Source organism: Macaca fascicularis, chromosome 6 (genome assembly GCF_037993035.2).
Source record: "Macaca fascicularis isolate 582-1 chromosome 6, T2T-MFA8v1.1".
NCBI lineage: Eukaryota > Metazoa > Chordata > Mammalia > Primates > Cercopithecidae > Macaca > Macaca fascicularis.
The window spans coordinates 167,234,961-167,307,049 of NC_088380.1; the positions used below are offsets into that span (position 1 = coordinate 167,234,961).

Here is a 72,089-nt window from a genome sequence, read left to right on the forward strand (position 1 = left end):
AATAGGTCTTCCCTACTGCTCTCAAAGACTCCACCTCAGTTATCATGGGAGTCCTGTGGAGCTAGGGGCAGGCAGTTAACCTTCTTCCCATTTGTGAAGTGTTGTAGTGGGCCATATGAAGAGCTAGGCTTTAGTCTAGCTCGGCCACTAACCACCTTGTTGTGTATGTAGCTTTGGGCGAGTCCCTTCCTCTGTCTGGGTCTCTGTCTTTCTGTCTGTCAATGGGAGAATTGGACAGGGTGATCCCAAAGGGTCTTTCCATTTCTGCCATCTTCATGGGACTGCAAGTTCCATAAGAAGAGTTCCATTGTTTTGTTCAATGCTGTTTCCTGAGTATGAATCACATCGTAGACCCTTGATGAATATTTGTTGAACACACGCATGAATGAATTCTTTGTCTCGTTTAAGGTCATGTAGCTGGGTCACAGCAGATTTGTGTGAGCCCCTGTTTTTTCCCTCTATATCATGCTGCCTCCCACCTCTTAAATATCTTTGCTCTTGACCTTTGCATCTCGTAACCACATGGTCGTTTTTGCTCATCTACTGATACTCATGTGATGTGTGATTCACTGTCAATGTGTCTTTTACATATTAGGGCAGGGATCTAATCTTAGCGCCACCATTTACTACCTGTCTGGCCTTGAGCAAGTTTCCTGACCCTGGTTTTTCCTCTATAAATTGGAATGGAAGTTCAGTACTCATCATGCAGATGTGCTTTGAGGTAAATTATCTAAGAGAATAGATATGAACTGCCCAGCAAAGTGCCTGGTGGATAGTGGGTGCTCAGTAAATAGTTGTGGCTGTGGTTGAGCAGGCATAGCACAAATGACGGGCAATTTGACAAGTGCATATTGGTATCCGTCAGATGTGAGACTCTGGCGGAAGTTTTGGGGTGATTGAAAGCTGTGTGATTAATGTGCTCCATCCTTCTGGTAGCTCATCACAAAGTCCCAGAAACATTTATTTTGTAGTGGAGTTTCATCAAAATGCGTAAGTATATTGTTACAAATCATATTTCTTGCCTTCCCCTCCTGGGTAGTTACTGGATTAAAACACACACACACACACACACACACACACACACACACACACACACACACTCTCTCTCTGTCTCTCTCTCTCTCTCTCTCCACAGAGTTTTATGCATTTGACTTAGTTTCTACGTTTTTCTTATTCCAGATGCCTGAACCATTTTCCATGCCATGTGGTTGGTTTTGGAGAGTACCTTAGAAATTGGGATGGGGGTTTGAAATAGTTGAAGTAGGAAACAGTGAGGGCAGCTGAAGGTTTATTTGCTTCCATTTTCTTCAGAGAAAATCAAAGGAAGTGTGAGACTCAAGGCTTCATAAAATTCTATTGATGCAGAGGATGCCTGGAATGTAGTCAGGGTCCAGAGAAAGAAATGCAAAGGATTATTTATCTGAGACAAGTGGATCAATTAGGGATTCTTATTTGTAAATTACAAAAGACCAAACTTAACTGGCTTAAATAGCAGATTATTGTTTTATATAGCTGAGATGTTTAGCAGGCGATTTGACCTCAGGTGAGGCCAGATCAAGGGACTTCTGTGATATCAACAAGAGCTTTCTTTAGTGTTGGCTTTATTTTCAACTCTTACCTGGAGATCTCTGGTAGCTCCAGACTCCCCCTTATGGTAGCCAAAAGGCTATGGTAGCTGCAGGCTCTATATTCTTCTTTTTTAAAAAAATTATTTATTGGCCGGGCACGGTGGCTCATGCCTGTAATCCCAGCACTTTGGGAGGCCGAGGCAGGTGGATCACGCGGTCAGGAGATGGAGACCATCCTGGCTAACATGGTGAAAGTTTCTACTGGCTAAGTATGTTTCTACTAAAAATACAAAACAAAACAAAACAAAACAAATTAGCTGGGTGTGGTGGCAGGTGCCTGTAGTCCCAGCTGCTGGGGAGGCTGAGGCAGGAGAATGGCATGAACCTGGGAGGCGGAGCTTGCAGTGAGCTGAGATCATGCCACTGCACTCCAGCCTGGGCGACAGAGCGAGACTCCAGCTCAAAAAAAAAAATTATTTATTTAGAGACAAGGTCTTGCTATGTTGCCCAGGCAGGACTCAAACCCCTGGGCTCAGGCAACCCTCCTGCCTCAGCCCCTGAGATGCTCAGATTACAGGCTTAATCCTAGTGAGGCCCCATCTTCATATTCAACACTATCCAGGGGAGAAGAGAGGGTCTCTTCTGGAGACGCTTCGCAAGCCTCTGATTATTTCCGTCTTATTGGCCTGAATTGGGTCATGGGTCCTTTTCTGAAACAATCATCATCGTTTGGAAGAATGGTTTAGGCCAGTGGTCCTTAACTTTTTTGGCACAAGGGACTAGTTTTGTGGAAGACAATTTTTCCATGGACTGGGGCAGAGGGATGGTTTCTGGGTGATTCAAGTGTATTACATTTATTGTGTACTTTATTTCTATTATTATTACATTGTTATATATAGTGAAATAATTATGCAACTCACCATAATGTAGAATCAGGGGGAACTCTTGTTTTCCTGCAACTAGACGGTCCCATCTGGGGGTGATGGAAGCCAGTGACAGATCATCAGGCATTAGATTCTCATAAGGAGCATGCAACCTAGATCTCCTGCATGTGCAGTTCACAATAGGGTTCGTGCTTCTGTGAGAATCTAATGCCGCTGCTGATCTGACAGGAGGTGGCACTCAGGCAGTAATAGGAGCAATGACGAGCAGTTGTAAATACAGGTGAAACTTGGCTCACTTGTTCTCTGCTCACTTCCTGCTGTGTGACCTGGTTCCTAACAGGCTATAGATCTGTGCTGGTCTGTGGCCTAGGGGTTAAATCTGGAATAGTATTAGGAAGGGAAATGGATGCTAGGCAGCCAGTACATGATAACTGTCCACCAGAATAATCAACTGTTTATTTATGGAGTACCTCCTACACATCAGAATGGCTCTAAACATTTTACATGCAGCCACTCATTTAATCCTAATAAAAGCCCTGTGAGGTACCAATATTTTTTTCTTTTTCTTTTTCTTTTTTTTTGTGGTGGAGTCTTACTCTGTTGCCCAGGCTGGAGTGCAGTGGTGTGATCTTGGCTCACTGCAACCTCTGCCTCCTGGGTCAAGCGATTCTCCTGCCTCAGCCTCTCGAGTAGCTGGGATTGCAGGCATCTGCCATCATGCCCAGCTAATTTTTCTATTTTTAGTAGAGATGGAGTTTCACCATGTTGGCCAGGCTAGTCTTGAGCTTCTGACCTCAACTGATCCAACTGCCTCGGCCTCCCAAAGTGCTGGGATTACAGGCATGAGCCACTGTCCCTGGCCTCCAATATTTTTTCTATTCCCAAGCTGAGGCGACAGGGGCAGACAGAGACCAAGTAGGTGGCTCATTTGGTAAGGGGAAGTGAAGGGATGGCGGCCAAGCAGTCTGTATCCTCCAACTCTCTGGTCACAACTCTGTGCCATGGTTTTTACCAGACTCAGGCTGGGAACTACAAAAAGTTCTGCTCTACATAATCATTTCCCTAATACTGTCTGCTGTAATTAGGGATGCGTTTGAAAGAAGATGATGTTCCCATATTGTCCTAGATCACTATCCTTGGTTGAAAGCTTTTGGGTAGTTTTTTTTTTAATACTTTCCTGCTTTTAGAATGCATGAGAAAGACAACCTCTTTTTGCCTCAAATTACCCTTAAATTGCGCTTATCTCTGCTCTATAAATACTTACTATCTGTTGGTGCATTGGATCTATGTTTCTAGTCTTTTGTCTGTAATCTTTTACTAGCAGCATGGCTAGTGTTGTTTTTCCTCACCCAGAGGTTTTGAAGAGGCAGAGTAGAAAGGCTTGTAGAGGGGGAAGCAGGTTGCGGGGAAGATATCTATGAAACCCTGCTTTCCGATCTCCTTTCCTTCCCTTATATTTCCTCCTACTTCTCTTCTTCCTTTATCTATCTTTAAAACTAACAATTTCCCCCTTTTTATAAAAGTTTAATATGGTTAATTTTTTTTTTTGAGATGGAGTCTTGCTCTGTTGCCCAGGCTGGAATGCCGTGGCATAATCTTGGCTCACTACAACCTCTGCCTCCTGAGTTCAAGTGATTCTCCCGCCTCAACCTCCCGAGTAGCTGGGAATACAGGCACGTGCCACCACACCCAGCTAATTTTTGTATTTTTAGTAGAGACGTGGTTTTGCCATGTTGACCAGGCTGGTCTTGAACTCCTGACTTTGAGTGATCTGCCTGCCTCGGCCTTCCAAAGGGCTGGGATTACAGGTGGGAGCCACTGCACCTGGCCTTAATTTTTTTTTTTTTTTAAATGTGGAAAGCACAGATGAGAAAAGGTAAGAAAGATCTCACATAGTCCCATCTTCCTCTTATCGTTTTGGTGTGCTGCTTTGCTTTTTGCACAGATACTAGATGACAACAACAAGCATTTTATAGCATTATTTTCCCTTTTAAAAAACAGCTAGAAGGTTTAAAAAAGTTAAGTATTCTTTAGCATCATCATTTACAATAGAGTAAATGTGCTTATTTTGTAGATGTGCCATAATGTAACCAATTCCCAGTTTGGGACAATTAAATTTGTTGCTAATATTTTGATGTTAAAACAGCTTTACTCATGAACATTTTTTGTCTAAATCCTTGCCAACATTATCGGTGACTTCCTTAGTTTGCTGGGTAAGGATGTGCTCTCTTTGGTAAGTCATGCCTGCCTTTCCTCTGTTCACCTTCCAGATATGGCAGTCTGCAACGTTAGTATGCACAGCAACTCATGGTGCCCGTGTGTGCCATCATCAGTACTCCAGCCCTTGTGGACTTCTGAAGGAGAGGATGCTGTGCTTCTCTTATAGGCCCAGTTCATTTTTTTCCACCTCTAGCTATGCAGAGATTTCCCATTTACACATTTTCAGTTTCAGGAGCAGACTCTCAGGATGCAGAAACACAGCTGGTATCATTATTGTTTTTCTGCATATTGATATTGGCAGTGTAATGTGATCCCTTTCCCTCACGCAATGCTTTAGACAGCGCTCTGGATGTCCAGCTTGGGAAAAGGCCACATGAGACATACAACAAAGATATTTAGTAGGTGATCTCTTTGCTCTGTCATTTCCTGGGGCTGCTATGGATCATGTATTATGTTTGGCACTTTACTGGCTTTTAAAATAAATGTAATCTTTAATGCAACCTGTCAGGTATATGTTTCTGATTTATTAGAAGAATGGCTTAGAGAGGTTAAGTTAGTTTTTCTCAGCAAGAGTCTAAAGCCCAGCTTTTTGACGATTTCTTGTTGCCTTTACAGGTATTTAAACTGATCAGAGAGACAAGTTCTGCACAAATGAAAATTTAAAAACACTGTGTAAGGCATCTCTGCCAGACAGGCTTGTGCTCTGATGAAAGGAGGGAGAAAGTGTGGGCTGTGGCAGCCAGGAGGGTGTCTAATGATTATTATGCTTGGTCTGCAGCACCTTCATGGGCCAAAGGGCGTTTGGTTACATGAGAGTTTTCTCTGGATAGAGGAAATCCAGCAGGTTCACTTGAACCTGCAGAGACAAAGGAGAGCGGCATCCCGAGTCTGAACCCCAGCTGAACTGCAAGCCAGCTGATCAAGTACCGGCTCTAATCCTTACACCCAACAGCGGCTGTCTATTTGGGGAATTTCCTGGGTTTAAGAACCCCAAGCATCTCAGCTACCAAGTGGGCTGGAAACACAAAGGTTGTCGTGACACTTGGGGGTATTTTTTTTTTATAGTTGTGTATGTCACAATTTCCTACTACCAGATCAAAGAGTCTGAGGGCCAAAGAATTCAGGTGGAGACTTCCCCACAGTACTCAGGGCATACTTGAGGGTCATCTTTCCAGTGTATATTTTTGTACTTTTGAGCCCACACTGTGACATTTAAGGTGAACAACAGCAAGATTCTCAAGTCCCCTGTATGTGCAACGTAAACCACGGAGCAAAAGCATCCCTTCTACATGCGACCAGGTAAAACATAAGGGACTCTAGACACTGTGTCTGTGCTTCTCCAGGGCTCATGAAAAAAAATTGGCTCCAAAATTCAAAAGGAAAACACAAAATTAAAGTGAATAAATGTTTAATTTAATGCTTTCTCAAGATAACATCATAACATTGAGTTGATTTATCAGCTTTAGCTCATATATCAACATCACCACGGAATTATGCAAATTGAGGACATGGTTCTGATATATGCATGTTTCAGTTAACCCAGTACAGTAATCCTTTGGTATCCAAGGGAGATTGTTGCAGGACCCTGTCATGGATACCAAAGTTTATGGATGCTCAAGTCCCTCATATAAACGGTGTAGTACTGTGCTGTGCAGAATTGAGGACAGCCTGTATGGGTGCATTTTGAAATATCTAATTCAATGGTAGAGACGGGGAGGGAGTGAGGTGTTCAAAAGGAAGAGTGATGCTGCTTGGAATTAAAGTAAAAACAATGCAGGCCTCAAAAAGTCTTCATAACAACAGTGAAGATTGCTTCCTGAGAGTAGACAACAGCTCCAACCCAGTAATTCAGTTAATTTTTGCATTTATGAGAAATTTAGAATGTAGCATTCTTAATTAAAAATTCTTATTAAAAAATAAGAAAGGTAGCATAACATTTAGTTGGATTGGGACTCCAAACCGGGTAAGACAGTGCTCTTGTCAACAAAGATTCACACTCCTTCCACATTCCTCTCTTTCCAGCATCTTTGTTTTTTGAGATGGAGTCTCGTTCTGGTCACCCAGGCTGGAGTACAGTGACGCGGTCTCGGCTCACTGCAGCCTCCCCCTCCTGGGTTCAAGCGATTCTCCTGCCTCAGCCTCCCGAATAGCTGGGATTGCAGGCACCCACCACCACACCCGGCTAATTTTTTTATTTTTTAATAGAGACGGGATTTCACCATGTTGGCCAGGCTGATCTCGAACTCCTGACCTCAGGTGATCCACCCGCCTCGGCCTCCTAAAGTGCTGGGATTACAGGCATGAGCCACCATGCCAGGCCTTCTTCACTGACTTTTAACTCTAGGAATTTATTTAATTTCTTTGAGTGTCTGTCTGCTGGATTTTTGTCTGTGAAATGGAGACAAATACCCATCTTATAAGCATTAAATGAGATAATGTAATATAAGTTCTATAAATGATGCTTAAGCTCTTCTCCATCTTCCCCCCCCAACAAAATGAAACAAAAATGATACGTATTTTGGTTATAGAAGGATGAGGCTGAATTCATATATCATCCCAGAAAACCTGCCTCAAGATTTTAGAGTTTATTCCTCCCAAGGCAAAAGGCAGCGGATGGAGGTGCTTACAGCTGGCAGCATATAGCTGTTTAAATTCTGGCTCCAAGCATCCGCTTTCCTGTTTCTGGAAAATGATACTAATGACCCCCATGTGTCATAAAGGAGCCCTTAGGAATGCCGAAGTCGAGTTAATTGACTGGAACGGGATAATGTACTTGTTAGCAGAAACCAGCTAGGGCTGAGTTCCTTCTGTTTACTCCATTCGAGTCTAGCCCCAGTTAATGGATCCAAATAATTTTGGATTTCTTTAAACAGAATTGTCGCTAACGTTATGCAGCTTTTAACCTTTTATAAAAACTTCACAAACAGGTTGCTTACTCCTTAATACAACATGGGATGTGTGAAGAGTGCCCTTAACTCTTCTGGTCACCCTTATGCTTCCTCCCTTCAATCCATCCACCCCTTTTCAGCAGATGCTGGAGTGCCTGAAGGTATGCTCAGAGCCCGCTCAGATGCCTGGGTCCACCCCACACTCCCAGGGAGCTCCCTTCTAATGGGAGGGAATCTCACACAAGGAAAGAGTTTTGATGTGGACCCCTTGAGAGGCAGAGTAATGCAGTGTACCAGGTTCAGAGATGTGGGGACAGGAAACCTCAATTCAAATCCTGGCTCTGGTATTTTCTAGCTATGTGAACTCTGGCAAGTTTTGACTCTCTTGGAACCTCGGTTTCCTCATTTCTAATCTAAGAATAATAATAGTATCTGCTTTTTAGGGTTCTTAGGAGGATTAAATAAGAACATGTTTGTATGAACAGTGTCTGGTGTATAATAAGTGCTCAATAAATATTTGCTTTTAAAAAAGTTATCTATAGTAGATGTTCAAACAAACCCTTTGGGAACTCAGCAAGATAAGCAACAAAAACCCTCAGGGGAGGTCAGGAAAGTGACTACATCTGCCTGGAAGCAAAATCCTTTGAGCTGATCTTTTCCCGTCCATGAGCACATGACCAAGGAAAGGAAGCTATATTTTTCTTGACTGCGAATTTGAATTTGCAGTTGCACATTCCAAAGGCCTTGTGAGTTCTTTCCAGTTTGGGAAAAGGAACAGCTAAGGGCACCCATGGAAACACTTACTAATTGTATGACCTTAGGCAAGTCCCCCAACCTCACCAAAGATAAAATTCCCCCATCAGTAAAATGGGAATCATAAAATGGAGATAATAATTCGGGCTACCTGCTATGATTGCTGTGGGATTAGGGGAATGATGCACGTGATACTTTTAGCAGAGTGCCTGGTGCCTAGTAGGTGCCCATTAAAATTTAGCTATGACTGTTCCCTTTAGCTGACACACAGGACTGCCTTGAATGTTCACATTTCCAGAGACAGGTGCTCGGGAAGATTTCTCAGTGTTCCGCCTGCCAGGTCGGTGCTCACTTCAAGCAGTCAGTTTACAGTTCAAAGAATCCCTTTGTTCAAAGGGTGAGCAAATCCAGGTCTCGTGTATCTGCAGCAATGAAACAAGGGAGTTTTCTCCCTGATCTTCACCCCAAAGGCAGAGTCTCTCTTTTTAAATGCCTGCACACATGTTATTTATTTATTTTTGGTTAACGTTTAAATTGAGGTTTTGGCTGAAACTCAGCCCGCGCGCACTTGAAAAGCCAACAGGCTCATTGGGCAGCCGACAAAGCTCTCGGGATTTCCCCGCGAGGCTGCGGGAGAGTACAGACAGGAAGCCTGGGGACCCAGCGCCTGACCAGAACTTCCTCGGGGGAGGCTGCAGGGGAGCAGGCGCATCCTGCACAGAACGCTCTAGAGCGCCGCAGGCCAAAGCAGCAGCCTGCTCCCGACACGTGCTGCAAGGGGGTCCCGACCTGGGGGTCTGTACCCTGCACGCATGAGGAGGGAGGTGGAGGCTTTCCCCTCAGCCCCCCGGAGAGAAGCTGACCCTGCCAGGCTGGAACCTTCCATTCCGGCCCAGCCTCTTCCTCCCTCGCTGTGCCGAGGAGGGATCTAGAAGGGACTTTCCAGAGAGGGTTAGCGTGCAGGGTGTGGAAATGGAATAAAAGCATATGCAAATAGGTCTTAGCTGCCTTCCTCTACCCCAGCAAATAAGAGTCTTTCTCCAAGACGCTTGACCGCTCTTCCTTCCCTGGATGGCAGCAGCAGGGCCGATTGGAGTGGTAAACCCTGGGCCGGAAGCCATGCCAAAGGGGTGGGCAGGATGGACAGGAGACAGTAGCACAACGAGGAGGGGGAGAACGGAGGCTGAATTGGAAATGATAAAATAAAATGAAATTTTAGGAGCTCGCTGTGAGTATGAGCTGGGAAAAAATAATCATTCCAAGCTGATTTATTATGTACTTACCTTCTGTTTGAGAGGCAGCAGGCTTTTGTACAGTGGATTATTGCAGAGTAAATGGCACATTAAAGATATAATCAAGATGTTTAAGGCATATTGAAATGGCATTAGAATTAAAGTAGGTGAGAGACTTTTGTCATGGTCTAGAAATATAAAAATGTCAGTGACTTGGAGATATTTCCAGTGCTTTAGTAAAGATGCGGCTTCATTTCCAAAGGGGACATATTTTTAACCTTTTGTTATTTTCAGGGTGGGGTGGGATAGAGTGGGGTCAGGAAGTGGTTTAGAATCTCTATGGATGATAAAATAATATGCTTTAAACCCTGGAGTTGTAGACTGTGGTCTCTATTTAGGAAGTCATAAACTTTCTTGCAGTGACAACAGCATGAAAATATTGCACAGTAAATATGGTGCTCTTAGGAGGTTTCAGGGCTGGAGGATTATGGCCATTACTTTTTGTTTATTGTGTTCCTATTCTCAATCTCAATTTTGTCTTGTATATTAATAATTTTTTTAAATTTTTCTAATTTTTTTAAAGAATCTGTTACATACTGAACCTGACTTGTATGCTAATTGGCAAACAGTGTCACTTTTCTTTCTTGATGCCTCGATGGGCTTAATTATTGTATTACTGTATTTTTTTGTCATTTGAGACCTTTATATTCAGTGTCCTTTCTTTCTTCCTTTTTTTTTTGAGATGGAGTCTGGCTCTGTCACCCAGGCTGGAGTGCAGTGGTACAATCTCAGCTCACTGCAACCTCCACCTCCTGGGTCCAAGCGATTCTTGTTCCTCAGCCTCGAGAGTAGCTGGGATTACAGAAGCGCGCCATGACGCTGGCTAATTTTTGTATTTTTAGTAGAGACAGGGTAAACCCTGTCTTGCCATGTTGGCCAGGCTGGTCTCGAACTCCCGAGCTCAGGTGATCTTCCCGCTTCAGCCTCCCAAAGTGCAGTGTCCTTTATTTCATTTGTGTGCCCCGGTTCTGCTCTGATTTTGCCCCAAACCCTTCTGAGTATAGCCCTCTGCTGACATTTTATCCCCGTTATTAATAATGGGCTTTTGGACATAACTTTTGGCTTATCTTTATTTGTTTTTGTTATTGTTTTTAAAATCATACTGCTGTCCTTATGCATGGTACTCCTTGGAACAGATAAGCAGCAGTACAAGAAGCTCTTTGAGAGAGAGAAAGTGGACTCTGGTGGACTCTGGGGGTCATGCAGGTTGTTTGGAGTTGTTGGACTGTTAGCTTGTGGAGTGGGTGGTGTTTCATCTTCAGGATTCCATAAGGCCAGGCCTGGGATGGGATGAGGAGCTGACTGGATGGCCCCTGGTGATGCATTCCTGCGCCCTCTTCTCATGTCTGAATTCCTAGAGTCCCACTTTCTGCAAAGGCCCTGCGGGAATCAGACACATGCACTGCTTCAGTTGGGTGTAGTTTTAGGTTCTCAGTGGAGGCCTTTAGGCTCAACCTGTAGTAAATATTTGTTTTCTCTGGCTGTCAGCAATCTTTAGTCTTGGGTGTGGTCCCTTAAAGCCAGCTTTTGGGCAATTTTTGAATTGCAATGGGGATTCCTGCTTCCGATTGTTCTACAATCTGGCAAACATTTCTTATTTTGTTTTGGGCTTCAGTCTTATTTAGTAACAAGAGAAAATCTTCTATTTTCAACAATAACTTACAAATTATTTTTATGACTTACACTTTGTGAAGCATTTTTGTCATTTCATGTAATTCATAAAATTTGTAAGGTTGGTAGAAACAGTATAATTAGCACATAATGGGAACTTATTAAATATTTGTTAAATGAATGAATTAAATCCATTTTACTGCTGAGAAAATTGAAACTCAAAGAGATCAAGTGATCTATTTAAGGCTCCACTTTCCAATAGGGACTCGCATCTGATTTTTCCCATTCCAGACTGACTCTGATATAATATCTTACGTACTATTTGTTACTCTTTCTCCAAGATCTTGGAAAGATCCTTCGATTCTCTAAGATAATAGGACAATGCAAATGCATGGATACACCATCAAAGGGGTGGCTGAGGGCTGTCTACCTCTTTGTATAGTTCTTTCCTAGGTTCCTGACTCTGCTAAAAACTTATATCCTTAAGGATATGACTATTTAGATACATTCCTTGTTGGAGATAAGAGCACAAGTTCATTGCTGAATCATGGTGTATATATACAAAAAAAAAGAGTGTGCAAGTTCATGCTGAAAAAAATGACTATCTTGAATTTTTAATATTTTTTGGAAGTTTGAGCATAAAACTCTGCACATCTCAGGGGAAGTTAATTTCAGAGTTTTGGATGTGGAGCTGAATATTTTCTCTAGGTTTGTCTCTTGGGGTACTGGAGGGAGTCATGCGGTGCCGCCATTTTGGGGTAATCTTGGTGTGTAGCATTCAGTAGTCATCTGGCCTACAATCGTCATTATCAGCTGCCCCCACTGCTGGAGGAAATGTCACCCATATCAGTTCAGACATTAAAATAATAAGAAAAGAGCCAGTTGTTCTAACCAAACCAAGAATTAGGCTTAAGGTCACACCCATGTACCAATAACATCCATCAGCTTGCCAGAGACTTCCTTTAACCGGGGACACCAGGAACAGAGAGAAAGAAGAAAAATTTCCCTGTTAAATCTGAAGCTAATTAGAGAGGGATGCCAAATGGGTGTTCCCCACAAGGGCCTTTCCCTTTGACTTCTGTAACCGGAGATTCAGTTTTGGGTCTGGATTATCTCCCAGAAGAAAGCTGCAAAAACAACTCGGGTTACTTCTTTACTAAACTGATCCTCTTTGCTGCTCCAGTGTGCAATTGTATTGCCACACAGAGAGTCTCAAACCTGTCAGTCTTTTTTGCAGTTGTTTTTGTGTCTCATAGGACTTCCTCAAGTGAAGATTGTAAATATTTATTTTTATATTTACTTTTGAAACATCTATAGTTTTTGTTGCTATCACATTGTTCATTTGCATTTAGGTCCGTCATCCATCTGAAGTATATTTTTGTGTATGATATAAGACAGATCTGATGTTAATGTTTTCCTCTTTAGGTACTAGTTTTTCCTCTACTTTTTTAAAAAAATAAAATGTTGGAATTAGGATCGTTTTAGATTTATAGAAGCATTGCATAGACAGTACAGAGTGTTCTCGTACACTCCACTCTCCTGCTTTTTGATTTCTTCCTCTGCTTTGAAAGGATATTTTTACCTGGTCCTAAATTACAGCATGTACACAGATATCTTTCTAGAATCTCATTTTTATTCTATTGGTGATATGCTATTTCTGCTCCAATGTCACATGTTTAATTATTATTTCTAGAGATTTCATAGCTTTTGCTAGGAAACCTGAGCTCTCACAGGACTTTTAAGAGGTCAAATTCAGCCTTCAGGCAAGTGAAATAATATCAACCCTGTAGTTGTTGCTGCTGAGGTAACCGGCCAGGAAGTAACACAGCTGCTACACAGGGAAGGGAGGTGATCACTGGTCACCTGCCCTTTTCTCTGGGCACAAGTCTTGGACACAATAGCAAGGACCAGGCTTTGGAGTAGAGTTTCTTCACCTTAGCGCTATTAACGTTTTGGGACTGAAAGTTCTTTGCTATTGGGGAGTACTGACCTGTGCATTGTAAGACATTTATCAGCATCTCTGGCCTCAACCCACTAGATGTCCCCCAACTCATGACACCTTGAAATGACAGCCAACTCATGGCAATCAAAAATATTTTCAGACACCGCAAATATTCCTAGGAAGGTTAAGCCTCCTCCTCCCCTCCCCCTGCCCCTCCAGTTGAGAACCACTGCTCTGGAGCCAGCCTGAGTGTTAACCTTGGCTCTACTGTTTAGTAACTGTATGCCTTCATTTTGCCAATGAAAAATAGCCAAATTCTGTAAAATATTTGAAGAGATATATTCTGAGGCAAATTTGAGTGACCATGGCCTGTGACACAGCCCTCAGGAGGTCCTGAGAACATATGCCCAAGGTGGCCCAGGTGCCTATTGGTTTTATACATTTTAGGCAGGCATGAGACATCAATCAAATACATTTAAAAAATACACTGGTTTGGTCCAGAAAGGTGGGACAACTCAGAGTGGGGGCTTCCAGGCTGTAGGTAAATTTAAACATTTTCTGGTTAATGGTTGAGTTTGTCTAAATACCTGGGATCAACAGAAAGTAATGGCTGGATTAAGATGAAGGATTGTGGAACCCAAGTTCTTACTTGCAGAGGAAGCCTTTAAGTACTAGGCTTTACAGAAGATAGGTTGTAAAATTTCTCCTCTCCTTCTCTCCCTCTCTCCCTCTCTCCCTCTCTCCCTCTCTCCCTCTCTCCCTCTCCCCCTCTCCCCCTCTCCCCCTCTTCCCCTCTCCCCCTCTCCCCCTCTCCCTCTCTTCCCCTCTCCCCCTCTCCCTCCCTCTCCCGAGACAGAGTCCTGCTCTGCTGCCCAGGCTGGAGTGCAGTGGTGTGACCTCGGCTCACTGCAACCTCCACCTCCCAGGTTTAAGCGATTCTCCTGCCTCAGCCTCCAGAGTAGCTGGGACTACAGGTGGGCACCACCACACATGGCTCATTTTTGCATTTTTAGCAGAGACAGGGTTTCACCATGTTGACCAGGCTGTTTTCGAACTCCTGACCTTAGATGATCTGCCCGCCTCAGCCTCCAAAAGTGCTAGGATTACAGGCAAGAGCCATGGTGCCCGGCCCATAAGATATTTCTTATCAGACTTACAGTCTGTGTTGATGTTAATGCCGGAGAGGTATAATGAGGCATGTTCGAACCCCACTTCCCATCATGGCCCGAAACAGTCTCTCAGGTTACATTTTAAAAGAGCCTTGGCTGAGGAGGAAGTCCATTCAGATGGTTGGGGTTGGGTGCTTCAAATTTTGTTTTTGGTTTACAATTTCCTCCTGTGTAAAATGCTAACAATAATAGTGCCTATTTCCTAGGATGTTCATGAAGGCCAAATGAGCTAATTAATCACACAAAATGCTCAGAACAGACTCTGGTAGGAAAGACCTGAGCTGAATGTTAACCATTACATTATTTTAAAAAATCCTTTACATTTGATCTCACTCCTGATTATCCCATAGACTTCCCATTTTTCCTACACCTCCATATCTTCTCCGCCGTGGAGCAAATATGTTTAAATCACAACAATATGTACCAAAACATTACATGTCTGTGTTAATGAAATGGAACTCTATTTTCAGGGCTCAGTAACTGCTAATTAATCAACTCCCATGATAAACTCTTCTGAGCTGTGTGTGAATTTTATTTGCAGCTACAGAACAGCAGTTCCAGTTAGTTAACAGGCCTTTAAGTGACAATCCACCTCTTTGGAGCAGGAGAAAGGCCCAGAAATGATTTTCTGAGCAAGATGGTCATGACAGTGGGGAAGATAAAAATCTGGATAAGGAGAAGACTGAGGATTTACTTGATTCATTAACTTGATGGCTTTGGGAACGCCGTGTTCATCTGCCATTAAAACACACCATCATCTTGCAATTCAGAGGGGGATGGATGAAGACTCGTCTTCTAGCAATTCATGTTACTTAGTCACCCAGAAATTTTTTTTTTGTTTTGTTTTGCTTTTTGTAGCAGCAGCTACTGTAAAACCAATATGTTTGTTATTAAGCTTGCCTGAGAGCCTTTCTCCCGGGAATGATTATTTCTAGTGCGTAAGAGCTGGTTGAGGATGGCAGGTGTAGGCTATCTCTGCCTTTGTCCTGAAGGCTCAATTCCTTCTTCCAATGAAACCAGAACTTGGTCTGACAAAGAGAAGGAAGTGCCTTGGACTGAGCGGTGGGGACTGTAGTCAGGCTCATTGGTTTGATGACCTTGGTGATGCTCACTTAATTCACTTAGTCAATACAGCAGAGTGGTTGGAAGCCTGAGTGCTGGAGGCAGCATGATTAAGTTGAAAACCTAGTTTCTTAACTTGCCAGCTCTGTGACCCTGGGAAAGCTGCCAAACCTTTCTGAGCCCAATTTTTCTCATTTATAAAATGAAGTTGATTGTAGTACCTACCTCACAGTTTTATTAGGAATTTTTAGTGAAAGAATTAATTTAGCCTCACACATAATAAGCATTTAATACATCTTAACTACAATGATAACTGTTATTATTCATTTGTGAGCTTTCCATGAGCCAGGCATTGTAAGGATAGAGGACACATTCAGGTCAAATAAGACATTTTGGGTTTCTGAAGAGTTTATTCCCTGGAGATTGGAAGGAGGCGATTGTTACCACAGAGGTAAGCATCTAAGGCTGTGGACATGGGGAGGGAATTGGAGAAGCTTTTTGGGAGGTGGTGACCTTTATGGAGGGACTTGTCCCCAGAGACTGGTACCTGAGTAACTACAAAGGGAATGGACCCCAGTCATTCCCTTTGTATCAGCAGAGCCCATTCACATAGATACAGAACGTCAAGACCATGGAAACAGGCGTGTGAAACTTAGAATATTCTCCCCAACCCCAAATAGAAAAGTTACCAAGTTTGAAATGTATAGGCTGGAAGACCAGAGAGAAATGTATTGCCTGTTTCTGCTTAGTGAATCTAGCCCTGAGTTTCTGTGACTTGAGGCATGTTTTATGCCAGGCGTCTGATTCCCAGCTGACTGGGGCCCAGAGCCTAGAGGTGCCCAGCACAAGGTGTATGGGTTGCAATTATTTGTTTGGCTATTTGCGGTTAGTAATGTTTCTTTTCACCTTGCAGGAACTCACCTCATGGTTATAAGGGGAATTTGTTTTACAGAAAGGGCTAGCGAAGTTCAGTACTGGAGGATCACCTTACAGTTCCTTCTTGGCAAAAATCTGTTGACCCCAAAATGTTTCCATGCTTGCTCCAGCTTTCCTCCTAAGGCGGTGCAGAGATCTAAATGAGATAATTATGCAGACTATTTAAAAAAATTTTTTAAATAAAGTGCTACATTAGGTACTACATACTTTTTTTTTTATAGCCAGCATATAAAGCAATTTGGATGTATCTCCTTTACATCTTTTGAGAATGAACTGAAAGACCAGGATTAATTTAGCTTTGAAAGGGTATTGAATTTGTAAAGTTGTACTAGGTAAGTCTCTCCTAAAAGCCTCGCATATTGAAAACCCATTCCTTTATTCTAACTCTGCATAGCAAGAGCAAAGTGCCACAGTAGTATTTTTTGGGGTGAGAGCTGGCAAAGTCATACTTACAACAACTTTTGGGTTCCTTTATAATTTTCCCTCATATGGTGAGAAAAATACATAAAAGGAAAGGGAGTGAATTCTTGAAAATGGAAGCAAATAGTTTCTCTGTCACAATGCGCTATGACCAAATGAGGTATGGGATTTCTTTTCATAGGACAAGTTATACATTTGCCCAACAGAGTTACACAATAGGACTGTGTCTTAAAAGAGAATTCAGTTTTTTATTGATCTAATGCAACTACAGTTTTCCTGGGCTGTGCACTGGGGAAATGATAATAATGGATGGAGCAGCCATGCTGACAAATGTAAATGGTCAATGTTTAAAAGACCTTCATATTGCTCTTTTGTTTCCGTGTTTTCTGACTGCAAATCTCATGAAGTTGACAAAATGGCTCATAGTGCAAAGTACGTCCTGGTAAATAGGAGGCAATTACTTTGCTGTGTTGCTCTGTCCTGTTCCCCATTCTGGCTGAGGAATGGCTCCGACTGTGCAGTTTAAGTTTATTTTGGCCTGGCTGCTTCAGTAGCATAGGAACAAACTAGTGCCTTATTGGAGATATAGATTCTGAGGAACTGGAGGTTCGAGGGTCTGGGTGACCAGGGACAGGTGGGGGTTGGGGGCAGTAAGGGGGCCAATGGCTTACCATTCAGATCGTCACCACCCTGATGTCCAGCTTTCCGTGCAATGCAGTGACTGGGAGCTTGTGGGAGGTCATCTGAAGGATACTGTGGTCTTACAAAACAGAATATGTCAGTCAGGCAGAGGATGGGAAGATGACTGAGGACGGGAGGGGAACTTTCAGAGGGCAGAGAGAAGGAGTGGTTAATCATAATAAAAGCATAGAACTTGTTATTATAAAATAATTACTCAAGAAGTGTTTTCTAATTGTCTACCAGGTACGATGCACTGCTGTTGTGGGACAGGGTTAAAAGAGGCGGAAAATGTGATATCTGCTTTTGAGAATTTCACAGTCTCACAGGACTTGCACCAGTGGGTGCAAGACCCCACAGGATAGCGTGTTAAATTGCGTGATCGGATGACAGATGTGTGGGATGAATTTTTACCCTCCTCCCAGCTGTTTTCCACACCCAACCAGAATATTTAAAAAATACAACCTGGATGACATTCCTTCCCTGTTTCCTCTGTCTTTAGTTAAGGTCAACTCCATATTTCTCAGCAAGGCCAACATGAATCAGCTCTTGCCTGCCTGGGCCTCCCTCTCCTCATGCCATCCCTGGTCTCATTATTGACCTCAGTAGAGGGATCTCTCTCCGTCCTCACAAGAGTGCCTGGTCACATCCCATTTGTGACTGTTTAGACATTCCGTTCCCTGTGCCTGGGAGTCCCCTTTACCTGGTCTTCACCAGACCACTCTCTACTTATTCTTCAGGGTTTCTCCTTAAATGTCATTTCTTTCCAACTACCAGGTGCTTCCCAGAATCTTCAGCTTTTCCACCGGTTGCATTTATCACATTTGGACTCACTTGTTTGTGTGATTATCAGTGAGATTTCAGTCTCTCCTGTTTGGTGATCTCCATGGGCCATGCTGGTCTTGTCTGTGCTGCAACCCCAGGATCTGGCACAGGCCTGACACACACAGCAGGTGCTCTGTAAGTCCGTGATGGGTGAATGGATGAGCAAGGCGAGGTTCCACTGGGTCAGTACAGTTGTCCTTTCAAAGCACTTTGTTGCTTGTCCTGGAGCCCTTGGTATGTTGAACTTAGCATCCTGTTTGTCTACCCTCACACACTCATAAGCTTCCAGAGGGCAGGGATTGAATCATCATCATCTTTTCATCTCTAGCACCTGGTTCGCATAGGAACTCAGTGCAGGTTGTAGGATGAAGGAAAGAATAAACGAATGGAGCGGGCCTTATCTGGATTTTAAAGCTTGCCTGGGGAGGAGGGTGGAGAAAAAGTGAATTCAAGGATCCAAAATAGCAGTGGGAGCTGGGATGCAAAACAAGAGTAGGGTTTTGTTTTGTTTTAAAGTTGAAAATCTGCATTAGAAAAATATACCGGATAGTCACCAGACACAGCATGACAGGATGTACTCATGCTACAAAGATGGGAGGGTTGAGTGGGGGGAGGCTTGGAATTTCCCCAGCTAAACTTTATACCTTGAATGATGTCTGTCTCTCAGAGCGTGCTGCTCTCCTCAGGAGTTTTATCCATTCAACAAATTTTTATCAAGCACCTATTCCATGGGGAAGATATGCCTCCCCTCGAGGAGCATGAAAATTGGCCCTTAAGGGGTGAAAAAAACCTTACTCTCTTTATGTGTAAAGCACAAATATACACATAGTATATGTAGACATGTATCTGTAGTGTTAACATTTCATAGTGGGGGGATTAGGAAAAAAAATGTCCGAAAAGTTTCCTTAGAAGGATGAAAATGAAAAAAAGATTGAGAAACGGACCTACTCTGTGCCAGGCATTCTTCTGGTTAAAGTGCCTACTCCCATGAAACTTTCGCTCTTACGAGGCAGAAAGGCAGTAAACAAATAAGTAACTATAACCGTGAACTAATAAATTCTATGAGGCAGAAAAACAGGCAAGAGGCTGGAACATTTGAGGAATGGGTGGGGCATGTCTGTGGTTCGTTTAGGTAGGGTAGGTGAGGGATGGACTCTGATGAGGTGATGTTTGAGAAGAGTCTGGAAGAAGTAAGAGGTGAACAGTGGAAATATTTTGGGAAAGACCCTTCCAGGAAGAGGTAATAGCTTGGTGCAATTAAGAACAGGAAGGAGGCCAGGTGGGCAGGAGTGGATGGATGAGGGAAGGATGGTAGAAAAAGAGATTGGAGGTAGAGGCAGGGGCCAGATGACATGGGCCTTGTAGGCCATATGGAGGGGTTTGGGTTTTGTTCTCTGTGTGATAGAAAGCTGCTGGAGAGCTTTATGCAGGGCAGTGACATGATTTGATTTATCTCTCCTTTTTTATTTTTTGAGACGGAGTCCTGCTCTGTCTCCCAGGCTGGAGTGCAATGGCATGATCTCGGCTCACTGCAACCTCCACCTCCCAGGATCAAGCAATTCTTCTTGCTTCAGCCTCCCGAGTAGCACCCGCCATCATGCTCAGCAAATTTTTGTATTTTTGTAGAGACGGGGTTTCACCATGTTGGCCAGGCTGGTCTTGAACTCCTGACCTCAGGTAATCTGCCCGCCTCGCTTTCCCAAAGTGCTGGGATTACAAGCGTGAGCCACCGTGCCTGGCCTCTTTTTTTTTCCTTTTGTGTGTGTACTTTAAGTTCTGGGATACATGTACAGAAGGCGCAGGTTTATTACCTAGGTATACATGTGCCATGGTGATTTGCTGCACCCATCAACCTGTCATCTAGGTTTTAAGCCCCACATGCATTAGGTATTTCTCCGAATGCTCTCCCTCCCCTTGCCACCCACCCTCCGACAGGCCCTGGTATGTGATGTTCCCCTCCCTGTGTCCAATGTGTTCTCATTATTCAGCTCCTACTTATGAGTTATCTTTTAATAAGATCTCTCTGACTGCTATTTGGAGGGTGGACTGCAGAGGCAGGAGTGGAATCAGGAGACCTCACTGTTGCAGGTCTCCGAGGTGGGAGCTGATGGTGGCTTGGGTGAGGGTAAACAGATTCTAGGTGTGCTGTCTAGGCAGAGCTTGCCGAACCCGCAGAGGGATTGAAAAAAGCGTCTCCTTTCTACCAGCTGCTGGCCTCTCTTGTGAAGGCCAGGCTGAGTACATAGTTATCTAGCATTCTGCAGTTACTTATTTTTCATCTGTATATCTTGCCACCTTGTCTAGTCTTTGAATTCCTTTCGGGAAGAAACCATTTTTGTTTATGTCTCCAGGAGCCAGACAGTGGGGCCGAATGGTTAAAAGTGTTAGTTGTCTGTGTTAGGTTAATGTTTTAACTGCTTAGCCGCTGCTCCTCCTCCTCCTTCTCTTCTTTTTCCTTCTCCTCCTCCTCTTTTTTAATCAAGTGAGGACGGCAATGGTTTTTTTTTTTTTATGGCTTTTGAGAGTGAAGTGAGATTTGCGTGAAAGTGCCCTGTTGGCTGATTGTGATGTCTCACGCCTATAATACCAGCACTTTGGGAGGCCGAGGTGAGTGGATTGCTTGAGCCCAGGAATTTGAGACCAGCCTGGGCTACATGGCAAAACCATCTAAGTTGGAGCACTTTTCCCCTTCCATGTCTTGGTTTTCCTTCATGTGAAAGGGAAGGCGACGCTTACTTAAAAAAGTGGAAACTCTCAAATAATTTACATTGTATTCTAAGTGTAAAAGGTCACGACGAGGGTGATGGAGAAGCCATTACATGTCTCTTGAGGGAAGTGAGTGTCTCTAGTGAATCATTATGAGTAAACGGATTTGGTGCTGCAGCATGAGCAATACAAAACGTTTATATAGTAATCACCAAATTGTGTGGATCCAACCAGAATAAAAAAAATGCCTGAGCTTTGGCTTAGGGCCATGACTGAACGGGAGCATGAAGCCTGGCATGGAACAGAAGGAATGAAAGGCATGGATGTAGCACAGCGATAGACATAAATAGATGCAAGTTTAAGCAGAGATGAAAATGCGTGGCTGCCGCTGTTTCCCTCTGCACTCACAGCAGGCTCAGAGCTGGAATTAGAACTCTGGCAGCAGAACTCCCAGAGCCTGTTGTCTAAGTGTTACACTTTGCTTTCTCTAGATATACGCAAATGTTACCCCAGAATCCTTCTACCAGTAGATTAATTCCCCCTGGCTTCATTAAGATAGTGGGGTTCAGGTTTATTTTACAGTTGCCATTCATTTGTTCACCCACTCATTCATTTGTCCACAATTTAAACACTACTTTTGTGCATCTGCCGTATGCCAGGCACGGTTAGGTGCCAGGGATAAAACAATCATGAATAAAACATGAATAAAACAATCTCGGCTTGGGGCTACATTTAGTGGAAGCAACACTTCTTGTTTAGGACTATCAGTGGTGGGAGGACCCAGGGTTTGTGTGATTTGCCACAAATTTAACGGTGCCCTTTTCTGTACTGAACCAGAAAATCTTCTAATTGGTGAAGAAAATCAGCAACAATCTGAAAAATAAAATATGGCTCCCTACACTTCATCCTGGACTGGAAATTGGGCCGCCTGCCATCATTTTCTGACCAGGCTGATTTAGCTATTTGACCTTGGGCCTCAATTATAACTCATGTTCAAGCAATGGTTTCTCATACATTAGTTTACCTTGCTCCTTCCAACACCTGATGGGTGAGAGAGGACCATTTCTAAGGAGGTCTCTGATGTGTAGAGAGGTTATATGACCTGTCTAGTTCTCACAGCTGGTAGGAGAAAAGCTAGGGCTAAAACCCAGTTCTAACTTCTGTCACCATTTTTTTTTGGAGACAGTCTCTGTCACCCAGGCTGGAGTGCAGTGGCATGATCTCAGCTCACTGCAACCTCCACCTCCCAGGTTCAAGCAATCCTCCTGCCTCAGCCTGTTGAGTAGCTAGGACTACAAGTGTGTGCCATCATGCTCAGCTAATTTTTGCATTTTTAATAGACATGGGGTTTCACCATGTTGGCCAGGCTGGTCTCAAACTCCTGACCTTGTGATCCCCTCACCTTGGCCTCCCTAAGTGCTGGGATTACAGGCATGAGCTACCGTGCCCAGCCTATCACCTTGTTTTTATTATCTCATCATGCTGTCATCTTAATGTTTTTAACTTTTCAGTTTCCCCATCTTTAAAATAAGGAAATTAAACTGTGTGGTTTGTAAAAGTAAGTTCCCTCCCTCTCCTCTCTCCCTCCTTCCCCTCCCTTCTCTCCCTCCCTCCTTCCCTCCCTCCCTCTCTCCTTCCCTCTCTCCCTCTCTCCTTCCCTCCCTTCCCTCCCTTCCCTCCCTTTGTTTTCTCGCTCCCTCCTGTTCCTGGACCAAACTGAGGGTCAGGCTGCTATTTCTCGGGGCCCAATAACGAGATGCAGATGAACTGGGGAGGAAGATAATTTTTATTTCTGTAACTGGTTACAGGGAGAAGGCCAGGAAATTATCACTAGACCAACTCAAAATTACAAAGTTTTCTAAACTATATGTCTACATGTAAGTGTGCATTCATCTAAAGACATTAGTGATTAATTTCTTTTAATCTGTAACTAAGGTCTGAGTCCTGAAGACCTTCCTTTAGAGCCTCAGTAAATTTACTTAATCTAAATGGGTCCAGGGGCTGGGGTGGTTACTTATCTTGTCTCCTGCTAAATCAGGGAGGTTCAGGGAGTTCCTTTAGACCCCCAATAAACTTGTTTGTGGAGGCCTGGGGAGTTTCTTCAGACCCCCATTAAAACTTGTTTAATCCTAAATGGGTCCGGTTAAGAATTCCTTTGTTATTTTGTCATGCTTTAGTGTCCAGGCAAAACTTTTGGTGGGCTTTTGTTGCATTCCAGCCTTTGTATAAGGGCACTGGCTCAATCAGCTTTTAATGTCTACCCTAGTTAGTCAGTCAGTGCTGGGACAGTTGTGATGGAAGCCTTCGTTATTGAGACCTAGCCTCCCTCCCTTCCTCCCCTCCTCTCTCCTCCCCTCTCCACCTCCCTCCCTTTGTTCCTTCCTTCCATCCTTCCATCTATCCTTCACTGGAGTTCCTACTATGATCAAGACATTATGCTAGAAGCTGGAAATAATGTTACACAAAACACATGCACAGACCCCATTAAGAAAGGTAAAAAGCCACCCAAAGAATGGGAGAAAATATTTGCAAATTTATACATGTGGGGCTTGTATCTAGGATATATAGAGAACCCTTACAACTCAATAATAAAAATACAAACAACTCAATTACAAAATTGACAAAAAAATCTGAATAGACATTTCTCCAGAGAAGCTATACAAATGGCCAGTAAGCACATGAAGAGATACTCAACATCGTTAGCCATCAGGGAAATGCAAATCAAAACCATAGTGAGATACCACTTCACACCTACTAGGATAACTATACTCAAAAGATAGACATTAACAAGTACTGGCAAGATGTGGAGAAACTGGAACCCTCATACACTGCTGGTGGAATTGTAAAATAGTGTGGCCGCTTTGGAAAATGATAGCCATAGAGTTAACCTATGACACAGAAATTTCACACTTAGGTATACGTCTGTGAAAGGAAAATAGATCTCAGGACTCCCAAAATCACTAAGCCAAAGGGAAGTCAAACTGAAACTGTGTTAGGCAAACCTGCCTCCCATTTTATTCCTACGCAAGCTAGCTACAAAGATAAAAAAGCTACATACCTCCCTCACAATTTGCCCACAAGGAAATTCCTTGTGGACAAAAGACAGAGAATGCAGTCATTCCTTGCTCATGTGAGACCAATGCATGCCTGATTGCTTCCTCCACCCTATTATTTCAGTAAGCCAGACTAAGGCATAAGTGACTATTCCTCTACCCTCCTTTCACATGTAAATTGTGTATTCAGTAAAAGGCTAACCAGAGACCAAAACATGCAACAGTTTGTCTCACATCTACCTGTAATCTAGAAGCCCCCAACCTCGCTTCTAGTTGTCCCACCTCTCCAGACTGAACCAGTGTACATCTTACATATATTGATTGATGTCTCATATTTCCCTATAATGTATAAAAGCAAGCTGTGCCCCAAACACCTTGGGCACATGTTGTCAGGACCTTCTGAGGCTGTGTGACAGGCATGTGCTTAACCTTGGCAAAATACACTTCCTAAATGGATTGAGATCGGTCTCAGATACTTTTGGGTTCACACATCCATGAGAAATGCAAACATATGTCCACACAAAACTTGTACCTGAGTATTCATTCATAGAAGCATTATCAAATAGGCAAAAGGTAGCAACAACCCAAATGCCCATCAGCTGATGAATGGATACATAAAGTGTGGTAGATCCTTACGATGGAATATTATTCATCCATAGGAAGGATGTACTGATACTCATTAAAACATGGCTATATCTTGAAAGCATTATCCTAAGTGAAATAAGTCAGTCACAAAAGGCCACTGATTATATGATTTCATTTATATAAGATGTCCAGCATATATATAGACAGAAAGTAGATCAGTGATTCCCCAGGGGTGAGGGAGGGGAATGGAGATTGACTGCTAATGGTTATGAGATCTATTTTTGGGATGATGAAAATGTTCTGGAATTGATTATGATGGTTGTACAACTCTGCAAATATACTAAAAAACCAATGCGTTTTTCACTTTACGTAGGTGAATTGTCTAGTATGTGAGCTATAACTCAATAAGGCTATCATGTACTTATTTTATTTTATTATTATTTTTTGGAGATGGAGTCTCGCTTTGTCACCCAGGCTGGAGTGCCATTGTGCAGTCTCAGCTCACTGCAACCTCTGCCTCCCAGGTTCAAGTGATTCTTCTGCCTCAGCCTCCCAAGTAGCTGGGACTACAGGTGTGTGCCACCATGCCTGGCTAATTTTTGTATTTTTATTAGAGACGGGGTTTCACCATGTTAGGTGAAACTTGAACTCCTGACCTCAGGTGATCCGCCTGCCTCAGCCTCCCAAAGTTCCGAGATTACAGGTGTGAGCCACCACACCTGGCCTATGTACATATTTAAAAAACACTAGCATGGTCTCTGTGCTTGTGGAAAACAGTCTTGTTGGAGAGATAATTTTAATCTAATAATTATACAAAATTATCTAACAATTACAAATTATAATGAAGGAAAAGAATCCCATATTATGAAAGAGACTAGCTGGAGGGTAATGGGGGGGCGGTAGGTAAACATTCAAGTGCTCTTACAGAGATCCCCAAGTAACACTGGCTTAAATAAGGTAGATGTTCCATTCTTGCTGATCTATCAGTGCAGGTGTAAGTGGTCTAGGGTGCATATGGAAGCCTCACCATTTTGGGGCTCTTCTGGCATGCTGCTCTGCTGTTCCCTGGGGGGCTGCACTCATCTGCATGGTCCACAGTGGCTCTCCACCATGCCTACAGTCCAAGCCTGCGAAGAGGGAGGGGAACAGTACAAAACTCGGCACTCCTGCTCACATTCAGCACTTTGTCACACCAGGTGAGGAAACAAAGTCAGATGTTCATCTGTTCAGATACCACTTAAGGGTTCTATTAGGAGAAGAGAATATATATTGGGCAAACAATTAGCAATCTCTGCCACAGATGGCCTCTCTGAGGAAGTGACATTGAAAGCAAGAACCTCGGGATAAGGTGATGTTAAAGAGACAAACGAGTTTTCCAGGCCAGGGGGATGGCATATGGAAGGGCCATGAGGCAGGAAAGGCCAGCTACCACATTTAATGATGCTTAATGATGTGCGTGTCTACTGTGCACATCCCCTCCAGATTTTTTTTTTTTGTTTTAACAGAGTCTCTGTGGCCCAGGCTGGAGTGCAGTGGTGCAATCATAGCTCACTGCATCTTCCAATTCCCAGGCTCAAGTGATCCTCCCACCATATGCCACAATGCATGGCTAATTTTTTGTTTCTAGTAGAGACAAAGTCTCTCCGTGTTGCCCAGGCTAGTCTTGAACTCCTGGGCTCAAGAGATCCACCCACATCAGCATTCCAGACTGCTGACCTGGTCCCCTCCGATGTTTATAACTCATGAGTACCAGGACTAGGCCTGGTACTGGGAAGCAGCTGCATTGGATTTACCAGGCTTTTCACTCTTGTATTTTACAGGGCTGGGACAGGCCTGGACTGCAAGGAGGGGTCTTTGCACCATCTCTGAAAAGCCTATGTGTATCCTCAGCTTTGAGAACTGAATTCCATGGGTTGTGTCAGTGTCAGACCTGTGAAATTCAGTTCTTCAGCTGGGATATCTCTGTCGTCGTGGGCTTGAGGACACTGGAGAGAGTAGATCATGGAGAACTTCAGTCTGCTGAGGAGCTTGGAAGACTGGAGACAGAAGGCAGAGTCTCAGGCTCTGAAGGAATAAGGAGTGTGGGTTCCTGTGAGAAACACTCATTTGATTGTGAAAAGACTTGAGTTCTATGTTAAGCAGGGTTCCAAGTAGCTAAATGAATGATCTCAGCAAGTCTCTATTGCTGCTGCTGCTGCTGCTGCTACTCGTTTACATTTATTGATTACTTAACGATGATTCAGGTACTGTCGTAAGTGCTTTACATGCTGTTATAGGAGACTCTTGGGAGAAATCTCTTTAATGAAGCTTGAGACACATGGCATTGCCATGCAATGATTTTTTTCCCCCTCTTCACGGAATCAGAGGGAATAACAGAATGTGACAATGATTCTTTAGCATGGACTGCTGAGGCTTCTGGTTCCTTTTTAAGATCTGTGGTGAAAGAAGATGAGAAACATAGGTATGCCCTTCTTTTCGTCCCCCTCTTCCTTTATTTGAATCTTTACTTCCTTCTATAAATATATTAGGGCTACATTGTCCCCTTGTATTTCAAACAAGGCAAAAAGAGGTTGTAATTAGACTTTACTGCAATCCTCAGTTTCTCCACGGAACAGGAATGCAAAGGTTTTGAAGGCCTCTCTATTTGCTGACATGGTCAGCTGGGTGCCTTGGGCCAAGTCCTTCTGTTGCCCTCCTCTGTCGCCAAGTAAGCTAGGTCCATTCTGAGGCTCAGGTTTGCTGTGATGATGACCACTTTTAGGCAGAAAGTTAGAGGTCTCACGAGTGCTATATAGACTTTATCAGGCTTTAGATTTGATGGGGAATAAGGAATGTGACTTGTCTTTTGGGAACTGATTTTTGATTCATCATTGTCTCTTGGTGTCCTGGAATTTCCATGTTATTACAGTCTACTGAACGAAAGAGTAACCTGTGCCAGAGGAGAGGCGAGTGAAAGACTCCACAGCATGCTCATTCTCAGTCTGTCTTCTCAGTGCCACCGAGGTTTACTGAGTACCGACTATGTGCTGAGCACTGTGCTCAGGGCTTTGTATGCATGATCTCAGTGAATCTCACCAAGCCTCCTCTGGAAAATGGGGACAAATTAACAACAGGATGGCAAATTAAAAAACACGTAACCACGTTCTACAGATGCAAAGGGGTGCTTGGTTATTATGAAGGCCCCCTGGCAAGCGTGTGGGACATGGGTGTGTTCTCTGGGTTGTACTGATCAGATCAAGGACCTCCCCCACCCTTCTCACATTCTGCCCACTTCCGCCCTTTGCTTATCAGACCCTTAGCCAGTGACTCATTCTAGAACCAGAACCTTGGTGAAATCTCAACTGAGACCAGAGATCGGTGTCTTCAGTCCTAGACTGATGGAGAAAATCCAGAATGTATACTAGAAGTTCCAAGTGCTCTGGGTTTCACCTCGTCTGTGCTGTAGACACTGACTTTGGCTCAGAACTCCGATTTAGTACAAAAGGCTCATTTTAATTTCAGGGGCACTATTCCTGAAGCAAACCTAATAAATGAAATATGGAATTCGCAGATACACACACACATTAAAAAATTAACCTGGTGTATCTGTGAAGAGTAGGCAGAAATTCACTGTATAAAAGAATGCTTCCTTTTATAAAGAGTTTGTGTTAAGATTCCATTAGATAGTACATTTCTCAAAGATTTTTGAGGTTGTATTTGCTTTATCAAAACTTGGTTTATGTAAGTGGAAAAAGCATGTTGCAAAATAACTTGGTGTCTATGATTCAGTTTATGTAAAATAATAAATGCATGTAGGAATACTTGTGTTGAAAGATGTACATTGATTTGTTGACAATGATTATCTCTGAGATGGTGGGATTTGAGATGTGTTTTTCTTTTTTTTTTTGTATTTTTCTCTGTTGTTTGACTTAGAACATGTTTAGTTACAATAATAAAGTTATTGAAGACAATATAACACCCAATTGGGATGAGTCCAGATAGTACTCATGCTGTGCATTTCTTAGACAGTATGTTGTACAGGTGGGTCATGGAGGAGTGGAGAGAGAGCCCTGATTTGTTGTCCCACGAAGAAGAGAGGCACAGGTAATATGTAGTGTGATTCTTTTTTTTTTTTTTTGCAAGAGGAGAAATGTGTGTGTGTCCATGTAAGTGTATGGATGTCCAGTGGGTAGTGGGTGTTAAGACTGCAAGTGATTTTTTTCCTCTCTTCCTTAATTATGCTTTTCTGCCTAAATAAAAAAAGAGCACTCTCCAAAAATCCATCCATGTGTGCCAGTGGTTTTAAATGTGTTTCTTGGACCAGCAGCATCAGTATCACCTGTGACTTTTTTTGAGTCACTCTGTCACCCAAGCTGGAGTGTGGTGGCACAATCTTGGCTCACTGCAACCTCCGCCTCCTGGGTTCAAGTAGCTGGGATTACAGGAGCCTGCTACTATGCCCGGGTAATTTTTGTATTTTTAGTAGAGATGGGATTTTGCCTTGTTGGCCAAGCTGGTCTTAAACTCCTGACTGCAGGTGATTTGTCCACCTCAGCCCCCCAAAGTGTTGGGATTACAGGCATGAGCCACCACGCTTAGCCTGGGAATGACTTTTGGATTAGCCAACCAACCTGTGAACTTTTTAGAAATGTAAATTTTCAGGCCCCACTCAAGACCCCCTGAATAGAAAACTCTAGGGGTAGGGCCCAGCAATTTCTGTTTTACCAACCCTTTGGCTGACTTTTATGCACACTAAAGTTTTAGTACTGATAGGGTCAATCAAGGGACATCTCCATTCCCCTGGAACTGAAATATAGCTGACATTGACATGAAAGATGCTGGCCCACTCCTACAAGTATGCATGCAAGTATTCCGCAAAACTTATTTCTGAGAGATGAACAACAGGACCACAAAACTTCAAGATCATTAAAGTGATATTTCCACCAGTGAATGGTAGATCTCTAGGTTTTTAATGTGCAAACTTTAGGTGCATAAAACCACCTGAAGAAGTTGTCAATTAAGGCAGGCTCCTGGGTCATACCCCTGACCCACAGACTAAGCATTTCCAGGGATCTGTCATTTTAACCATCCCTCACTGAATGTCATCAAGGAGGTCCTAGGACAACACTTAGAACAACCATTCTAGGCTTTTTCAAATGCTGTTTTCCCCCTCCGTACTGTTGTTATGTTTCTTCTTTCCAATTCATCCTTTCTCTTCCTGTCGTGATTGATGGGGTCTCAGAAGCAGATTAGCCATTCTTTCTGCTCTGTGCTTGGGATAGAATAGCTCACATGCTGCTAGAGAGGTGCCTTGGGAGTAATAATAATGATAATGGAAGTATTGATTTGCCATCCTCCAATAACAGGGGAAGGTCACAATTTATCAGCTCACATTAATGGGACGAGGTGGAAAGTTGGACAAACTACCTCACAGTCTGACTTTCCCTGGTTCTAGGTTGCTGGGATTCAGTGATTTAGGGACACAGTGGTTTCCTAAGTCCTGCCAGCAGTCAAACCTTTGTTAGTTAAAAGGGAAATTTCTTTTTTCATATTTTCTCACATCTAGACTTTTGCCCTCTTTTCTAATAATATTTCAGAGAGACAGCTCCCAGTTTGGGTGTCCAGGTGGTCAGAGAGTCTGGAAAAATGCTCTGGGGGCAGGAAACCAGGAAACAAGCCATCTTGTCTAGTTCCTCTTTGCTCTTGTTAGCACTAAGGTGATTTCACAACAGTTTTTAAGGACGTTCTGCTCCTATCTCCTGCAGAAGGCCTTCCAAGTAGAAGAGTTAACTTTGATTATTCCTGGGAAAGTGCAGCAAATATAATTAGAACTTTTCTTTATTGGATATTTACAATGCTCCAGGTATCTTGTATTAAAGAAAGATTTCTCTATTTTCTCTATCTGAAAACTGAGGCTCAGGGAGGTTACATAATTTGCTTGAATTTCACACACAACATGTTAAGTGTCACAGTTAGACTGCACAGGGAGAGCCTATGTTCCTTTCACTCAAGTTTGTACTGTATTAGGATTTATAGTTTGTAAAGCACTTTAACACACATTAGTATATTTGTTGAACACCACATTCTTCAGTGAAGTAGCTCTTCTTTTTTTTTTTTTTTTTTTTTTTTGAGGCAGAGTCTTGCTTTGTCACCCAGGCTGAAGTATAGTGGCGTGGTCTCAGCTCACTGCAAGTTCCGCCTCCCGGGTTCAAGCAATTCTCCCTGCCTCAGCCTCCTGAGTAGCTGGGATTACAGGTGCCCGCCACCACGCCCGGCTAATTTTTGTATTTTTTAGTAGAGATGGGGTTTCGCCATGTTGGCCAGGCTGGTCTCGAACTCCTGACCAGTGATCTGGCTGCCTCAGCCTACCAAAGTCCTGGGATTACAGGCGTGAGCCACTGTGCCTGGCCATAGCTCTTCTTGTAATCCTAATTTTAGAGATAGGAAAGTGGAATTTTCAGAAGATTTTGCAACTTATCTGTCCCCCGTGCCATATAGCTGGTAATTGGTGACGTAGAGCCTCAAAATCAAGATCCCCATAGCAAAAAGTTCATTTTTACCTAAAAAAGTATACGAATATACATAAACTTGGAAGGAAAGAAAAAAAATCTTTAGCCTCAGTTTCTCCAATGTGAATGAAAACAGAAGAGCATGCTTTGAGTTCCACTATGACTTATTCCTCCACCTGTGCCTTTGGTCAGCAGGAGTGAGCCCCTGTCCATGACCAATTTCACCCCTGGGACACAGTTATACTTTGAAATATGTGATAATTAAGAAACCATATGTGCTTTTTCTTTGGGTCCTGCAGTGCTCCTAAGACTGGTCAGATTTCACTGTCTCTGGTCAGCACTTTTTCTTTTTTTTTTTCTGAGACAGTCTCACTCTGTCACCCAGGCTGGAGTGTAATGGTGCGATCTCAGCTCACTGCAACCTCTACCTCTCGAGTTCAAGCGATTCTCCTGCTTCAGGTTCCTGAGTAGCTAGAGTTACAGACGTGCACCACCATGCCTGACTAGTTTTTGAATTTTTAGTGGAGATGGGGTTTTGCCTTGTCGGCCAGGCTGCTCTGGAACTCTTGACCTCAAGTGATCCACCTGCCTCAGCCTCCCAAAGTGCTGGGATTACAGGTATGAGCCACCACACCTGGCCATATTTTCTTATTTTAAAAACTTACTTTTCTTCTTATATATGTAGTATGAATTTATGGCAAATAAGTTTGAATATATGGGAAACTATAAAAGAGAAAGTTTGAAATTATTAAAATTTTAAATTATGCAATTATGTATTTTTTTAACTGGAAATTTGGAGAATTCAGAATATCATAGGAGAAAAACGTTATCTATACGCTTATAGATTACCATTTTGGGTTTCTTTTCATTTTCACTTTTTTCTTTTCTTTTACACGATTGGGATTATCTTTTTAATTTGTGTATCTGTGTTCTGTGTTCTGTTGTTTAACGTTTTAGAGTGTGCTTTTCCTCATGTCCTTGCATGGTCTTTTTACGCATTTTAAATGGGTGCATAAGTAGTTCAAGGGGTGGATGCGCCTTCGTTTACATGATCGTTTCCTTATTATCAGATATTCTGAACCTGGGTCTCCTGACTCTAAATCTGCTGCTATTTTTTCCCCCCACATATCTGTCTCTATTTCCTTTAGCTTCTTGTTTGCATTTATTTGAGAATTATTTGTGATGATTTTAGGAGTGTAAAAAACAGTATAAATAAATGTATTTTGCATTACTACATAACAGTGCTAGTGTTGAGGATTTACTATGTGCCAATCTCTATTTCAATACTTTGAAGAGCTTCTCATTAAAGCCCTCATCTCCCACAACAGTAGATACTGTTATCATTCCCATTATATAGATGATGTCACAGACACACACAGAGGCTAAGTATCACAGCACATTCATTTGTGTCTAGCAAAACATCCAGCTTCCAGAGTCGTATACAAACAGGCATTTATTTGTTCTTAACCAGTCTGAATATGGGCAACTACTACTAGCATTTGGGTTCGAGGCTCAGTGACATCAAGGCTGTTGTCACTGCAGAACTTTTCTCTTGTGCCTCTTGGTTTTAAAATGGCTGCAAAGGTCGTAGATATTACATCCTGATTCAAGAGAGGAAGGGAGAGAAACTGATGGTGTGGACTGGTCACGTCTGCTCCTTTTATCAGGAAAGCACATTTTCTTTACAGAATCCCCTTTGTCTCCCCAGGAGAATTCCACTCATGCATTATTGTGTTTTTCATGACCATTGCCAACTCCAGAAGAGACTGGGAAAATGACTGTTTAACTTTTTCAACCTCTGGAGTGGAAGAGAGCTTGGGAAAGATTTTTTTCTTTTTTTCTTTCTTTCTTTCTTTTTTTTTTTTTTGAGACAGGGTCCACTCTGTCACCCAGGCTGGAGTGCAGTGGCACGATCTCAACTCACTGCAGCCTCCACCTCCCGGGTTCAAGCGACTCTCATGCCTCAGTCTCCCAAGTAGCTGGGATTACAGGCATGTGCCACTATGGCTGGCTAATTTTTATATTTTTAGTAGAGACAGGATTTCACCGTGTTGGTCAGGCTGGTCTTGACTCCTGACGTCAAGTGATCCACCTGCCTCTGCCTCCCAAAATCCTGGGATTACAGGCTTGAGCCACTGCACCTGGCCTGGGCATCACTTTTGCTATGGATTAAATTATGTCCCCCAGAATTCATATGTTGAAGCCCTAACCCCCCAGTGTGACTGTATCTAAAGATAGGGTCTAGGAGGTTATTACGGTAAAATGAGGTCATAAGGGTGGGGCCCTGTTTCAATAGGACTGTGGTCTTATAGGAAGAGGAAGATTCAATCTCTCTCTCTCTCCTACCCCATCGCCACCCCCACCCCTCATGGCGACACAGTGAGAAGGCACAAAACTTCACCATGTTGTCATCCTAATCTCAGACTTCTAGCTTCCAAACTGTGAGAAAATAAATTTGTTTTTTTAAGCCACCCATTCTATGGTATTTTGTTATGGTAGTACAAGCTGACCAAGACAAATGGCCACAAGATATCTGCCCTGGTCAAGTGTTGGTCTTATTTTTCCTAGTAGCCGATTTCATACAGGGACCAACCATCGGCTAAGAATTGGTGTATATCACATCTCTGGCTTGGATTATGGTTGGAAGTGGTCCAGTGCCTGCCAAACCTCATCTCTCACTGAATATAACACCATCTAATACATGCCAACATTTTCATCAATATTAGTGTCACCGCAACGTGCTATTAAAATAGAAGTGGTTTCATACATTATTTATCTGCAACGTGTCTACTGAGTCATTCTTTTGCTGGAGAGCTGTCTCCTTGGCATTTATAAACTTGGTAACAAATCTGCAGCTCACTGGATTCCTATCTTCAGGCTGTGACAGGGGAGAGGAGGCTCCATGGACCGTTTGGGCTGAAAGTAGTAGTTGTATCTCTTCTCTCAGCCCAGAACACATTTATTACGTGTCTGGTTGCAGGTGATCTGAACTAGGGGCTACGTAATGGAGATTCTGAAAATGATTGGCTGTAACCCACTTTCTTTTAGTTAGAGGGGGTTCTAAAAGGATACATTATTTATTAGTGATTTTCAATTGTGATTATTTTTAAATCAGAAATTCAAAATGACAATTCTAATCAGTGGGAATACATTAATGAATAAAATAGTCATTACTGTCTTCATGGAATTGATGTTCTAGTAAAGGGGAGTTTTCATATATAAAACTAGATTTCTGGCTGTTTGAAGTACCAAAAGAAGTGACAACTCTGGGCTGCCTTTTTTTCATGACAACTATCACCTGGATCCAGGAAGCCACTTTATTTATTTATTTATTTATTTATTTATTTATTTATTTATTGAGATGGATTCTTGCTCTGTTGCCCAGGCTGGAGTGCAGTGGCATGATCTCGGCTCACTGCAACCTCCGCTTCCCCAGTTCAAGTGATTCTGCTGCCTTAGCCTTCCGAGTAGCTGGGATCACAGGCATACACCACCACGCCCGGCTAATTTTTGTGTTTTTCATAGAGATGGGGTTTCACCATGTTGGCCAGGGTGGTCTTAAACTCCTGACCTCAGGTGATCCACCCATCTCGGCCTCCCAAAGTGCTGGGGTTACAGGCGTGAGCCACCACACTCGGCAGGTGGAGCCACTTTTAGATGGGGTATGAGAGCTGTCATTTGTCACACTCCTCATCACTCCTATTGTCTCATTTGATCCACATGGAATCTCAATGGAGTAGATACCACTATTATTATTATTATTATCATTGTTACTGCCACTTGCAGACAAAGAAACTGAGGCTCAAAGAGGTGAAGTGACTGGCCAAGGTTTTCTAACTGTAGAAGGTGGAGTGTGATATGAACCCACTTCTATGCAACTTCAGAGGCTGAAGTCTTTGCCACTATGCAGAGTGGTTATTCAGGAGGCAGGAACACAAAAATATCACTAAGCAAAAACATTCAACCCATATAAGATCAAATTAGAGCAGTGTATCAGCAGGAAACAGATGGCATCCTCAAATTAGGATAACTCAAGCAGAGTTTCATAAAGAAACTATTTACAAAGGCGTGGGTAGAGTGTAGGGAAACTGCAAGGCATAGTGCAGAACCCTAGATTAGTAATAGTAGGGCTCCATTACCACTCCTAAGCCTTTAGGGGTAGATGAGAGGGCGGGTTACTGAAACTGGGGAGACAGGGGAGGACTGCCTTATTTGAGCTAACATCTTTTGCAGTGAAAAGCAGCCAGTACTTGGGGACTCCACAGGGAGACAACTTGGAGAATAAATACCCCAAGCTCATGCTCCAAGTTGTCTCTATTCCTTCCCTTTCATCTCCTGCCAATTGGAAGTCAGAGGGCAACGAGCCTTTGATGCCTTCCTACAGGTCAGCCTCTGAGAGCACAAAGTAGGGCAGAGAAGAGTGGAGAATGGCCCAGGGGACAAACTGGACATCCAGCACAAGGCGCAAGTCAAAGTCAAGAAGAGCACGCTAGGGGACGAGGGAGAGTGGGGAATCAGAATATACCACTTCAAAATATGCTTCTGTAGCAGAAGGATTATTTTGAGCTGAAGGCATTTGAGATTCAACAGATGCAGAAAGAAGCTTTCCCTAAGCATCCCTTATCTGACTAAAAGCAGAAACTTCTGAGAAATGAGGACTGTCATAAATCCCTTTTCTTGGGGAAGTTTTATGGCCTTGAAGGAGATGGAAAGCTGCACCGAATCGGACCTGCATAAACAAACTTCGCAAAGATAGCTCTTACCTTCCTTGAGTTTTCCCCCTGTATTTACCTCCTACAGTTTTGGGAAGCCTAAAACCCAAACCCCCTTTCCCGTGTCTTGTCACATCTCTACAAATGTATCATCCTTTGTTGCAATGATTTAAAAGCTTCCAAGCCTTGTCACTTTTTTGGGCGTGTTTCCTCTAGTTTATGAACCACCTCCACAGGCCACATAAACTTATAAAATCACACAAAGTTTGTATGCTCCCCCCACCTCCTGTTAATCTGTCTTTTGACAGTTTACTTTGCAGGCGCGGCCACTCAGCCTCCAAAGGTAGAGGAAATTTCCCCCCTTTTACAGCAGCGATGATGAGCAGGGGAAGAAATAAAGATAAGGATGAGGCCGGGCGCGGTGGCTCAAGCCTGTAATCCCAGCACTTTGGGAGGCCGAGACCGACGGGTGGATCACGAGGTCAGGAGATTGAGACCATCCTGGCTAACCCGGTGAAACCCGTCTCTACTAAAAAATACAAAAAACTAGCCGGGCGAGGTGGCGGGCGCCTGTAGTCCCAGCAAAAGTAGTCCCAGCTACTCGGGAGGCTGAGGCGGGAACCCGGGAGGCGGAGCTTGCAGTGAGCTGAGATCCGGCCACTGCACTCCAGCCTCGGTGACAGAGCGAGACTCCGTCTCAAAAAAAAAAAAAAAAAAAAAAAAAAAAAAAAAAAAAAGATAAGGATGAGTCCAGCTTTGATGGGGCTGGGAAAGCATCTCCTTTTCCTTCTCTTTCTTACTCTCAGTCCTGTGAGGCCACCTTGTCTACCAGAAAAATCATTGATTCCACATCAGAGATTTCTCGAGTTTGCAACACAGGACTTGATACCTCTGTTTTGATGACTTTTCAGATGGACAGATGGTTGAACTATACAGGCTGGTGTCTTCCATTTTTTGAGGAATGGTAGAGGGCATTAAACTCTACCTTCAGAAAGCAATGTTGTAAAACCTCCAAGACAGGTCTACCTGTTTTTCAAGTTCCCTAAAATCGATTCAGCTCAATCCTTGTCAAATACCATATATCCTGCTAAACTGAGCTATATATTACCCACCACCAAAAACCATTTACTTGCTTACTTTCAGAATTTGCCATTTCTGAAGTCAACTGGACCATGGCTTTAGATCTTTAGGGAAGCAGGTTTTCATCAGTGTATTTCAATCATCTTTACAGTGACATTTCCCACAGCCCACCCCAGAGACAGAATAACACTGTCAGCATAAGTAACAGTAACAAATACAGGAGCAGTTTAGTTAACACTTTAACAATTCAAATGGTCTATAAACCTAGTGTTCCTGGTTCAGAAACAGTGTGCTTCTGAGAATATATAGGGTGAGAGGACAGAGGCACATAGCATTGTTGGATAAGAACATTCACAAGAGGCTGGTATCATAGTTAATTTAGGAATTAGTCGTGACACCATTGTTTATGTCTCCATGAGTGTTTCACTTTCTCTCTTTCTCTCTCTTTCTCTCTCTCTCTCTCTTTCTCCCTCTCTCTGTCCCTCTCTCTGTCCCTCTCTCTCCCTCTTTCTCTCCCTCTCTCTCTCTCTCTCTTTCTCTCTCTCTCTCTTCTCTCTCTCCTCCTTCCTTCCTTCCCCTTCCTTCCTTCCTTCCCCTTCCTTCCTTCCTTCCTTCCTTCCTTTCCTTCCTTTCTTCCTTCCTTCCTTCCTTCCTTCCTTCCTTCCTTCCTTCCTTCCCTCCTCCTCCTTCTTCTTCTTCTTCTTCTTCTTCTTCTTCTTCTTCTTCTTCTTCTTCTTCTTCTTCTTCTTCTTCTTCTTCTTCTTCTTCCTCTCTCTCTCTCTCTCTCTCTCTCTCTTTTGATGGAGTCTTGCTCTGTCTCCCAAGCTGGAGTGCAGTGGCATGATCTTGGCTCTCTGCAACCTCCACCTCCTGAGTTCCAGTGATTCTCATGCCTCAGCTTCCCAAATAGCTGGGACTACAGGCACGTGCCACCATGCCTGGCTAATTTTTTGTGTTTTTCGTAGAGACAGGGTTTCACCATGTTGGCCAGGGTGGTCTCATACTCCTAACCTCAAGTGATCCGTCCGCCTTGGCCTCCCAAAGTGCTGGGATTACAGGTGTGAGCCACTGCCCCTGGCCCCATTCTTTTTCCTAGATAATGGAACCCCAATATTGTTCAGAGAGTAGGCAAGCCATGTGCCTCAAAGGAAGCTGAGCTTCCCAGCCCCGGAGATCAAATTGTTTGTCCCATCCAGGTTTGGTGCCCTCACTCCACCGATGCTTGCATTAGCAGGACGTGTGATGCAGTTCTGACCAGTAGGCTGTGAGAAGTCTTCTGGGGCTGTCTCTAGCACAGTGGTTCCCCCTTACCCATGGGTGAGACATTCCAAGACTCCCACTGGAAGCCTGAAACCAAGAATAGTACTGAAACAGACTGCCATCAGTCAGAACACGTTTCTGTTAACAAATGTAATGCCTTTTCCAACTTAACTAAGCACTTATCACACACTGTGGCTGTAACTTTTGCAATCTGAGGTGTGACAGTAAAACTAGCATGAATTTCTTTTTCCTTCCTCACAATTTCACGGGTAGAAGATTCGTTCATACTGTAGATATTAGCAGCATCAGCAAATGATTTCATTGCTTATTGAGAACTTCTACCTTTTCATGTAAAGGAAGCATTTTAGGCTTCCCTAGCATATTTAAATTGCCACCACTACTCCTCTTGTTCTTTGGGGCCATTATTAAGTAAAATAAGGGTTACTTGAACCCAAGCACTGGGATACAGATACTGTGACAGTAGATCTGATAACAAGATCTGACTAAGTGATTAGTGGGTGGGTAGCGTAGACAGTGTGGAGGTGCTGGATAAAGGGGCGATTCGCATCCCGGGTGGGATGGTGTGGGACGGTGCAGGATTTCATCACGCTACTCAGAACAATGCGTGATTGAAAACTCATAAATTGTTTATCTCTGGAATTTTTCATTTAGTATTTTTGGGCCCTGGGTGACCACAGGTAACTGAAACCGAGGAAAGCAAAACTGTGGAAGAGGGGAGATCATTGTATAGGTTTTTCTTGCTGCTAGGAAGAGTCGCATAGGAAGAAATAGTTGCCTCTTTTTCTGCTGGACATTATCGTAGCAGCTTGTGGTATTTTGAACTGGGGCAACTAGGAAACGATGGACAGGGAGCTAGATCTCCTGTTGAAAATGGGAGAGTGCAAAGATGCCGTTTGACACCCACGAACCACTGAGTTCACCAACCCAAGTTCTATCCTTCCTCAGGTCTTCTAATGTGAGACAATAGGTTTCTCATTGCTGGAGCTGTAGACACAGGGGCCTGGATCCTGATGTGCCATACAGAGGCATGAAATTCAGGAGTCAGAGGGGAAGGAGAAGGGTAACTAATAATTTTGGCAGATTGTTTTTCTATTTTTTTGATTAAAAAATATGCAAATGTAAAAATTCAATCAAGATGGAAGTGTTAAGAATGGGAACTGAACTCTCCTGTAATTCTCCACCTCCTACCTATATATAAATGTAATGTTAAAAAAATAGGATCAGAGTAGACATAGCTAACAGTAAAGCTCAGTTCTTTGTGCAAATACATGTCAGTCTGCCCCATTCTTTTAAATAATATCTATAATATTCCAAAGTATAGATATACCATAATTTTTTCAATCTAATACATGTGGTACTTTAAAAAACTTTCATCCAGATCGTCATTGTGAATCCTGTAAAGAAGATAAATATTTAATCCCCATTTCATGGACAGATGTCTGCAGAGTTTGAGCAATTTATCAAATAGGCCAGAAAAAGACATTATTCATAGTAAGAAGATCTCAATAGGCTGGAATGATGGGTCAAATTAAACAAGGTGAACTATTTTAAGTAAAAATGTAAAACTTATCATTTAGTTATGTTTCTTTTTTTGCATGATGCAGAATGGGAGAAATGACACTTAATAGCAGGTATAAAAATGCTTAAGAGTTTTAGGTGGCTGAAGTTCAGTGTGAAGCCATAGTGTGATCCAGCTGTCTAAACAAGCAAATATAATCTTTGTCCTCATAAAGACAAGTAAGAAACTTGTCAAAATGAGGAAGATAATGACTCCACTTGGTTTGCTCTTGTTAGACCACATGCTGTAACACTGGGGATGGCAAGTAACTGGCATGTAGGCTGAGGATTGTTGCTTGAATGCCTATGATGGATACCACTAATTAACCATATTCCACTGGGTTTAGATGTAGCCTCTGAACCTCTATCAGCACAGTCTTTAAGGAAGCCAATAGTTCTTGAATGAAGTTGGCATGCAAGATGAAACCTACAGGTAACCAATGGACTGTAGGCTATTCTTACCATCTCCTTCCAAGTAGGCAGCTAGTGCTTATATCATGTATTCCAACCTTCTACCAGCCACAAAAGATTGAATAGGACCCAAGGGTTGTCAGTCTGCAGGCTACTTTGAAGAGCTTTATTTAAACTGAAACAAGCTTACCTCACTCTGATTCCCTCTTTGGGGAGTTTGAACTTGGGAAAAGAAGGCAAATCAGAAGGTTGGCGGCAGGCCTTGAAGCTGAACTCTTAATGGGGACCATGCTATGGTAGAGGCCATATGGAGACCATGCTATTGTAGAGGCCAAAAGGGAGCAGAAGGAAATCAGAAAACAGAAACAAGAATGAGGAAGCAGAAGCTATGAGGTAGAGAAAATCTACAAATGGAGAGGGGATATGGAATTGGTTGGTGGCAGCAGAAATAGTAGATGAGGCGGAGAGAACTGAGGATGAACAGAGCCCCACTGCTAAGGGACTAACAAGAGCTCTTGTTCTGGGGGTAGAGATCCAGGTGTATTGCTGTCTCTACTCCTTCCTAGAGGCCTCATTTGCCTGGGGTCCAATCAACTGGCCATGAATTTGAGGTTCTTTTTTTCTTATGTCCACTATAACCTCCTCCTATTGCTTGAGGTAGCCTGAGGAAAATCTTTGTTCCTTGTCATCAAAAATGTCTACTCAAGATTCCTTGTCTAGTTTTGGGTGTCATATTGGTGAACTGGAGCAGGTCCCCAGGAGAGAGATTAGAATGGTAAAGAGGCCTGGGAGCTCTCACACAGAAAGAGTTTTCAAAGGGATGAGGAGTACTTGCCAAAAACAGTGGTCCTTAGAGTAATCACCAAGCAGCAGCAGCGGCATCTTAGAGATGTAAATTTCTGGGCCCACCCCGGACCTGTAGAAATTCTGGGGGTAGGGCCCTGGACTATATGGTTTAACAAGACCTCCACATCTGATGCATGCTTAAGTTTGAGAGCCACTGGTCTAGAGAAGAGAAGACCCAGGCAGATTATGAAGTTGATCTCCGGTTATTTGAAGGAGTCAGGAGAAGGAGGTGTGATATGAGATCCTAGAGGGCAGCACCAGAACCTTTGGCTGGAAAAAATGGGAGACAGGTTTTAGGACAATAGAAAGACTTCACAAACAGTTAAGGCTGGTTTGAGAAAGATTTGTGCCTGGTGGGTAGTGAGCTGCTTGTTTCTGGGGGAGTTTAAGGAAGGATTGCATGATCAATAGTTGGTAGATATTGCAGAGGTCTGTGAAGTACACAGGAGAAGAGGAAACTGAAAGAGGAAGCGTGTGTTAGGAAGGCTCTGCAAATCAGGAACAGCTATTGAGGACTGGCATCCAACATCTCTCGTCGCTATGGTAACAGTGGGGGGTGGGGGTGGTAACAAGCTAATTGTGTTTATAAACCTCAGCTGGGGCTTGTTTCTGGGCACTTTCTTGAGTTACAGGTGAATCCAGGATCCTGGTCTCTGCCGTGCAACAAATCCTAACTCCTGGGACCAGGATCCCATTTTGAAATTGCTTATATTTCTATCTCTAGATTCTACCTGTTCATTAAACTTTCTTGGGTAGGGTAGAAATTCCAATATGGGGAAACAGGTGGAGGAAATCTAATGACCAATCCAAACACCTCAGGACAGGAAGCTGTATCTAGAGTAATGAATACTAATATCAAACCTACACATTGCATTTTGTGGGTAAAAGTGTGAGCTGTAGAAATGGAAGGCTGGATATCATCAACTGAAGAATGAGGAGGTTCATAAATTTGGAAAGGAGAGCTTTATTTCTCATAAAGGATTGCAGCCTGCAGGGTTGCCATTCTGACAGGGTTAGAAGCATAGCCTCTGGTCAGAAGCCCAAAACAGATACTCTGAGAGTGGGGCAAATGGAATAGAAATTTATGCTGAGCAGAGTGGTCAAATATACATATTCAATAAACTATCGGAGGAATCATGAATATTTATGAAGGAGAAACATGCGCATGTGCAATTGAGCTTCATACCCCTCCATGGGTCCCATGTATAAAAAATGACGGTGTTAGCATGATCTAAGGGTGGAGTTTTTGGCCCTTTGACGTCAAAAGGTGAAGCAGACAGGAAAACCCTTATTGCACATTCCTTGCAGATTGGCCAGAACCACTCTGTGGTTGGTGGTCTCTTATCAGGCAAAAAAGGAGAGGCAGCGTTAGGTGGTAGGCTGATACCAGTGGTGGAGTCTTTTGAAAGGGCTGCTTTCTTTTTAAAATATTTTTAAATTTATTTTTTATTTTTGATAGGTTTTTGGGGAACTGGTGGTGTTTGGTTACATGAATAAGTTCTTTAGTGGTGATTTGTGAGATTTTGGTGTGCCCATCACCAAGCAGTGTACCCTGTACCCAATGTGTGGTCTTTTATCCTTCGCCACCCCACCCTTTCCCCTGAATCCCCAAAGTCCAATGTATCATTCATTTTTTTTTTTTTTTGAGATGGAGTCTTGCTCTGTCACCCAGGCTGGAGTGCAGCGGCATGATCTTGGCTCACTGCAAGCTCTGCCTCCTGGGTTCAGGCCATTCTCCTGCCTCAGCCTCCTGAGTAGCTGGGACTACAGGCGCCTGCAACCATGCCCGGCTAATTTTTTGTATTTTTAGTAGAGACGGGGTTTCACCGTGTTAGCCAGGACGGTCTTGATCTCCTGACCTCGTGATCCACCCACCTCGGCCTCCCAAAGTGCTGGGATTACAGGCGTGAGCCACCGTGCCTGGCCCAACGTATCATTCTTATGCCTTTTGTTCTCATAACTTAGCTCCCATATATGAGTGGGAACATACAATGTTTGGTTTTCCATTCCTGAGTTACTTCACTTCATCCAGGTTGCTGCAAGTGCCATTATTTCATTCCTTTTATGGCTGAGTTGTATTCCATGGTGTGTGTGTGTGTGTGTATACACACCATATTTTCTTTGTTCACTTCTTGTTGGTTGATTGGCATTTGGGCTGGTTTCATATTTTTGCAATTGCAAATCACGTTGCTGTAAATACGCATGTGAAAGTATCTTTTTCATATAATGACTTATTTTCCTCTGGGTAGATACCCAGTAGTGGGATTGCTGGATCAAATGGTAGTTCTACTTTTAGTTCTTTAAGGATTCTCCATGCTAGTTTCCACAGTGGTTGTACTAGTTTACTTTCCCACCAACAGTGTAAAAGTCCTTTTCACTGCATCCACACCAACATCTATTCTTTCTCTGATTTTTTGATTATGGCCATTCTTGCAAGACTGAGGAGGTATCCCACTGTGGTTTTGATTTGCATTTCCCTGATCATTAGTGATGTTGAGCATTTTTCCATATGCTTCTTGGCCATTTGTATATTTTCTTTTGAAGATATTCATGTCCTTAGCTCACTTTTTAATGGGATTTTTTTTTCTTGATAATTTGTTTGAATTTGTATCAGTCTGTTTTCACGCTGCTGATAAAGACATACCTGAGACTGGGAGGAAAGAGGTTTAATTGGTTACAGTTCCACATGGCTGGGGAGGCCTCAGAATCATGGTGGGAGGTGAAAGGCACTTCTTACATGGCAGCAAGAGAAAAATGGGGAAGAAGCAAAAGTGGAAACCCCTGATAAACCCATCAGATCTCATGAGACTTATTCACTATCATGAGAATAGCATGGGAAAGACCAGCCCCAGTGATTCAATTACCTCACCCTGGATCGCTCTCACAACACGTGGGAATTCTGGGAGATACAATTCAAGTTGAGATTTGGGTGGGGATACAGCCAAACCATATCAGAGTTCTTTGTAGATTCTGGATATTAGTCCTTTGTCGGATGTATAGATTGTGAAGATTTTCTCCCACTCTGTGGGTTGTCTGTTAGCTCTGCTGATTATTTCTTTTTGCTGTGTAGAAGCTCTTTAGTTTAAGTTCTCTCTATTTATTTTTGTTTTTGTTGCATTTGCTTTTGGGTTCTTGGTCATGAAATCTGAAAGGGCTACTTTCTGTTAAGCCCTTAGGGAAGAAAGGCTAATGATGGTTAAAGAGGGAGGGGGTATAACGATGTGTATTTGAGTCTCCTATCCTTTCATGGCTGAGAACTCAGTCTTCAAGTTTACTCTGGGATTCCCTTGGCCAAGAGATGGTCCATTCAGTCAGTTGGTGGGGGGGCGCTTTGAATTTTATTTTTAGTTTATGATATATAGTTGCATGACCTTGAGCAAGTTGCTTTTCTCTGCCTTATTTTCATTGTCTCTCAAGATGAGACTCACATTAGTTGCTACCTTAGAGGATTGTTTTTGGATTGAGACAATAGCACTGTGCCCATTACATGTTAAGCACTCAACATATTTAAACTATTATCATCGCTATCGTTGTTTCATCTCAATGAACTTCTAAAGTGCCTCTAAGGACAGGAGGATAGGTATTGTTAACCCCATTTTATAGCCTCAGAAACTGAGGCAAAGGATATTTAAGACTCGGTATGACATCACACTGCCTCACTGTTACTGGCTGGATAAAACTAGGACTTAGTTTTCCTAACTTCACGTGGACTGGACAAGGGACAGGTTCTGTATGTGTGTTCTAGAAAGGAGGGACAGAATTTACTTTTTGAAAAGGCAATAGAAGCACATAAGTAAAATTCTACAAAAAGGTGTGTGGTGGAAAATAAACCTCCTTCCTATCCCCCTCATCTCCAGTTCTTTGGTCCCTTTCTGTTGACAGATCCTGTGCATCTTTCAGGAGCTGTTTCATGCATGCACAAGCCTAGTGTGTGTGTGTATATCCCAGGAGACTGTTTCTACAAAAGGCCCCTTCCTGCTCCTGTCCCTGATCCAGGGGTGTGTGTGTGTGGAGTCTGTGTGTGTATGTGTGTGTGGGGTGTGTGTGAGGGATGTGTGTATGCATGTGTGTGGGGTGTGAAGGTGTGTGTGGGGTGTGAGGGGTGTGTGTGTGCATGTGTGTGTATGGTGTACGTGTGTGTGGGGTGTAAGGTGTGTGTGTGTGGTGTATGTGTGTGTGGGATGTAAGGGGTGTGCGTGGGGTGTGTGTGTATGTGTGTGAGGTGTGAATGGTGTATGTGTATGTGTGTGTGAGGGGTGTGTGTATGTGTGTGGTATGTGGAGTGTGTGTGACGTGTGTATTTGTGTGGGTGGTGTGTGTGGGGTGTGAGGGGTGTATATGTGTGGGGTGTAAGGGGTATGTGTGTGGTGTATGTGTGTGGGGTGTGAAGGGTATGTGTGTTAGGTGTATGTGTGTGGGGTGTGAGGGGTGTATGTGTGTGTGGTGTATGTATGTGTGGGGTGTGATGGGGGTGTGTGTGTGTGGTGTATGTGTGTGAGGGGTGTGTGTGTGGTGTCTGTGTGTGTGTGGTGTCTGTATGTGTGGGGTGTGTGGGGTGTGATGGGTGTGTGGTGTATGTGTGTGAGGGGTGTGTGTGTGGTGTCTGTGTGTGTGTGGTGTCTGTATGTGTGGGGTGTGTGGGATGTGATGGGTGTATGGTGTATGCGTGTGAGGGGTGTGTGTGGTGTCTGTGTGTGTGTGGTGTCTGTATGTGTGGGGTGTGTGGGGTGTGATGGGTGTGTGTGTGTGGTGTATGTGTGTGAGGGGTGTGTGTGTGTGGTGTATTTGTGTATGGAGTATGAGGGGTGTGTGTGTGTGGTGTGTGTGAGGGGTGTATGTGTATGTGTGCATGGGTGTGTGTGAGGGAAGTGTGTGTGTGTGTGGTGTATGTGTGGGGTGTGTGTATGGGAGTGTGTGGGGTATGTATGTGGTGTGTGTATGTGTGGGGTGTGATGGGTGTGTGTGCTATATGTGTGTGAGGGGTGTGTGGGGTGTGATGGGTGTGTGTGTGGTGTATGTGTGTGAGGGGGTGTGTGTGTTGTGTCTGTATGTGTGGGGTGTGAGGGGTGTATGTGGTGTGTGTGTGGTATATTTGTGTATGGGGTGTGAGGGGTGTGTGTGGTGTGTGTGAAGGGTGTATGTGTATGTGTGCATGGGTGTGTGTGAGAGGAGTGTGTGTGTGTGGTTTATGTGTGTGTGGTGTATGTGTGTGAGGGGTGTGTGTGTGTGGTGTATGTGTGTGCGTGGTGTCTGTATGTGTGGGGTGTGTGGGGTGTGATGGGTGTGCGTGTGTGATGTATGTGTGTGAGGGGTGTGTGTGTGTGGTGTCTGTGTGTGTGTGGTGTCTGTATGTGTGGGGTGTGAGGGGTGTATGTGGTGTGTGTGTGGTGTATTTGTGTATGGGGTGTGAGGGGTGTGTGTGGTGTGTGTGAGGGGTGTCTGTGTATATGTGCATGGGTGTGTGTGAGGGGAGTGTGTGTGGTTTATGTGTATGTGGTGTATGTGTGTGTGGGGTGTGTGTATGGGTGTGTGTGGGGTGTGTGTGTGGGGTGTGTGTATGGGTGTGTGTGGGGTGTGTGTGTGGGGTGTGTGTATGGGTGTGTGTGGGGTGTGTGTGGGGTGTGTGTGTGGGGTATGTAGGGGTGTGTGTGTGGGCTGTGTGGGGTATATGTGTGTGTATGTGTGTGTGGGGTGTGTGTGTGGGGTGTGTGTATGGGTGTGTGTGGGGTGTGTGTGGGGTGTGTGTGTGGGGTATGTAGGGGTGTGTGTGTGGGCTGTGTGGGGTATATGTGTGTGTATGTGTGTGTGGGGCATGTGTGGCAGGCCCAGGCCAGTGCTGTTTCCCTGCTTTCTCAGATCCGTTTCTCAGAACCTTGGAGTTCCTGACTCTGTGTGAGAAGGCATAGGTGGGTGGCGGGGTGGTGTGAACACTGGGCCACTGTCTCTTCTCTTTCCCTGGCTTTTATCTCCTTCTTAAGATGCTGTCATTTCCCCGGCGGTCCTGACCTTCCTGGGAATAGTGATGGGGAATCCCAGGTCCCAAGCTGCCGGCTGTCAGGCCTGGAGCACAGGACGGGTCCCAGGGGTGCAGGTCACAGACCCAGAGACCCTGTCTCTTTGGCTCTTCCCTTCTCTCCTGGGGCCTCTGCTCACCTGATTTCTGGGGAAATGTCAGATGTGTTCAGCTTCAGTAATCCTGCCACTTTTCCAGATACGAGGAAAAATCTTTGTGTTTATTATTATTATTACTATTATTATTTAACGTCTAGAAACTTTCCCCTGACAAAAAGAGAGTGGCTTTGGCTGCCTGCCACCTTGGCCAGGAGCTAAGGGACAGGGCAGGCTGAGAACACAAGTCCTTTTTGGGGTCTGCTTGGATGGCAGTGAAGGCAGTGGAGAAGAGATCACCTCCTGTGAGAGCCAGTCCCGACAAGCGTGTAGGCATCACAGCAGAGTTCTGGGCTCCCAGGCTGCTGGTTCCTCCAGTTTCCACCTCTGGTCTCCCTCTTTCCTGGCCTGGGGATGTAGAAGGGTGCAGGGTGAAAGACTTGGTCTTCTACCGCATGGATTCTCTGAGCTGCCCCAGCAGGACCGTGACTCTCTGAAGCCTGAAACGATTTCAACAGCCCCCTGTCAGGCAGCTCCTCGCTGGCTGATGTTGGCTTGAATATGTCAGTCACGGAGAACTCACCACTTCCTGAATCTCTCCATTTCAGTCTTGGATGGTTCTAGAGAGAGGAGCAGAACTGGAATATGCGGCTAGGGCTATGTGAATTGACAGGTTCTGGTCTTTGGACCGCAAATTCCTCTTTCACTTAAAACTCCTTTGGGCTCTTGCCCTTTGTGTCTCTAGCTCTTTGGACATTGTTCTTAGGGAAAGGTTTCCAGTGTCCCATCTAACACTTGGGTGGGCTGGGCCCGTTGTTCGTGGGAAGGGGTGTAAGTGTAGGGGAAATCCATTTGTCATAAGAGAGAATCAGGTAGGGGCGGGACAAGGTAACTTCTCAGTTTCTGTTCTTATGCATCTGGGCTCCCACCTTCCCTCATTCTATGAAGAACCTGGAGAGTCCATCATTCTTGGACCTTTTCCCCTCAGTGCAAGGAAAACAAGTTGGAGAAGTGACAGTGTCCTGGGATGAGCCCAGCAGCTTTCTTCCCTTTCTCACTCAGCCTCTGCCTCTCTCCCCACAACTGTTTCCTGCCTGGGGCGGTACAGCCAGCAGCCAGTGCGCCTGAGCCCTGTTATTTAAAAATTCAGCCGTCACCATGGCAACCTGCATCCTGCTCCATTTCAACCAGAGATACAAAGAAGCAGTGAAAGGGAAAGTTTAATAATGTTTTCTTTTCGTTTTCTTTTTTTCTTTTTTTATGAATCTCACTGACTGTTCATCTTTTTGGGAAATAGAAATGTTCCATTTTGGTGGCATTATCAAAATGTCATTCATTTTCATGCCCCGTGGCTTCTGGAGGGTCAAAGTCATCACTTGCTTTCTAGGGCTGCTGCTGTCACCCCGTTTCCCCCTTCAGAATGGATGATGAGTGTTATTCCACATTTAGGCTTTTCAAAAGATTTGGGGTTGGACTAACCCTAGAGAGTGTTTATGGCTTTATTCTCCCTTCTACTTCCCTGGTATCAAATCTCAGAGTCACGGCAAGATAAAAAAGCTAGAAGAGACCTTAAAGCTCACTGACTCTGTGGTGCCATTTTTGTTTCAGTGTGTGTAGTACCTCTTCCCCAGCATTTTGAGAGTGCTTCCTCATTACTGTCATGGAGCTTGGCCTCTGGGTGGTGTTCCTGTGATTCACGTGGAGCCAAGAATTTCCCCTAACCACTGTGATTGGCTCATGTGGTCCAAAAGGCATGGCTGAGCTGCAGTTCTGGGTCTGAGAGAGAGCCCCTTTACTTTTCTGCTGAGGGGAGGAAAGTCTTGAGCTGCCAGAGACCCTCACAGAGAAGGAACTTGCCTACAAGTGGAGTGAACACAAAGGGAAGCAGAGCTGATGGATGGAGAAGAGAAACCAGGATTGGATGATGTTGCTTGATATCTTAGATCGAGTCAACCCTGAATCCATGGCTTTGCAGTTTCGTGAGCAATATATTCCTTTTTTTTTTTTTTTTTTTTTACTTTAAGCCAGCTTCAGTTGGGGTTTCCGACAGCAGAAAACCACGACTTTGATGTTACATACCTCAAGTTCCTTCTTTTACAAATGAAAGCATGGAGACCCAGTGCAGGAAAGTAGCATCCAAGGTCACACAGAGAGGCAGCTCTGAAGGTCAGGTCTCCTGATGTCCTCAAAGCCTTTCAATCTGCCTGTCCTTTGGTCCTCTGTTTTCAGGCAGATTCTGTTACCTTTGCGGGGGCAAAAGCTGAGCCTATGGATGCTCATGATCAAAAAGTGTAATTACGGTAAAGACCCTTGCTCAACTACTCACCCCAGGGTGATGGTGAGCATTTGGTGTGATGTCCAAGGAAAGTGTCCACCCTCGGCTTGTACAAGGAAAGCACTCACAGTTGGCTCTGCGTAGCCTTGTGGACAGACCTTAGGTACACTTGGCCTGTTTTCTCCATTGAGACAAGATCTGTTTGTTCAGTCTGCAAACAAATGTCACACATTCAACCAACACTTACAATTTTATTAATTTCGTTGAACAGCATTAATTGAGGGCCTCCTATGTACTAATCACTGTTTTGGGGGCACAGATTCAATGGTTATTAAGGGAGACTCAGTGCCTAACCTCACGGAGCTTATATAATTTACTGTAGACATGAAAATAACCAGAGATTATTTCACAGTCCGTACATAAAACTACGGACTGTGAAAAAGTCTTATGCTGGGAAAGTTCCCCATACCATGAAAGCATAAGACGAGGGCCCATCTCATTTTCAGAGTTGGAGGGAGCCTTGAGCTGAGACGGGCAGAAGGAGCAGGAGTAAACTGAGCAAAGGGAGGTGGGGTTGGGGACTAGGGGACTGACCCTTCAAAGCTGGGAAAAGAGGAAGGCAGGACTTTGAATTAATTCTTGCCAGTGTTGGCAGGGGGCACCATCTGCCAGTGTCCTTCTCTTTTGCCACTTTAAGTCTTTCTGTTCCTGCCCTATAGATTCCCTGAGCCCCCTTATTCCCACGACTCTCTAGGTCAGTTATATAATCTATTTTCCAACCCAGGAACTTGGATGCCTAAGTTAAGATCTGTTTCGGGCTAAAGACTAGATAGTTGCGTTTTTGTGTGTGAGATTAAACATCATTCCCATGATAACGAGGTCTGCTTTTAAAGAGAAAGATAGGGGTTGCCTTTATCTTTCCTGAAAAGTGCTATCTTCTCGAATCTAACTTCCGTTTGATTTGTTGTCTGCTGGTGAATGTGACTGCAGTAAAGTTTATTGCCACTAGAGGGCAGGAACACCAAGGCAAAGGACTGAGAAGCGTGAGACCAGGGCTATGAAGTCTGCAGGCACACCCAGATAACCCGATAGGGTTTGCACTGGTGTGGGACGTGTCAAATTCCAAGCCCAAACTCTGCGTGTCTCAATTCAGATACATCGTCTACACACTCAGATGATTTCATTCTGCACGTTGTAATCACTGTAGATGCTAGTGCCAGAAAAGAAAGAATAAAAAAGGGCTTTTGATGGGGGAGGTTCCTCGTTGTTTATAAAACAACGAAATCATGTCTTGGGTTTCACCTTAAAGAGTCCTTTAAAATGTTTCCAGGAGTCAGAGGGCCCCAGTGTTGGTTCTCAATGTGCTGTGTGACCTTGCTTAAGAAATGAAACTACTCTGGGCCTAAATTACCCCTTCGTAAAAGGATAACATGGTGATGTGAAGATTCTTCTGATTCAAAGAAGAGAAATGGTAAAGATGATTGAGACTGGAGAACTGCCCATTTAGATGCCTATTTGTGATTTGTGTGATTTCTAATTCTGGGGGCTCTTCATACTGAGGGAGCTTTATTTTCCTGACTCATACGCTTTTTTTTTTTTTTTTCTTTTTCATTTCAGCAGTTGAATATACTTTAACAGAAAGGAATGAAGAGCTAAGGGTGGAATTTTGGCAGGTGGTGAAGAAGGTACTGTTGGTTCTTTCAAATCACACCATGACAGTCAGTATTCTCTTTGCCTTTGATGGGGATGAGACTGATATGGGAGACTTGGCGAATATCTGTGTGAGTTACGTGTATCCCTGAAACTCAGATTAAACCCTCCATTATCCTGGAATCCAGAGCCTTATTGAACTAGCTCGTGAGCCTGTCAGCTTGAGAATAAGTAGGTTGGAAACAGTACTGCTCTGGGAATGAGGGATGAAATATAAAGTTTTTACTGCCGCATCATTCTAGAATGATGGAGTATCTCTGGGAGGCTAGGCCCCAACAAGAGGTGGAACTTCTGCCTAAAGCCACCACCTTCTTTGAAGAGTGTCCCCCCAGGTGACTGGGTCTCTAAGGACCTAAGCTCCTCTTGGTACTCCTCCTGCTGCCTCAAGTTGGGGAAAGATGGTGGTTCAAGCTCTGCCTCCATGTACTTGGGCATGAAACTTCATGAAGACGAAAAACCAAAACAAAGCAAAACAAGCCACAACACAAATCCTGCACCAGCTAATTTGTGTATTTTTAGGAGAGATGGGGTTTCACCATGTTGGCCAGGCTGGTCTTGACCTCCTGATCTCAGGTGATCCACCCGCTTCGACCTCCAAAAGTGCTGGGATTACAGGCGTGAACCACTGTGCCCGGCAGCACCACCATTTGTAATGATTGCAGAGTGTTCCATTGTGACAGCGCCATGATTTCCTTAACCGTTTGCTGCCTACTGATGCTGTGTGGCATCTCTGCATCTTGTCACGGGTAAAATCACAAGATCTTAGGGATCATCTTCTCTGGACAGCCTTTTTGTTTTACGGAGAAGGGAGATGGCTTTGAGCTGATGGCAGACTAGGACTAGAATCCAGGTTTTTGGATTTCCCACCCGCTGCCCTTTTCACTCTGCCAGGCGTATTGAGTGTAGGCATAAAGGAAAGACAAAGGGACCTCACAATCCTATGTGCTAGGCAATTTACAGACAATGAACACAAATGTCCCCTTACACATTTTTGTATTCTCTTCCATGCTTCTACCAGCAAGTGTCCAAAATACTGTCCCCCACTGATTGCCTGTTGGACACACTTGGTCTGACCCTCCTTCCTGTGCCCCAAAGCAGCATTTTATTTATTTATTTATTTATTTATTTATTTGAAACGGAATCTTGCTTTGTCGCCCAGGTTGGAGTGCAGTGGCATGATCTCAGCTCATTGCAAGCTCCGCCTCTGGAGTTCACGCCTTTCTCCTGCCTCAGCCTCCTGAGTAGCTGGGACTACAGGCGCCCGCCACCATGCCCGGCTAATTGTTTGTATTTTTAATAGAGACGGGGTTTCACCGTGTTAGCCAGGATGGCCTCAATCTCCTGACCTTGTGATCCGCCTGCCTCGGCCTCCCAAAGCAAAGCAGCATTTAAAACCCCTCCATACCCTCTCCCTGTTCTATCCACCCTCTGCATCCCCCAGGGATTAAATTTCCCAAGGGCAATTGCCACACAGAGGCAGCAACCCAGTCACAAGATAGCTAAATATAACTGTGCAGACTGCAAATAAGCCTCCGGGATCATCTGCTCCTTTGTTTAGCTTATTATCCTCCCAAATCAAACTCCAGAGGAGGCTCGTGCATCGTCCATGCTGGGCAGGACCCGTCGGGTGAGTGTTTGTGTCCGACAGGAAAAAGCAAACAAACGCAACTCTGCTGTGAGCCGAGTCATTCCTCTTCCCCAGCGGAGCAGAGCCTGCTTTTTAGATAAAGCCGACAATCCCCAGGTTTTGATTTCCAAAGCAAATCACTGTGAATCACATCAATATTGGGAACAGATGCAACAGTCTGGCCGACCAGCTGTGTGCAGCCAAGCAGCCAGGGATGTGGAACCAGGAACAAAGAGGTGCTGGCACTGGAATGTGCTTCATCTCCGCTGTCTCTGCCTTCCTAAGGGAGAAATGGCCCATGTGGTGGGCAGGGGCATCCAGGGTTCTGGGCTGTGCAGGCAAACCAGAACTGGAGCTAGGGAGACAGTCACCCCCAGAGACACAAGTTTGCAGGTGACAATACTGATCCATTAGTGATGTCTGATGTGGCCCCTGGTCTGGTGTGTACTAACAGGCATACTCTATATTTCATCTGTATTTTAGACAAAACCAGTATCAGTACGTAGGATTTCATAGAGGGTAGGGTGGAGCTGGGTCTCCACGAAGCTCCAGGCTTAACTGAAGCCCAAAGCTGTCCCTCAAGGAGGACTGTTTTTTCCCAGAGACTGGAGGTCTACTTTGAACCTTGGATGGTAGCGGGGACAAGGAACAGGGAACAACCTGTACTTGGAAAGGACCTGGAGTTTGATTTCTATCATGAAAGGGCACTGATGATGTCCGTTGCTTATCAAATGGATACTTTTAAATAGTTATCCTAAATAAATCCTTGTCAGCACTTGATGCTGCTGGTCAGTTCTTCCCTCCATTGGTTGAGACATGATTCTGCCTTTTCTTCTGTCTCTCTGGTCTCTCCTCTGTTTCTCTGGAGGTTCCATCCTCCTCTGCCATTAAATATTAGGGTTCCTTCATGCTTGGCCCCAGGTCCACTTCTTCTTCCACCTGGTATTCTTTTCCTAGGCGATCTCTTTCAGCCCATTGTTTCCATCCCCAACCACATGCATATACTTATGTTATATCTTGAGCCAGTGGCCTCTCTGCCACCTTCACTTGGATATCTCTAACTCACCCTGTCGGAAAGTGAGTCTGTGATCTTCCTTCTCTGCCTCACCTACCTGGATCTCTTCTAGTGTTTCCAGTCTCATAGGACGACACCACCATTCAGTTAAATAAGCCAGAAACCTCACCTGAATACCTCTCTCTCTCTCTATCCATATCTAATCCATCATCTAGCCTTGAGGATTTTAATTCATATTTATTATCGAATCTGTCCACTTTTTCCTTTCACAATCACTATCCTAGTTCAAGCTACTATCACTTCTTGCCTGGACTACAAATGGGCCCAAACCTCCTAATTCATTTTCTTAAATTGATTCCAGCTCCCAAGTAGTCAAAAAAGGTCTTTGTCAAAAGGTAGATTGAATTATCTCTCTCCCTCACCCCTGTGTCTCCACTCTGACACTTGCTTCTAGTTTCCTGTGATACAGGTTGAGTATCCTTTATCCAAAATGCTTGAGACAAGAGGTGTTTAATATTTCACATTTTTTGATTTTGGAATATTTGCATTATATACTTACCTGGTTGAACATACCTAATCCAAAAATCTAAAATCTGAAATGCTCCAATGAGCATTTCCTTTGAATGTCGTGTTGCTGCTCAATAACTCTCAGATTTCAAAGTGTTTTGCATTTTCCCATTTGGGATGCTCAACCGTACTTCAGGACAGCTAAAACCCTGTCATTCATGTGGTGCTCCCACTTTCATAGCACTTTTGCTTTTTGTGATCTCATTTAGTTCTCAACTAGCCTGTGAGTGAGTCACTGTCATCACACTTTAAGGATCTTATCTGTTTTCCTTGAAAATGGTGGCTGAGAGGTGAATTAGCCCTTCTAAGATCATCCAGGTGATTAGTGAGACAGCCTGATTCTTCTGACTCTTCAAACTAACCTCATTTGTTTTTCCTTACTAAAAAGAAGATTTTTGATTACACAGATGCTCTTTAGTGTCCCTTCTATCTAGTGTGAGTGATTCTAGTGTGAGAATCACTCACAGTCTGTGCTTCTGTGGTTTGCAGGGTCCACTGGGAAGTTGCAAAAACATTTCAAAGAGAACCTTACAGGTGAGGTGGAGAGAAAAGGTTCAAAGTCAAATTCGTCTTTCTTCAGACTGAGCTTTGGATCTGAAATGCAGGGACAACAGATCAATTCTGTCTCTCGTGGCTTCTTCTACGTTGGACTCTCCATGACTGTGAATAGAGTCTGGGTGAGAACTTGATGGTTACAGGAGAAGGACTGAGGGGTTTGAGTCTTGCTGGGGAAAAGACTGAACATGGGAGGAATGGAAATCCTCAGTGTTTTGACAAAGCGGATAATGAGTATTGAAAACAATCCACTGTGAATGAACCCTTGTGACAACTTGAAATAAAAGCAGGTAAGCCATAGGAATGAAGAATTTGAAGGAAGAAAGAATCAAAGCAATAAACAACCAGTAACTGCAGGTTCCCAAATATGATCTATACAGCTGACATCTGAGAACACACCAGAAGTTTCTGTATCTAATACAGATTGCTGCATCTTTTGTTAGTATGTATGAATTAAAGACTCTTCAAGCGGCAGAAGATTGCTGCTGAACTGAATGAACAAGAAGGACTCCTTTTGATGAGTTGGCCTTTCTCTGTGAACTTTTCATTAGGCTATAAACAAAAATCCAGACATTTCCTTATCATGGACATAAATATGACAAATGGCCAATCTATGGACCATGTAGAGCAGAGATGAAAAATAAGGTTTATTTCCCATGGTATCTCTGATTGTTTGTTCAGTGTCTTGAATACTAGGAACAGAAAGATATGAAAGCCATATGTGGTCTTAATGGGAAACTGTGTGGTAATCGATTAGTAATGTCTGTCATGGCTGAGGAGTGACACAGTGGGAGTGCAAGTACTGATCTGGAACAGTGCTACTCAAAGTGTGGTCTGCAGATGGGTTTAAGTGTGCAGAACATGTGTTACGCATGATGAAATGAGTACAGAAATAAAAAATAAGCATTTAGAAACATTTATAGCAATTTGACATTGCTGTCATATCCAAACATATACTTTTGGTATTTTATAAAGTATTTTTCTGTGATGGGTTGAAAATAAAAATAAAACTCAGCCCTTGACCAGCAGTAGCTTGAAAAGCACTCACGTGTAGGACTGTGTTTGGTTCCTGTGAAAGACTTTGAAATGCCCTGGACTTGGGGAGTTTAGGAATGCATTCACATGGAATCATTCACTGAGCATGGGTGTTTGCCACTGTTCACCCTTTTACTTGGTGGAAGGATTAAGATAATAACTACTCAGAGATTGCCAAAAATACCTTCCCTGCCTCTACCTGTTCCCACTTTCCATTTCTTCCATAAAGCCTGCATTAAGATGGATTTCTTCCATTAGTGTGTCAGTGAGGCCGACAAAGAGGTTGTGCCACTAAAAGTATTGAAGGGTGATCACAAAGAGGTGTTCAACATCCATGGTTGAACTGGCCCAGGTGGTCACTGGGGTCATGCATTAATTCACCCATTCATTTGCCAGTTCATGCATCCTCATTCATTCTGGCATTCAACAACTCTTTTTGGAATGCAGCAATGTGTGTCACAGTGTGAGGTACTGGGGATATGATGATGACCAAGAGAGACAGGTTCTTTGCCTTCATGAAAATGACAGCCTAGGAGGAGAGACAGATATTAAAACAATAACGTATATAAGTAGTGATCTAAATCCTGGTAGGTGCTCCAGTGGGGAAGCATTGGTTGCTCTGAGATCATTTAGTGGGGGTCTTATCTTAGCCAGGGCATCTTGGAAAGGCCCCTGAAATGACAGCCTGTCACTGTGCCTGGCCCATGGTGAGCGATCAGAGAAAAAAGACTGGATGGTGGGAGGGAAGAGGGAGAGCATCGGGATAAAGAGCTAATGTGTGTGGGGCTTAATACCTAGGTGATGGGTTGTTAGGTGCAGTAAACCACCATGGCACATGTTTGCCTATGGAACAAACCTGCACATCCTGCACATGTATCATGGAACCTAGAATAAAATAAAATAAATGTTTAAAACAAAAAACAAACAAAAAAAAACTCGAGATAATCCTGGAGAGGTGGACGAGGAAATGATGGTGCCAGGCCTTGCAGGCTGCAAGAGGAGTGGTAGGCAGCCCGATGAAGTCACAAGTATGGTGCAGGCATGGTCCCTGCTCTCAGAGGACATCAGCATGGGAGAAAGTTACCTAAGCAAGTAGCTGTGACATAATGTGATCTGGGTATGTATAGGAGGGAAACGATAAGGTTAGGGAACGGAAATGATTTAACAAAAGAAATTTCACCTTGTCACTCTCCTGCTTGAAACACTTTTGCAGCTGCATGTTGTTTTTGGAATACAGGTCCAATCTTTTTACGAGGCCCCCACATCAACCCCCCCAGTGACGTTTCTTTCATCAGGCTCTTCTGCAGCTTCCTCTGCCCCCTGCCATCCTAATTGGTCCTTCTTTTAAAATTTTTCTATTTTAAAAATGATGATGATTATTTTTTCTCATCCTGTCTTATGGTGCTGACTGATTGGTCTTTCTTTCTTTCTTCCTTTTTATTTATTTATTTATTTTTTTGAGATGGAGTCTGGCACTGTTGCCAGGCTGGAGTGCAGCAGTGTGATCTTGGCTCACTGCAACCTCCGCCTCCCAGGTTCAAATGATTCTCCTGCCTCAGCCTCCCAAGTAGCTGGGATTACAGGTGTGTGCAACCACGCCTGGCTAATTTTTGTATTTTTAGTAGAGATGAGGTTTCACCATATTGGCCAGGATGGTCTCGATCTCTTGACATCGTGATCCAACCACCTCAGCCTCTCAAAGTGCTAAGATTATGGGTGTGAGCCACTGGCCTAATTGGTCTTTCTTTAGGACTCCAGGTACCACACGTACGACACATTTTCTTCCTATCTTGTGGCCTTTGTACATGCTATTTGTTTGTTTGGAATGCTCTCCTTATGCCCCCACTCCGCCCTTGTTTACCTCTACAATTCTCTAGTTTTCCATGTCTTAGTTGAAATATCCCTAGCTCCTTAGAGAACCCTGTACTTCTCCCTCACAGTGCTTAGAACAAGTGTAATTATTTATTTGTATGATTAATTTAATGTCTGTCTCCCCTGATGCAGTAAGTACTTGATGCATATTGAATGAGTGAATGAATGAATGAGTGAATGAGGAGACAGCTGGCCTGACCTGAGGGAGTTAGCAGTACTGGTGTGAGAGACAGTGGATATGGGGTGTGGCTGGGGCCAGGCGTGAAGAATGGGGTATGACAAGTCCCAGAACACAGTAATTCCCTCTCCATTGACTTTTCATCTCTCCTAAGCATGTGTGAACTGAGCTGCAACATGATGGGAGCCTCTGAAAGGACACATTCAAGGGATTAGCAATACCAGTCCTTAGCTCTTTAGGGAAAGCAAACATCCTGGGTTGATAAACTGTGCTTAGTCCTATCTCTGTGAATTATAGGAAAATCTTTCAACCTTAAAATTGCTTGGGGCCAAAGAACCTCTTTTGGAATATGTTGCTCTGTGGGGTGACATGCATGTTGGAAGGCAGGTAGCTGGGACAGTGGTCAGGCATGGCTGGCCTCCCTCTCATTCTCCACTATCTTGAATGGATAAGGCCTTGCTGGCCTTAAGGCTTTGTTTAAGAACCAGGTTGCCCAGTGTCTGTAAACGTTCCTGTGTTAGTTATCTAATGCTGTGTAACAGCTTATTCCAAAATTTAGGGGCTTAAAATCATTTAATAGTTCTTACAGTTTCTGCACGTCAGGAATTCCGAGCGCCGGGGGCAGGACTTGTCTCTGTTCCACGGTGCCTGGGGCCTCTGTGGCTTGAAGGCTGGGCGCTGGAATCCTCTTCAGGCTTCGCCACTGATGGATCTGGAGGTCAATGCTGTTGCTGGCTGGGGGCCTCACTGGCCTGTTGGCCAGAACACCTAAGTGCAACTTCTCTGTGTGCCTGGGCTTCCTCACAACATGGTGGTCAGATCCCAAAGACAAGCGTCTCGAGGCAGAGCCAAGTGAAAGCCACATCCTTTTTAGAACCTAGTTCTGGAACACATGCAGCATCCCTTTGCCATGTTTTATTTGTTAGAAAGGAATCACCAAATCCTCCTCATATTCAAAGGGAGAGGAAATTAGAATCCACCTTTTACAGGCATGTTTTAAAATGTGCCACGTTCCCTTAAACAAAAACACAGAGAGGATCTTGGAATAGTGATAGCAGTTCAAATGTGAAAGAAACAATGGTGTCATAGCAAAAATGTCACTTCTGAAATCTTGGAGGACTCTACCCTGGACAGCGTTTTGCTGGCTGGCTCTGGCCTCCTACCTCCCTTTAGGGAGATGCATTGTCCTCTGAAAAGATTCTCTACCCTTGCTTAAATAAATGTGGGGCAATCTAACTTTTGTGTGTGTGTGTGTGTGTGTGTGTGTGTGTGTGTATGCGTGTGTGGTGGGGGCCAGGGTTCCTCCTGCCATCCGCAGTTCACCTGAAATACTGCAGACGATGTAGTTGCTGTCTGGAATATTGGGCAGATTCTGAAAGTTAAATTTGTGGTATTTTAGAACTGCCCAAAGAGAAAAATAAATAAATAAGCCATGCCGATAGTGAAGAGTTATGGTTAAAGGAAGGTTCTTTGACTGAACTAGTTTAAATGTTAATTTTATTACTCAAGAGGGCACTTTGGAACTCCCTGTCATTACGGAACAATTAAACTGTAGTTCCTTATTAATTTTAACTGCCTTCCTACGGTAATTAGTGGTATATAATGTGAATTGCATCCCATTAATGAATAGATTTTTGAATGTGAGTGGGCAGAGTCTTTTATTTGGCTATCCAACAAGACAAGGCCTATGAAAGGAACAAGTTTGGGCCCTTTGAGAATAGAGGGCCTCCCCACACCTCCGTGAGTCCAGGATGAACCCTGGCAATGCCTTTGTTCTGTAAGGTTGGAGGGAGGAGTGTGGATTGGGGAAAAGGGTCAGAGAGGAGAACAGAGGAGAGTGGAAGCTATGGGATTGCATCTGCTTCCCATCTATTCTTGGGATGGGTTTGAGCTCCTGTGGTGGAAGGAGTAAAGGCCAGAAAGTTTAAAACATGCAGTCATTAAACTTTCAGGAAGTTGCGATGGTTCTGGCCGTCTCCTTAGTCATGAAGTTGGCAGGCAGGAAATGGATAGTTTTTTGGAACAAGGATTTGGAAACAAAAACAGGAGATTTGAGATTCTGGAGTCCTAGTAGCAGATCATCACTTGAGGATATATATATATACACACTTTTTTTTTTTTTGGTTAGTTTAAAATGACATTTATGAAGCGCCTAGTGGATACCTGGCACTTTCCTAGGCAATGGGTCTATTATTTAATTCTCAACACGACTGCATGAGATCAGTATTATTATATCCATTTTATAGATGATAAAAACATATCTCAAACTTAAAAATATAAGATGACATAGATCTTGGCCCTAAGCTCAGGTCCGGCCCAGTCCAGAGCCTGAATTTCAACTACTACATCACTGCCTCTTGGTCGGGCCATACTTTTATTCATATCTTCAGTTGCTCTGATTTTATTTTTAACGCCCTTCTTGCTTGTATATTCCTTAGCTAATAAAGCAGAACACCAGTGTTAAGAGATCTTTAGGGACTGTAATGTGATCCCTTCATTTTATAAGTGAGAAAACTGAGGCCCGGGGAGGAGGATGGACCATTTAAACCAGGGAGAGAGTAGTGACTCTTATTCTAGGCACAGCTCGGGGGTGAGGGAGACATGGCTGCTAGCAGTTCCCCAATTCCAGCTCTGTCTGCACAGTCCTCAAATCCTGACCCCGAAATCGAACTCTGGCTTCCTGGGCAGGCTTCTTACCATGGATGTCACCAGCTCTGAGAATCTAGTTAGGCCAGCATTCCTCTGTGTGGGAAAACCATAGCCATCTCTGTCTTGTGCACTTGCAACTTAAATGCTACCAGCCTGTGAAATACAAATTGTATTGGCACAAGCCTCCACCTTCTTCACTGACAGCACTGACCTCCTCACAGCGTTCTCTGGATTTCCAAGGCTTGTCACAGGAGCACCCATGGCCAGTCTGTCAGCTGTGGCCTCTACGTGGTCTCCTCCTTCCTCTCTTCTGGCTCCCACCTGATAGAGTCCGCAGCCTGGCAGGCCATCTGCTGAAGCTGCCCTGAGACCCACCCCAAAACACTGCTGGCTTCCACACCAAAGGACTCTCTCTGGATACCCCTAATGCTTTCAGTTTCTTGTGGGCAGAGCATTGCTGGGTTATGTGGTGCCAATCAGTGCCGTGAGCTTCTGGCCATTACCCCCCAGCTAGAATATCACCAGGATGCTCATAACCGTCAGTTTCTGGCCTTTGCTCCTTCTACCACAGGAGCTCAAACCCATCCCAAGAATAGATGGGAAGCAGATGCAATCCCATAGCTTCCACTCTCCTCTGTTCTCCTCTCTGACCCTTTTCCCCAATCCACACTCCTCCCTCCATCCTTACAGAACAAAGGCATTTGTTGATTCATCAAATTTGTTCACTGAGCACCTATTACTTGCCAGGCCTTCTGCTGTGTGCTTAGGGTACAGTGGAAACAGTCATTGTTAGTTACCAATATTCCTCTTTCTCTCTTTTTGATAGAACATCAATTTTATTTGGGGCAAGAATTTGTCAGACCTCAGTGAAGAGTCATTTATGATTGTTCTACATGGATCAGGATAATGCCACCCCCTCATACCCCCACCACCCCATCTAGTAGACTCGTGATCCTGAACTGGATGAGACATGAGAGGAGGCTGGGTGCTTTTGATAAAAAGTACAGACACGGAAGGGGGCCTGCGTGGTGCTCCCTCTTTCCTCTCTTCCTGCTTTGAATGGGGAGTTGATGTTTGGAGCTTGAGGGCCCAGAACATCAAGCCTGAGTAGCAGACAACAAGAGGATGGCAGAGCAGAAATGCAGGAAAAGCCTGGATCCTGATGGCTTGGTTGCACTCCCAGACCAACTCTGAGGCTGCCTTTCCTCTGGGCTTCTCACTTAGAAAAGAACAAGCACAGACTGGTTTAAGCCAACTTCTTCATCTGTCATTTTCAAGCTCTCCTAACAGCAGGATGGTGATACATCCACAGAGTGATATGATGTGAGTGATACAGGCACAGCCCCTGCCTCCATGAAGTTCACACATCAATGTATACCGGAGATGCTGGGAAAGGTACTGAGTTGCCAATTCAGGCAATGCCTGGCACAGACTTGCTCATTCACTTTTGCCTTCTTTGCACACTGTGTCTTTGCTTGGTATAATTAAATTCCATCTCTATCTGCTTTTACTTTAACTTCTAATTTCCCAGTGTAAATATGAGCCAAGAAGAGCAGATCAAGGAGGCAGCTGCTCCTCGGGGCCTGGCTGGTCTGCAGCATGGTAGATTGTGAGCTCATTTAGAGAACACTCTGGATCGATAATGATTTCAGTTACACCGCAGGCGAAGTGTTTGAAGCCAGTGACTCTGAGAGGGGTGATGGATCCATTAGGAATGCTTGGGCAAAGGGTAGAGACTCTTTCCTTCCCTCTTCTGCTGCAAGGGGAGAAGTAATTTCTCTGTTTGGCTGTAAGGTTGCTAGGTCAGTCAGCCCGGGGAATGGTTGACTCACAGTTCAGGTTTTCTCTCAGAGGCAGGAAGTTTTGCCAACAGAGAGGCTGTGGAGGGTGGTAGTTAAGAGCTCCAGCTCTGAGAATCCAGGCTTTTCCCTTTTGCATGCTGTGTGACCTTGGGCAAGTTACTCAGCCTGGCTGAACCTCTATTCCTTTATCTGTGCTCTGTGGATAATCACAGTAGATAAGGCTTCTGTTGACTCTTAACAGGCCTTTTGTAAATCTTCTGGGGAGTGTAATCGCCAAGGAGTGTAACAGTGAGGAAGGGAATTTGTGGAATGCATAGAAATGAAAACATCCAAACAGTTGGGAGTGTAACATAAATAAAGGTACTGAATTAGTCTGTTCTCACGTTGCTATAAAGAACTGCCTGAGACTGGGTAATTTATAAAGGAAAGAGGGTTAATTGACTCACAGTTTCCCATGGCTCAGGAGGCCTCAGGAAACTTAGAATCAAGGCAGTAGGGGAAACAAACACATACTTCACTTGATAGCAGGAAGGAGAGGTGTTGAACCAAGAGGGAAGAGTCCTTTATAAAACCATCAGATCTCATGAGAGCTCACTGAGTATCACCGGAACAGCAGCATGGGGGTAATTGCCCCCATGATTCAATTACCTCCCACCAAGTCCTTCCCATGACATGTGGGGATTATGGGAACTCCAATTCAAGATGAGATTTGGGTGGCGATACAGCCAAACCATATCAGGTTCAGAAACAACACAAAACAACATAAAAACACAAAACAAAACCCAAGATATGTTGGAGAGGGGTACCAAGGGTGTTCCCAGGAGGTGTGGGGAAGAACTCAGTTCTGTCTCTTTGCCTAATTCTTTTCTTAAAAAATTAATTTAATTTTAAAAAATAGAAACAGAGTCTCCCTATGTTGCCCAGGCTGGTCTTGAACTCTTGGGCTCAAGAGATCCTCCTGCCTTGGCCTCCCAAGGTCCTAGGATTACAGGTGTGAGCTACCACGCCCAGCCCTCCTTACCTAATTCCTTATCCATTGGCACCACCAAGATCCTACCCTGTGCCCCATGTTTAAAAATAACTACCCCCCCCAAATATAGCAGTACTAATAAATATTTTAAATGATATTCAAAGTTTTTGTATTTTCTATGGGGGAAATAGGTACCTCTGCTGCTGGTGAATGTGTATCTTAATAAAATAGGAGTTTGAATTGACATCTGAATCAAGAGCCCTAAAAATGATCCTGTCCTTTGAATTAGCAGTTCTATTTTCAGGAAATGATTCTAAGAAAATATAAATCTGGATATGGGAAAATTTAATTAACATGGTTTTTACACAGCCTTGCAAATTAGAGAGAAACTGTCCAATAATTTCTTAAATAAATTCTAGTGAATCGGTACAATGGAATACCATGTTACCATTAAAAAATGTGAAACAATATTGAAAACTTGAGAAGAGGTTCAAGACAAACACAGACGTGATCCATGAAGACTCTGGATTTATAGTAATACTACTGGGTTTGAAACCTGCTTCTACTGCTTCCTAGCTGTGTGATGTTGGAATGAATTATATAACGTCTCTGTGTCTAAGATTTTTCATCTGAAAAATAGGGCTTACAGATAATAATCACTTAATGGGTTTGGCACATGGTAAGTGCCTTGTCTGCCATTAAGTGAAACTATGAGGACACATTTCCAAAAAAAGAAAAGAAAAAGGAAAGAAAAATGTATATGTGAGAGAAAAAAAGATAAAAATATTAAGAGCATTTATTTATTTTTTTTTTATTTTTTATTTTTTTTAAGAGGCAGCATTTCACTATGTTGCCCAGGCTAGTCTTGATCTTCCGGGTGCGGGTGGTCCTCCTGCCTTAGCATCCTGAGTAGCTGGGACTCCAGGTGCATGTTACCATGCCCAGCTATATACAAATTTATTGAGTACCCCCATGTGCCAGGCTCTGTGATACAACGGTGAACAAAAGAAACACAAACATCTACATTTGGAGGGTTTATAGTGCAGAGAAGAAGTTCCCATAAAAATTGCTGGGGGTCACCATGCCCAGCTAGCCAATTTTTAATTTTTTGTAGAGACGAGGTCTTGCCATGTTGCCCAGGCTCGTCTTGAACTCCTGGGCTCAACCAATGCTCCTACCTTGGCCTCCCAGTGTGCATAAGCCACCACACCCAGCCCTGTGGTGGATTTTTTTTTTTTTTTTAAATTAAAGAAAATCTAAGAAGCAATACCAGTAGGCAAATGCTTAAATGGATTACAGACTGGAAAACAAGATGGCAGCAAACCAAGATACATTTTTTTTGGTCAAACAAATGATGTTGGAAAATGCCTGGAAAACATGAGAAAATGTGAACAGACGATCATTAGAACAAGTTATACAGTGGGAAGTTTGCCACACAATTGGATGAAACTACAAGATATTATTACTGTATCTGGAAAAGGTTATGTTTCAAAGATGAAGTGCACAAAGAACCCCTTTTTCATGAACCACAGGAGAAGGTATTTTCTCAACTGTAAATGATCTCTTTAATCAAAACAATGTGTTATTGAAAACAAAATTCCTGGGGATATCTTTTAAAAATGTAGACGTGTGGACCCACCCTTAGAAGTCTGGATTCTGCAGTTGTGGGCATAGGTCCAGGAGTCTTCACGTCGTACACGCACCAGAGGGCTCTGCTACAGGCCTTTTGAGACTGCACTGGTGAATATATGTAATAACCAGTATGTGGTTATTGCTGATTGGAGAGGGATTAGTAGTGACTTTAATTTTTTTTTTTATTCCTTATGTTTTGTAAGTTTCTACACTTAAGATTTTTTTTAATAATTAGAAAAATGTAAACATTTTATATGTTTAAATATGCAGCATCTAAACCCCTTCTGTCTGCCTTCCCCTATATCCAGCACAACTCTCATTTCTTGCACAATAACAGAAGAACATCACACAGACTCCAGATTAGGAAAGGCCTCTGGAATGGATGATGGGGGCTGTGATTCTCAGATAGCCACAAAATCACAAAGAGAAGGTGGAAAATTTCTTGCCCAAATCATCTGCTTTTGTTTGAATGTGCTCCAGCCCCGCCTCTCTCAGGCAAAGAAAGCTCTTTAAAGATGCATTTCATTTGCTTTCTTTTTCCTGCAAATTCTCTTGACCTTGAGATTTATCCAGTGGCTCTGGTAATTGGTGCAGTTTCCAGAGTAATTTGTATGGACGTTGTGTAATGCAGACATACGGGGAGAAATCTCCACAGTCATCCTGTGCTTGTATCAGGTGAATTTATATTTTATGGTTTTTGGTCAGATTGATTTTTGTGAAACACCCTGGGGTGTTTGCAAATATGAAAGTTCTTGTAGTTCTGGTTGCTTGTTTGTATTTACAGGAAGAATAAAAAGAAGACGAGAAAATTGCTCTCTCTGCTGACAAACTCCTTCTTCCCCAGGAGTGTGGAAGGGAAGGAGATGAAGGGCTTCCAACAGGAGGGAAAACTAGAGGCAGTGAGATCAGAGATCAGGGTGAAAACCTGCCAGTGAGGGCTAACTCGCACCAAGAAGCATTGTCAGGCATGGGCAGCAAGTTCACGAATACTGGGTAGGTCTCATCAAATCAAAAGGTTACGATGAACAAAACTGCTGTGATTAAAGTTCTTAAAATCCCTGAACTCTGTGATGAGTGGGCTCTCTGACCCTGTCTTGAGTTTATTCTGAGGCACCATGTCCATTTTGGGCTGGTCTTTTACATAGAATGAATACCTGCTAACTTGGTTATACAAATTGAAAACTATATCTTTTCCAATCCCAAACTAAACCAAATGAAACCAAACAAAACTAGAACACCTAACTTTCTGCATGGGTTAGTTCTGATGCCTGAAGTACTTTTAGTGTAAAGGTAGGTTCAGTAAGTATGTAGCATGCATAGCATTACTTCTCCCTTCTGAGCCCATGACAGACATTACTAATCAATTACAGTTGATTAGTAAAAGCTGTCAGTACATTCACTCACTTTCCCCATTAAGCAAACTTGATGCCTGGATTTCTTACCATTATCGCCATCCCTTTTGGAATCACGGTAGGCAAATATAAAGCATCTTCACTGCTATTCTTACTGCAATTCCTGTCTGTTTTATCCTTGACAAATGCCAATAAGAAGTCACAACACTCACAATCTGCTCAGATGTGACCTTAGAATCTTCCTCAAAAACAGTTTTCCACACAGCTTCTACCAATAGATGGGATCTTGTATGGAACAGGAAAGGTATTTGCTATCCATGGGGTATCTGAAAATTAGGAAGCAAGACATCTGCCATTAACCCCTTTGTGACTTAGTTCATCAGACTAGTGTCACCAGAGAATAGAGGGGAAAAGGTCAGGTGTGTACTCTGCAGTCCGGTATTTATGACCCTTCATGGTTTGGCTTCAGTTTCTATTTCTAATTAAACAGCTTATGTCTGCTCAGACAAGCTTTTCCATTTGCTTCCGTATGTCTTGTCTTTTTCCATTTTTAGGTCCTATGCTCACTCAGCTTCCCCCACCTGGAACACCCTCCTTCCTCTCCACCCACCCAATTTTTGCCATTCTCCAAGGCTTAGCTCATGGTCTGTTGGTTGCACTGAGTCTTTTCTAAATACTAGGAATGATTTGTCTGTGGTCTAAATTCCCATGGCAATTACAATTTATTCAACTCACTTGGCATCAAACTTCTTCCTCTGAAATGTTTGTCCCTTCTTAATGCCTACGTGTTTTAATTTTTTAACCACTAGACTATAAACCTTGCCATCAGGGTCCAGGCCTTCATCTTCCTTTGTGTTGAATATATACTTTGGGCAAGAGCCCTTCATTTCTCCAGGGGTGGTGGGATGAGGAGCAGCTAATGGAGGGAGGAATGAACCTCCACTTTATTTGGCCTGCACTCTGGTTGAAGCCCATCTCTGTTTCCATTTGAGACCTTTTAAGTAGTAATCAAAACATAGACTATGATGTCTGAGGGTTTTTCTAAGAAAAGCTAACGCAGGATAGAGAGATATTCAGAGAGAGGATGTAGATGGTGCTAAAGCTTGGAACCACCAACACCTGCTAGTGGGATGGAGTACTGAATACATTGCAGTTTCCTTTGGTTGTTCCTGCTCTAGTAGGAAGTTATGAAGATATTTAATATTCAAAATCACTTAATCCACAGTCTTGGCCTTGGGGAAATATTGCATTTTATCAAATCAGCTAGCTGCCCTGCTCAGAATCAGACATCAGATGGAGCAAGTAGAGCTTATTTTTGTATTTGAAATATTTCTTAGTAAGCTAAAAAAATAAAGCTTCACTGCTACATAAAGTGATATAGGTTTTATCATTCAAAGCACAGAGAAGAGATATTGGAAAGCAGGCTTAATACTTGCTTCCCGAGTTCTTTCTATATATTTCTAAATTATGTAATGATGGTTTATCCTAAACTATTTTTCTTAATCATAATGTCAACATATTTTTATTTATATTTTATTTAGGGAATAGATTCATAACAAACGAACACATTAATAAAAATATTCAATGAGAAATTGTTATGCAAGTCATTGAGCACATAAATTATCAGTTTCCACACAAAAGATGAGTTACTAAGAACAGAAAGTTCAATGGAGAGACTGAAACCCAAAGGGTCAACAATAGGCTGAGGCAGACATCCAGGCCAAAGTGACTCAGTGAGCTTGGCTCGCAGGTGCATACTCCACTTGTTATACGACCTGTTTGTGTAAGTTCATACTTGGCTTTGAGCCACTATTGTCTGTAGAAGGTATAGCTACCCTGCTGATGCTATACAGGCTCTTGCTCTTGGGGAGAGAGAGAGAGAGACACACACACACACACACACACACACACACACACAGAGAGGGAGAGAGGGAGAGAGGGAGAGAGAGAGAGAGAGAGAGAGAGAGAGAGAGAGAGAGAGAGAGAGAGAGAGAGTACCAGAGCTGTCCTTCTTGCAGATAGAGGGAGGCTAGGGCTCGACATGGCTTCTGTGCAAGTGCTGGCACCCAGAGTGAAGCTACTGACCCCTGCATGGGAGAGTTACCATCTGGCAGATGGACAGGGGAAGCCAGAAACCAGCTTGTGCCCAGAGAGAGAAAGAGTTAAGCTGCTGATCCTGAAGGCAAGGGAGAGCCAGCCGTGCAGCTATGTGTGGGAGTGGCCGGAGCAAGCAGCTGAAAGTGAACGGTGTGAGAGAGCTAGTGTGAGTAAGCTGCTGATGAGAGAGCTGCTGAATAAAACCATATTCACCTGCCTATGGTCCCCTGAATGTTCTTTCAGCTATCCACCATCCACCCACTCCCCTTGGACCTCAGCTGGGGCTGGAACCTGACCCCAAGCGTGACATTTGGCGTAGTTGTGGACCTGACACCAGGGAACATTTACCCTGTATAACTACCCACTACTGGAAACAGATAAATTACAGGCCCAGGGTGGTTTGAGATGGGAATTACAGAACTAGGTGGTCAGGCTAGGTACAGGGCAATACATCGGAATTCTTCCCCTGTGGCCAAGCATTATTACCTCAAGTTTCCACCATGCCCTGTGTAAGTGGGAGAAGGAAAAACAAGATTCTCTGGGATTTCTAGGAGACTTAGAAAACAAGTTTGTATAAATCCTCTTATGAGTCAGTGAGATAATTTCTTGGGGGTATATGCCAGAAGTAGGATTGCTGAGTAGTAGGGTAAGCTACCACTTACCCTAGGGCAAGGTAAGGTAGGATACATGGTAAGCACCAAGAAAGTATCCTCCAGAATTACCTTTTGTTTCCATCTCCAGGAAGGTCCCATTTTCCCATATCCTTACAAAAAGTTTGATGGGTCCAAAGAGGTTTCTTGCTGTCATTTTAATTTTGATTTCTTTGATTACTAGGTGGGTTGAGTAGAGGATTTTCTTTCATGAAACTATAAGTGCCCCTCAAACCATGGCATAATCATCTGTGCATCCCTGGCCTCTATTACCCAGTAGAACCTTATTAAATGGCTGCTGAATTACATGTAATTTAGATCAATGATGGGCCCTTCCCTCAGTAGAGGATTCAGCTGTTCCAAAAACAAGGTCCTTGAAAATTTTTAAAGTTGGAAGCAGCTGTGTCTAGCTAAAGTCTGCCAGAATGACATAGTGATAGTGACCAGAGTATTCATTTGTTTTTCTAAAATCAAAGAACTGGTGAACCTCACGGAATCAAAGAGGAATAGTCAGCTGACGCGGCAGGACCCTTGACGTAAAGTGTCTGATTCCTCCCTTGCTTTTGTCCACAGTGTAATATGTTATCTGCTGCTCACTCTTATTTGATCTGCTTGAAATCCTTGCCAGTGGCCATCCATAGGAAATCTTCTAGTCCTTCCCCATCCTGTCCCCTCTTTACATCAGTAGTTTTAGGCATGCTGGGGTCATGCATCCCATTAAGAAACCAATGCAAAATATAGAACTTCTCTCCTGAAAACTTATGTATGTACAAAATTTTGCACATAATCTCAGTGGACACCTGATGGCTGATGTGACAATCATTTGTTTATTTATGAACTCATTTATCTATTCACTGGCTCATTCACTTATTCACTCAATGGTTATTGAATGCTGAGGTCCAGGTCTGTTAGATGTTGGAGACTCATGAACAATGGTCCCTGCCCTCAGTAGCTTTAGTTCACTGGGGTAAATAGGTAAACAAACCAGTCTAGTATGTGGTGTTGGGCAATATTGTAGAGGTAGAGGTACTGAGGGAGGGCAGAGGAGAAGCGACGAACCTGGGGGTATCATGGGAGGAGGAAGTGATTTCTGAGCTGAGCACCAAGAAGAAGAAGCACTTTTGACAAAGCAACTTGACTTTTTTCACATGAACTTATTTCTAAGTGATTACTGTGGACATTGAAAGACCCTTAACCCTAGGAAAATCTCTGAAGGTCCCACCTCACTCATGTCAAACAAATGAAAGTTTTATATATATATATAACTATATATATATATATATATAGTTATATATATATATATAGTTATATATATATTAAAACTATATATATATATGACATATATGTACTTTTTATTGTAGTAATACATATAAAAACACAAAATGCACCATTTTTTTTTGAGACAGAGTCTTACTCTGTTTCCCAGGCTGGAATGTAGTGGTGCGATCTCAGCTCACTGTAACCTCTGCCTCTCAGGTTAAAGAGATTCTCCTGCCTCAGCCTCCCTGGTAGCTGGGATTACAGGCATCCACCACCACACTTGGCTAATTTTTTTATTTTTAGTAGAGATGGGGTTTCACCATGTTGACCAGGCTTGTCTCAAACTTCTGAACTCAGGTGATCCGCCTGCCTCGGCCTCCCAAAGTGCTGGGATTACAGGCATGAGACACTGTGCCCAGGCTCATTTTAACCATTTTTAAGTGTACAATTCAGTAGCAAGAAATACTTTCACAATATTGTGCAACCATGACCACTATCCATTTCCAGAACTTTTTCATCACCCCAAGCAGAAGCACTGTTCCCATTAAACAGTAACTCCTTATTTTCCCCTCCTCCCAGCTCTTGGTTACCTCTATTCTATTTTCTCTCTCTGTGATTTTGCCTATTCTAGGTATCTCATATAAGTGGGATCCTGAAATATTTGTTCTTTCATGTTTGGTTTATTTCAGTTAGCATCTTGTTTTTGAAGTTCATTCATGTTTTAGCATATGTCAGAATTTGATTCCTTTTTATGGCTGAATAGTATTCCATTGTATTTGCATACCACATTTTAAAATTAATTAATCTGTTGATAAACACTTAGATTCACCTTTTGGTTATTGTGGGTACTGCTGCTATGAACAATGGTGTATAAGAATCTGAGTTTCTTCTTTTAATTCTTTGGGGTATACCTTTGGAGTGGAATTGCTAGGTCTTATGGTCATTCTTTTTTTCTTGTTCTTTTTAAAAATAGTGTTAAGAAGATGATGTGACATCTACCCTCTTAGCAAATTTTTTAAGTGTGCAATACAGTATTGTTAACCATACATACAATGGTGTACAGCAGGTCCCCAGAACTTATTCATCTTGCATAACTGAAACTGAACAGCAGCTCCCCATTCTCCCCTCCCTCCTGCCCCTGGCAACTGCTATTCTACTCTCTGCTTCTATGAGTTTGATCATTTTTGGTATCTCCTGTAAGCACAATCATGCAGTATTTTTTCTCCTATGACTGGCATATTTCACTTAGCATAATGTCCTCAAGGTTTATCATGTTGTCACATATGCCAGGATTTCCTTCTTTTTGTTAAAGGCTGAATAATATTCATATATATACCAAATTCTCTTTATCCATTCATCTGTTGATGGGTATTCAGATGTTCCCACATTCTGGCTATTGTGAATAGTGCTAAAATAAACACGGAATGCAAATATCTCTTAGAAACCCTAATTTCAGTTCTTTTGTTTGTATACCCCAAAATGGTATTGCTGGATCATGTGGTAGTTCTATTTTTAATTTTTTGAGGAACATCCACATAATTTTCCATAATGGCTGTGCTAATTTACATTCCCAACAGCCATGTACAAGAGCTCCCTTCTCTCTACATCCTTGCCAACACTGATCTTTTGTTTTATTGATAATAGACATCCTAACATATGTCAGGTGATATCTCATTGTGGTTTCGATTTGTAGTTTCTTGATGATGAGTGATGTTGAGCAATTTTTTATATATCTGTAGGCTATGTGTACATTTTCTTTGGGGAAATG

The 72,089-nt window shown here is 43.4% G+C and overlaps 2 long non-coding RNA genes across 2 annotated transcripts; one reads left to right on the forward strand and one right to left on the reverse strand.

Annotated features, from left to right (window-relative positions):
- Positions 1-10,657: 10,657 nt before the first annotated feature.
- LOC123574068 (uncharacterized) lies at positions 10,658-18,631 on the reverse strand. The gene is made up of 4 exons (XR_006698926.2): positions 18,258-18,631; positions 17,417-17,505; positions 16,311-16,461; positions 10,658-10,985 (listed from the first exon to the last, which is right to left on the reverse strand). It is a non-coding gene; the product is annotated as an uncharacterized lncRNA (long non-coding RNA).
- Positions 18,632-19,398: 767 nt separating this feature from the next.
- Positions 19,399-28,853, forward strand: LOC102135714 (uncharacterized). Its single transcript, XR_001491722.4, has 2 exons — positions 19,399-25,788; positions 26,413-28,853. It is a non-coding gene; the product is annotated as an uncharacterized lncRNA (long non-coding RNA).
- Positions 28,854-72,089: the final 43,236 nt, after the last annotated feature.